This window comes from Salmo salar, chromosome 15, assembly GCF_965601325.2.
Source record: "Salmo salar chromosome 15, fSalSal1, whole genome shotgun sequence".
NCBI lineage: Eukaryota > Metazoa > Chordata > Actinopteri > Salmoniformes > Salmonidae > Salmo > Salmo salar.
The window spans coordinates 31,615,472-31,687,560 of NC_138305.1; the positions used below are offsets into that span (position 1 = coordinate 31,615,472).

At 43.6% G+C, this 72,089-nt stretch overlaps 2 protein-coding genes across 3 annotated transcripts in view; both read left to right on the forward strand.

Moving 5' to 3' along the window:
- The first annotated feature begins 6,515 nt into the window (after nucleotides 1-6,515).
- On the forward strand, nucleotides 6,516-32,699 carry prep (prolyl endopeptidase). 2 transcript variants are annotated; one of them, XM_082961662.1, is made up of 15 exons: nucleotides 6,516-6,755; nucleotides 8,776-8,850; nucleotides 12,716-12,849; nucleotides 13,156-13,286; nucleotides 13,876-14,085; nucleotides 14,569-14,690; nucleotides 15,063-15,168; nucleotides 18,698-18,889; nucleotides 20,748-20,945; nucleotides 21,346-21,449; nucleotides 22,587-22,723; nucleotides 27,546-27,640; nucleotides 27,728-27,859; nucleotides 28,047-28,203; nucleotides 30,086-32,699. In XM_082961662.1, exons 3-15 carry the CDS (start codon nucleotides 12,794-12,796, stop codon nucleotides 30,378-30,380), a joined length of 1,935 nt encoding a protein of 644 aa, XP_082817788.1. In that variant the 5' UTR covers nucleotides 6,516-6,755; nucleotides 8,776-8,850; nucleotides 12,716-12,793; the 3' UTR covers nucleotides 30,381-32,699. The 2 variants fall into 2 exon arrangements, with proteins under 2 accessions (XP_082817788.1, XP_082817787.1); XM_082961661.1 differs by lacking the exon at nucleotides 6,516-6,755 and adding an exon at nucleotides 8,064-8,279.
- Nucleotides 32,700-45,113: 12,414 nt separating this feature from the next.
- lin28b (lin-28 homolog B (C. elegans)) overlaps nucleotides 45,114-72,089 on the forward strand; it is a 39,221-nt gene continuing 12,245 nt past the window's right edge. Inside the window, exons 1-3 of the mRNA XM_045695591.2 lie at nucleotides 45,114-45,400; nucleotides 46,085-46,275; nucleotides 64,282-64,472. Coding sequence (XP_045551547.1) covers nucleotides 45,391-45,400; nucleotides 46,085-46,275; nucleotides 64,282-64,472 — 392 coding nt within the window. The 5' untranslated portion in view covers nucleotides 45,114-45,390. The remainder of the gene's footprint in view (nucleotides 45,401-46,084; nucleotides 46,276-64,281; nucleotides 64,473-72,089) is intronic.

Here is a 72,089-nt window from a genome sequence, read left to right on the forward strand (position 1 = left end):
GGGGGAAAGCAGAAGGAAATTGTGGTGTGTTTTTTGGTCTCTTTTGTATGAGCCCTGTTGTTGTTGTTGTTTTGTTGTCAGCTTGAGATCCATCAGACAACAACTTTTAGAAGCAGTGGGATGGTGACACTGGTTCCAACATTTAAGTGATTCCTTGGTTTTATTCTGGTCCCTGGTTCCCATTAATGCCCTAAAATATTTTTGGGGGTTTTACAATTAACTTTTCATCAACCTACATTATTTTTTGATCGGTTGACATTAATGTCATAAGAATAGAATAGAATTGTATTGTCCATCCGAGGACAGAAATGTGCCTTTTGCCACACCTCAGCAGTATTACAAGTATGTCAGGTAAAGTTTAACGGGTAAGAAACTAAGAGCCTTTGCACAATATTGTTGTTCTAGCTAAAAGGAAAGAGGATACCAATGAATAAAAACCCCACTCTGACACACAAATGTTGGGTAGTTAACCTGCTCACTCATCCACCACAATGGACCTGAGATTTATGTTCTATCTGACCCAGTGACCTTCTGCAGTGAACAAGGCAGGTGGTCATCCCTCTTCCACAGTGGTGTAAAGTACTTAAGTAAAAATACTTTAAAGTCCTACTTAAGTAGTTTTTTTGGGTATCTGTACTTTACTATTTCTATTTTTGACAACTTTTACTTTTACTTCAATACATTAATAAAGAAAATGCTTTACTTTTTACTCCATACATTTTCCCTGACACCCAAAAGTACTTGTTACATTTTGAATGCTTAGCAGGACAGAAAATGGTCCAATTCGCACTCTTATCAAGAGAACATCCTGGTCATCCCTACTGACTCTCATCTGGTGGATTAACTAAATACAAATGCCATGTTTTTAAATTATGTCTGACTTTTGGAGTATGACCCTGGCTATCCGTAAATAAATAAAAAAAACAAGAAAATTGTTCTGTCTGGTTTGCTTAATATAAGGAATTAAAAAATATTTGTACTTTTACTTTTGATACCTATGTATATTTTAGCAACTACATTTACTTTTGATACTTAAGTATATTTAAAACCAAATACTTGTAGACTTTTACTCAAGTTGTATTTTACTGGGTGACTTTCACTTTTACTTGAGCCATTTTCTATTAAGGTATCTTTACTTTTACTCAAGTATGACAATTGTGTACTTTTTCCACCACTGCTCTTCCAGCCACACAACAGAGACAGACAGGTGCTTCCTGTGAGGGTGTACACTGTTGTTGACCATGAGGTCTGGACAATGGAGAATGTGGGAGTGGGAGATGACTACTCATTCAGAGTGATAGACACATGCACACACACTCTCTCACTCTCGCACACACACACACACACATGCACCACTCTGCTTAGGATACAGAGGCAGGAGCAGGAGACAATGACTCTGTGAGCTGTATCTACAGTTGACATAAGCAAACAAGATAACCCCTTTTGTGGAAGATGGTATTCCTGACATGAGGTCATTCAGGGGAAGTGGGAGTAGGGCAATTTTTATTTAACTAGGCAAGTCAGTTAAGAACAAATTCTTATTTACAATGACGGCAACCCGGACGACACTGGACCATTTGTGCGCTGCCCTATGGGACTCCCAATCACAGCCGGTTGTGATACAGCCGGAATCAAACCAGGGTCTGTAGTGACGCCTCTAGCACTGAGATGCAGTGCCTTAGACCGCTGCGCCACTCTGGAGCCCATGTTACTGACACCATTAACATTTACTACAGTAAGACTAGCTGAGATCCATACAAAGATTATACTCAAAATTACTACAACAAATGTTAGTATGTCATCTGAGTGAGTCAGTCAGGTCAGGTCAGGTCAGGTCAGGTCTGGTCTGGTCTGGTCTGGTCTGTCTGTCTGTCTGTCTGTCTGCCTGTCTGTCTTTTTGACATACTTGACCTTCCATCCGTCTGTCTATAATGACAGAGTGTGAAAGAATGTGCTATAGGTAAGTGTCTGGAGCAACCGTGGAGTAGTTAAATATAACACAGAGGTTTTACGTCACTTTTTAACACTGCCATAGAGATGAAAGATTAACAAACATGCAAAACAACCAACACAAACGCCTCGGACAACTCCTGTCCGTCGCTGACCAATCAGGAAGTTAACCCACATAGCAGGAGAACAGGAATGTACCGACCCGAGGAACAACACCCCTGTGACACCTAGGACCATATATATCTGCAGGTGAAATTGTCTTGTTTATTACAACACCTCGTCTCTCCACTTTCACTGTGCATTTGACCATGAGTGGAAGTCATGTGACTCGTCATTGAGTGGAAGTCATAAGATAAGTAATCTTCTGTTCTACTTGCCAACTCTGAAAAGTGTGTCTCAGTCCAACATAACAGTTCTGATATTAGGAGATTTTTATTTTTTTAAATGACATTACTTTGACACCACATGCAGCAGGAATAAAAAGAATGCTTTCGACTGGAGATTTAGCATTTTAAGTTTAGGCTTATTTCTCTTTTTTTACTTCTGAATTGCTTTTCTGTGATGGCATCCCAAAAAAAGTATAATTCCTAAACAAAACTCCAGTATGGGGCCTCCCGAGTGTCACAGCGGTCTGAGGCACTGAATTGCAGTGCTTGAGGTGTCACTACAGACCCGGGTTCGATCCCAGGCTGTGTCATAACCGGTTGTGACCAGGAATCCCATAGGGTGGCGCACAATTGGCCCAGCGTTGTCCGGGTTAGGGGAGGGTTTGGACGGGTGTGCTTTACTTGGCTCATCACGCTCTTGTGGCGGGCCGGGCACCTGTAGACTGACTTCAGTCATCAGTTGAGCGGTGTGTCCTCTGACACACTGGGGGATCAGACAGTGTTGATGCCGGGTGTCTTCTTTATCAGTGTGTGCTTGACAAGACTTTTGTCATTCCACTTGGTCACATAGGGTTTGGTTAAAAAAGTAATAGCTATGACATCAGTGGTTTTTACAGTGATTTAGGACCACACACACACACACACACACACACACACACACACACACACACACACACACACACACACACACACACACCTGTGCAAAAGTTTTAGGCAGGTGTGGAAAAAATGCTGTAAAGTAAGAATGCTTTTAAAAATAGACATGTTAATGGATTATATTTATCAATTAACAAAATGCAAAGTGAGTGAACAGCAGAAAAATCTACATCAAATGAATATTGATTAGGTGTGTCCAAACTTTTGACTGGTATTATATATATAGTACCAGTCAAACGTTTGGACACACCTACTCATTCAAGGGTTTTTCTTTATTTTCACTTTTTTTCTACATTGTAGAATAATAGTGAAGACATCAAACTATGAAATAACACATATGGAATCATGTAGTAACCAAAAAAGTGTTCAACAAATCAAAATACGTTTTATATTTGAGATTCTTCAAAGTAGCCACCCTTTGCCTTGATGACAGCTTTGCACACTCTTGGCATTCTCTCTACCTGGAATGCATTTCAATTAACAGGTGTGGCTTGTTAATGTGTTTGAGCCAATCAGTACTGTGTAGTGACAAGGTAGGGGTGGTATACAGAAGATATTCCTATTTGGTAAAAGACCAAGTCCATATTATTGCAAGAACAGCTCAAATAAGCAAATAGAAACGACAGTTCATCATTACTTTAAGACATGAAGGTCAGTCAATGCGGAAAAAGTCAAGAATTTTTTGAGTTTCTTCAAGTGCGGTCGCAAAAACCATCAAGCGCTATGATGAAACTGGCTCTCATGAGGACCGCCACAGGAAAGGAAGACCCAGAGTTTCCTCTGCTACCAAGGATAAGTTAAAGTTACCAGCCTCAGATTACAGTCCAAATAAATGCTTCAGAGTTCAAGTAATAGACACATGTCAACATCAACTGTTCAGAGGAGACTGTCTGAATCAGGCCTGCATTTTTTGTATTATTATTTTTGATAATAGGCGACTCTGGGATGCTGGCCTTCTAGGCAGAGTTCCTCTGTCCAGTGTCTGTGTTCTTTTGCCCATCTTAATCTTTTCATTTTATTGGCCAGACTGAGATATGGCTTTTTTTTTGCAACTCTGCCTAGAAGGCCAGCATCCCGGAGTCGCCTCTTCACTGTTGACGTTGAGACTGGTGTTTTGAGGGTACTATTTAATGAAGCTGCCAGTTGAGGACTTGTGAGGCGTCTGTTTCTCAAACTAGACACTCTAATGTACTTGTCCTCGTGCTCAGTTGTGCACACGGGGCCTCTCACTCCTCTTTCTATTCTGGTTAGTGCCAGTTTGCGCTGTTCTGTAGTACACAGCGTCATACGAGATCTTCAGTTTCTTGGCAATTTCTCGCATGGAATAACCTTCATTTCTCAGAACAAGTATAGACTGCCGAGTTTCAGAAGAAAGTTCTTTGTTTCTGGCCAATTTGAGCCTGTAATCGAACCCACAAATGCTGATGCTCCAGATACTCAGCTAGTCTAAAGAAGGCCAGTTTTATTGCTTCTTTAATCAGAATGACAGTTTTCAGCTGTGCTAACATAATTGCAAAAGGGTTTTCTAATGATCAATTAGCCTTTTAAATGATAAACTTGGATTAGCTAACACAACATGCCGTTGGAACACAGGAGTGATGGTTGCTGATAATGGGCCTCTGTACGCCTATGTAAGTATTCCATAAAGAATCAGACGTTTCCAGCTACAATAGTATTTTACAACATTAACAATGTCTACCCTGTATTTCTGAACAATTTGATGTTATTTTAATGGACGAAAAAAACATTTTCTTTCAAAAACAAGGACATTTCTAAGTGACCCCAAACTTTTGAACGGTAGTATATATATATATTTTTTTTTTCATTTTCCCCCCCTGTTTTGCATGTTATTTTGGCATTAATACGTGTCACATTTCAGTTTGCAAACAATGTTCCAAAAAAAATTAAGCATTGAGTTAATAAAGCCGCATACAAACTTGGTCTCTTTTTTGCGTTCTTGAGTAAGGGAGCACCAAAATGTAGGTGTTTCAGCCTAGTACAGTGCTTTCTGTCGTTGTTGTGGGGCAGCCAGGGGAATATACTGAGCGTAGGAGTTGGTAATGTTCTCTAGTTGCACTGTGATTGGCTCAGTGTTCTGTAACTTATGGGGACACTACGTCACTGCAAAATCTACGGGTAGAGCTCAAATTCAAGCCCCTTGAGTGCTGCCATAGAGTTACATTATAAGTGCCCATCCAAGAAGGCTCAAGGTCATTGGCCACAGATAAAATGACATCAAATCACATTATATCCTGCCTGGTTGGCCCTGTTCGGGGGAATCGTCGGACGGGGCCACGGTGTCTCCCAACCCCTCCTGTCTTAGCCTCCAGTATCTATGCTGCAATAGTTTGTGTCGGGGGGCTAGGGTCAGTCTGTTATCTGGAGTAATTCTCCTGTCTTATCCGGTGTCCTGTGTGAATTTAAGTATGCTTCCTCTAATTCACTTTCTCTCCCTCCCCTCCCGGAGGACCTGAGCCTTGGGACCATGCCTCAGGACTACCTGGCCTGAAGACTCCTTGCTGTCCCCAGTCCACCTGGTCGTGCTGCTGCTCCAGTTTCAACTGTTCTGCCGGCGGCTATGGAACCCTGACCTATTCACCGGAAGTGCTACCTTGTCCCGGACCTGCTATTTTTGACTCAGTCCCTCTACCGCACCTGCTGTCTCAAACTCTGATTGCTCGGCTATGAAAAGCCAACTGACATTTACTCCTGAGGTGCTGACGAGGTGCACCCTCTACAACCACTGATTATTATTATTTTACCCTGCTGGTCATCTATGAACGTTTGAACATCTTGGCTATATACTGTTATTATCTCCACCCAGCACAGCCAGAAGAGGACTGGCCACCCCTCAGAGCCTGGTTCCTCTCTAGGTTTCTTCCTAGGTTCTTGCCTTTCTAGGGAGTTTTTCTTAGCCACCGTGCTTCTACATCTGCATTGCTTGCTGTTTGGGGTTTTAGGCTCGGTTTCTGTATAGCACTTTGTGACATCGGCTGATGTAAAAAGGGCTTTATAAATCAATTTGATTGAATTTGATTATATCTACCGTAGCTTTGATTGGACTGATCATGTCGACATCATTCTTTCAAAATCTTAGCTAGCAAACTAGCAGTCGTCATCATGAATCAAGTCGACAATCTACTGGCAAATCCTTTTCAATTCTCTGTCACATGAAGAGAAATTAAAGATAAAATGAATCGGTGATCATTGGCCCTAAACATTACACAACAAGTTGGATATCGCAAATTCAACAATGAGTGGTTTGGAAGGAATCAGTGGCTCACTGCAAGCATTACAAAGCAATCACTAACCTGTTATTCAGTGGAGTGGGTGTTTGGTCCAAGTCTGGGTTTAAGGGTCTCTTTTCCAAGCTTTAAAAGGATAAACATTCAACATTGGCCATATTGTCAATCCAGCATGACTTCTGCCACGCTCAAAACAACTGGAAACACGGAACTGGGAAATCTCAGACTTCAGTGAGTTCAACACAACTGGGATCTCTGAAAAAAAAAAGAGGTCCGACTGGGAAAATACATTTTTAACAGTCATCCAACTCGGAATTGCAAGTCGGGAACTCTGGCATCTTTCTAGAGCTCCGACCTGAAGATCACCGACGTCATGATTCAACCTTGCTTTTTTCCCCCCGAGTTCCCAGTTGTCTTGAAAGCATCATAAATCCAGAGAATGCCAGACTTTGATGACAGTTTTCCCACGAAGAACCATCACACCACCTTCCTTTTCAAGTGAGCACAGCACAACAAGGTGAGTCCAAAAATGTATTTTATGCTGCAGAATAAATGTAATATGCCAGGAACATATGTATACTGTAGCTAAGAAAGTAATACCAAGTGTATGTTGTGTAGTAAGCTGTTGTTGCCCATGTGCCTCACCTTAATAATTTGGTCCCTTTTCCCCTCATAATTTAGAATACTGTTCTGACTTGGTGGTGCACATGTAGCCTATAGCCTGTTTTAGAGAAATGTCATCATCGAATGTTGTAAGAGCTTTCATTGTCTGTTTATATGCCCCCTTTATTTATCCTACGGTTCTGACTTGGTGTACAGGGAGAATACTGTAAGAACGGCCCATGTTCTGAATTCTGCCATTGTACATTTCAAAAGTGCTAAACAAATAGTTATATTGACTACATCCGTCCTAGCTCGCTCATGAATGTCTTAATCAAAATTACGGATTGCTCGTTGTCCCCTTATGCCATAGTTTGTACATCTCAACTGTCAGTAGAAATCACATTTGTTTAAGTAAGTCAGCCAAGGCAGTAAATGAGGCTGAATGAACTGTTTCGCTGAAAGACAGGGCTCTGCTGATAGCCATGTGTAGCAGTGGTAAGGTATTGGGACTGCTGTTGGGACAGCTTTATGTAGGTCCTAACAAGTTGTGGTCACCGTTAGAGTACAATTAATGGATCGTTTAGTGTAGTGGCTTTGCTGGCATGCATCTACATATTTTTTTGGTTTGTTTGCCCCACCAAAATTGACATGCTAAAATCGCCACTGCGTGTATTTACTTTCAAATATTGCACGTAAATAGCCTCATCATTATAGATCCAAATTCAGCCGTCCAAAACCCACTCTTCATCCACAAATCCACCGACAGAGGACGCTCTCGCTACTCAACCGCTCCTATCAGCCAACCTGGATGCTGTCTTGGAGGTGACTTTTGATTGTTTCCAGCTAATGCTGCGTTTATAACCACGTGTGATGGTGGTAATTGCCAGTTAAGTCGCAAATACGAGTTGGATACAGTCACGTGCTTTGAACTTGTTGAGAAACGCTGATTGGCTAATGGAAAAAAAGCTGCGTCTACCATAAACTAAAAGCACAGATCTCGTGCTTGTGAACCATGTATAGTGTTCAAAATCCATATTAATAGATGTCTTTTATAAATAATGGTTTGTTGTTGTATTTAACTTCAGAAAATGTTAATATCGAGGTCATATCCTTCGTAGACAACATCAGAGTTTAGCATGTGGGAGAAGTCTGAGCTCAGTGATGATATAGTAATTACCAGTTGGAGGGCCGTTCTACTAGAATCCCCAGTCGTATGTGGTAAATACCACCTTCCCACTTGGTTATGAACGCAGCATAACTAAGCAAATCCATTCTGGCTAGAGCTTCAACATTCAAGTTGATGTTTGTTCGGATCCAGAAAGTCATAACAAAACCAGTCATTTATTCTTTTACACAACTTTTCTTATTACGGAATCCCTGAACAGTCACTTCTAAGATGTCTTTTCAGTACCCACATGCTTACCGTGACGAGGCAGTTGTAAGTAACATGCTAACTAGCTTGTTAGCTAGCTAGTAGTAACCAGTAACAGCTAGCTAGTCATGTCGCTTTCAAGTGAATGATGAGGAGCTAGCCACTTGCTAGCTAGCTTGCTCTTTATAACCCAGTGAGCGTGTCATGTACCGGCACTTGCTAGTTAGCCCTCTATTTAGTTGGATAGCTTGAGGCTACTAAAATAACTTAGCTAGTAACGTTATTTGAACAAATGAACATATCAACCGAGTTCGCTAGTTAACTGTTGTCTTGTAGTATAACTAGCTCAAATGAATGAGCTAGCTTGCTAGGATTTTGTTAGCTTTATTTCATGTTAGCTGCTAGCCATGCTTAGGCTGGCTAGTTAGCAGCTAAAGTTGCCTCTGCCATTTTAGCTTAGCTAGTTATCACATAACAGCCAGCAGCAAACGATGAATGATCAAATTTGTTGGCTGACTGCTGGCGCACATTCTGCATTTCACCGGCTTGTTATTTCTGATAGGTGGATGACTACCATGGCAACAAGATTCCTGACCCGTACAGTTGGCTGGAGGACCCAGACAGCGAGAAGACGCAGGTAAATGCTGTCTGTCATGTCACTCCAAATACGGTGTGTATTTCAGCACCACTGGCTCAAGGAATGTTGTGGCAACGTTACCAGCACGTTTGTCAGGGAGTTCTTAGTCAACGTCAATTTGGTGACAGAAATTCACATGAAATGTAATATTAGCACCATTATCTAGGTATAAAGTTAGTTGGACAATGTGGATTGCGTGCCACTGTCAACACCTTCCCAAAATCAAGGACAAAGACCCATGTCTGTATTGTCTAACAGATATGGGACAGTCAAGTCACTAACAAGGTATAAACCTAGAATGTCCAAACATAGCGTTGACATAGGCAGCTGAAGGGTTCCCGAACTGGCAGTGATTTTATTTGGCCCCCCAAGTCTTCTGAGCAAAAAGTTATATAAAAAACATTTGTTTATTTTTGGACATAAAAGATGGTAAAAATACCAGCAAATCAACTGCAAGTGGTTTTAATTTTGGAAATCTCTTCCAAAGTATTCCCACACATAATAAAGATGTATGTGATCGTATATAAATGTAAGTAAGGTTTGAAATAATTATGTTTTAGTTAATTATTATATCTGTTTGGGCTTCTTGCTGTCAATTTGCAGTCTACAAATGATTTGTAATTATGTTCCGGTCCACGACCATCCACTCAAGAAAAAATTGTCCTGAGTCTAGTTGATGATCCCTGAGCTACTGACACCGTAGATCAGTGGTTCCCAAACTTGTTTGACCCATGACCCCATTTTGTTACATGAAAATTCTCGTGACCTTATGAAAATGTATGTAATTAACAGCCATCAAGTTAACTTTTTTAATTGGGGCTATGGCAGTCAATTGCAAAACATTCTAGATCGTATTCTCAACTTACCATCACATACTTTAAGGTGGGGCTATGAGAATCAATTGCAAATTAGTTTGACATAATTGCTCTTATCTCACATCCACTAATGAGATGGGTGTGTTTGATGCATGTTGCGTCGGAGCTTCTCAAAGTCAGTCGACAGTGCGCCCTCACCTCTTCTGTCACATCCAACCTGGATTGATATTTGTCTTTAATGCAGATGAGAGCACTGAATCAGCATACCATGAGTTTTAATGCTAGGCGGGAGACAGAACAGTATTCCCTTTGACTCAGGAACCAAAACTCTTCCATAGTGACCCGTGAATGCATGGTCTGTGGCATTTGACCACATGACAGCGTGATCAGCTGTTAGGTTTCACTTACTGGCATGTTAACTGAGCCAGGATCACAGTCAAACGAATTTCGCTGATTTGGTCACTCATGTAGAATATTTTGTATTTCCCCCTTTCTAAATATTTCTTACATAGGCAAGGAGACACTTTTTTTTTTTCATTACACAAAGTCAACAGTCTGTTTTTTTTACATCCGTTGCGAATGACAACAGTTCCTCTCTCAATTCAAAAAATCTTTCCAACACTCCCCCTTGATAACCACCAAGCCTCGGTGTGAAATAGAACATTGTCCTTCTCTGATCCCATATCTCCACTTTCAGTAGTTTTGTGAACAGGTGTGCACGATGAAGTTTACAATCGAAGTTAGCTGCTGCATATCTCAGAGTTCTGCGCTCAGCTCTTTTTCCACAGGTTGCTTTCAGTGTATCCCTTCTAGCTCAGTGGGTGTATCATACAATGCGTCCATATGGCAGAAGGAGACACATTCATAACTAGAATGCAGAGGCCTTCCCGCCATAGATGTAGACCTATCTGTGGAAAAGCCCACCATTCAATCCCATGGAATCTGTTTTTTTTGTCAATATAGCCATGCAGCACACTGAACATCCCCTGTGCCGTTTCATACCCTCTACGAGGGGATGTCCTCGTAGAGAGTACATGTAGCGAACACAAGTCAATGCATGGGCATCTCGGCCCTCACAGCTATTGTCCATTTGGAGAGGGGAGTTTTTGAGTCGTTCAGGCAGTTTCCTCTTGATTGCTAGCTATAGCATAAATTGTTAGTTTCACATTGTTATCTGACAAAAGTATTGATGTGAGTGTCTGTGCCTCTGCCTCCCCACACATTGTTTTCACCATATCAATTGCGGCCGTTAATTTCAGTCTCTGCAAGAGTGTGTGGTTTCATAGCGTAGTGGGCTGAGCCATTCACAGTGGCCTTTTCCCACTACCTAAGGGTGCTCTCTGGTTGAAATTTTACTTTTATATTTGAATAATTTTCATTTAGATTTTTAAGGTAAACCACATTACAATGATTTTGAGAGACGAAGACAATTATATATTCTTTACCGGGATTTTGGAAATTCTCCCACAACCCCATTTTCATATCAGGCGACCCCCTATTTTGGGATCAGCTGCGTAGATGTTGCAACGAGCCCCACCTTCTGTGAGTTAGTGGTCATTGCAGTGGTGTTAATAAACTCAGCAAAAAAAGAAACGTCCTCACTGTCAACTGCGTTTATTTTCAGCAAACTAACGTGTGTAAATATTTGTATGAACATAAGATTCAACAACTGAGATATAAACTGAACAAGATCCACAGACATGTGACTAACAGAAATGGAATAATGTGTCCCTGAACAAAGGGGGGGTCAAAATCAAAAGTAACAGTCATTATTTGGTGTGGCCACCAGCTGCATTAAGTACTGCAGTGCATCTCCTCCTCATGGACTGCACCAGATTTGCCAGTTCTTGCTGTGAGATGTTACCCAGTCTTCCACCAAGGCACCTGCAAGTTCCCAGACATTTCTGGGGGGAATAGCCCTAGCCCTCACCCTCCGAACCAACAGGTCCCAGACGTGCTCAATGGGATTGAGATCCGGGCTCTTCGCTGGCCATGGCAGAACACTGACATTCCTGTCTTGCAGGAAATCACGCACAGAACGAGCAGTATTGCTGGTGGCATTGTCATGCTGGAGGGTCATGTCAGGATGAGCCTGCAGGGAGGATACCACATGGGGGAGGAGGATGTCTTCCCTGTAATGCACAGCGTTGAGATTGCCTGCAATGATGACAAGCTCAGTCATTGCTTCCCTGTGACACACCGCCCCAGACCATGACGGACCCTCCAACTCCAAATCGATCCCGCTCCAGAGTACAGGCCTCAGTATAACGCTCATTCCTCGACGATAAACGCGAATCCGACCATCACCCCTGGTGAGACAAAACCGCGACTCGTCAGTGAAGTGCTTTTTCCCAGTCCCGTCTGGTCCAGCGATGGTGGGTTTGTGCTCATAAGCGACATTGTTGCCGGTGATGTCTGGTGAGGACCTGCCTTACAACAGGCTTACAAGCTCTCAGCCTATTGCGGACAGTCTGAGCACTGATGGAGAGATTGTGCGTTCCTGGTGTAACTCGGCAATTGTTGTTGCCATCCTGTACCTGTCCCGCAGGTGTGATGTTCGGATGTACCGATCCTGTGCAGGTGTTGTGACACGTGGTCTGCCACGGCGAGGACGATCAGCTGTCCATCCTGTCCCACTGTAGCGCTGTCTTAGGTGTCTCACAGTACGGACATTGCAATTTATTGCCCTGGCCACATCATGCCTCCTTGCAGCATGCCTAAGGCACGTTCACGCAGATGAGCAGGGACCCTGGGCATTCATCTTTTGGTGATTTTCAGAGTCAGTAGAAAGGCCTCTTTAGTGTCCTAAGTTTTCGTAACTGTGACCTTTTGCCTACCGTCTGTAAGCTGTTGGTGTCTTAATGACCGTTTCACAGGTGCATGTTCATTAATTGTTTATGGTTCATTGAACAAGCATGGGAAACAGTGTTTTAACCCTTTACAATGAAGATCTGTGAAGTTAATTTGTAAAAATCCAAATATCTTTGAAGACAGGGTCCTGAAAAAGGGACGTTTCTTTTTTTTGCTGAGTTTGTCTTGTTTCTTCCCAGGCTTTTGTCAATGCTCAGAACCAGCTGACGCTGCCCTACCTGGAGCGCTGTGAGGTGCGGGACCTGTTCAAGGAGCGCATGACGGAGCTCTACGACTACCCCAAATACAGCTGCCCCTTCAAGAGGGGGAGCAGGTGAGAGAATGAAAGAGGGAGACTTGAGGCCGTACATGGAGGTTTTGACCTTTTCTCAATTTGTCTTTCTGTGACTCCTCACATCCTTTCTCTCTGCCTCGTTCTCAACTGTAGTGGACGGGGAGATCCATGCTTCCTCATGTATTTTCTTGTCCAATGCATTTTGAGAAGGAAGCAAGGAGAGAGGACTTGAGGCAATATTAATTGAGAATGAGCCAAAATACAGCCTTCCCCTAAAGATGGAGACTTGTCTTTTGGGTAGTTTAGTTCCTTGGCTTTGTACTGATACTTTACCCCCCGCTGCAGGTATTTCCATTTCTACAACACGGGCCTCCAGAACCAGAGTGTAATGTATGTTCAGGAGAGTCTAGAGGCAGAGCCCACGGTCTTCCTGGACCCGAACACTTTCTCTGAGGACGGGACTGTCGCTTTACGAGGTGGGGGATGGAAAGATGGTCAAGCAATGCTCATTATGATGTAGAATATTGTCTTGTTTGTAATACTGTACAGATGACTGTTTCCTTCATGATGTGTGTTTCTGACATCACGTTCTACTGTACTGAATAGCCTAGAATCAACCAGTATACTGTATCACCCTTTACGCTGCACTGGCCTGTTTACACATCTACCACAGTTGCTGGAAAGGACCATGTGAAAGGGAAAGTAAAATTATAAGCCAGTACAGTGCGTGTTGGCACTAAAATACAGTAGATACTAGAACCTGCCAATGATGTGTATATAAACGCAATATGAATATATTTACAATGCATTATAAATTAATATATTCAACACTATTCACAATGCATTATAAATTAATATATTCAACACTATTCAATGCATTATAAATTAATATATTCAACACTATTCACAATGCATTATAAATTAATATATTCAACACTATTCAATGCATTATAAATTAATATATTCAACACTATTCACAATGCATTATAAATTAATATATTCAACACTTCACAATGTAAATAATGTGAATGGTTCCTCTGACTATGCTCTACTTGTGTCCTTCAGGTTATGCATTCTCAGAGGACGGCGAGTACCTAGCATACGGCACCAGCGCCAGCGGCTCTGATTGGGTGGAGATGCGCTTCCTGCGGGTGGAGGGGGCCGTGGCCCTAAATGACCGGCTGGAGAGGGTCAAGTTCAGCTGCATGTCCTGGACCCATGACGGCAAGGGCCTCTTCTACAACTCCTACCCCAAGCAGGAGGGCAAGAGTGACGGTGAGGGGATGTTTGGATATTTAGAGGGGAACTAGTTTGTTCAATTTTTTGTTTTAGTTAAATGTATTAATTTTACATGGACATCCTAGCCCGGAATCTACAATGAATAATGGTTTGTTTCATTCCACGGGTTCAGTCAGGATCTGCCTTTATCAAAACACTTTGTGTTTGTCTTTAGTGAGGGGTTTTATGCAAAATCAATTAACCTGCCATTGGATCACCTTCAATCAATCAGAAAACCATATCTTTTTATGCAGTAGTTAAACAAGGTGATATTCAGTGTGGATTCCAGGCTAACTTTCCTATGGACATCCTGCTTCACTAGAATGTTTTTTAACTGAGCAGCCTCTGTCCTCACTACCTCATCCTGTGTTGTGTTTACGTATCGTCTACATCCCATCCTTCCTTCCTGACATCTGTCAGGTTCCTCATCATCACAAGGGGGCAGACATAGATGAACACATTACTGTCTCTCTCATCTAGGCACTGAGACGTCCACCAACCTGCACCAGAAGCTCTACTTCCACGTGTTGGGGACCCCCCAGTCCCAGGACTGCCTGTGTGCCGAGTTCCCCGACCACCCCAAGTGGATGAGTGGGGTCGAGGTACGCTGCTGGACTTGGCTAGACACTAAACAGACCGGGACTTGACTGTCTCATATCTCTTAGACAATGCAAAAATGGTTTTTAACTTTAGTCCTAGTACATTTTTGAGGAGACACAACGTGCATGAAGTGTGCACTCGTGAGTTTCCACCATCTGTGTTACACCAGTCCTCTCCCTTTATGTCCATAGAGGGAAGTGGACAGCACAGAATCTGACTTGTAGTTCTTGTCTTATGTCCCTGATATTTCTAATCCTAATTCTAGTGACATAATGCCTCTAGTCATCAGTGTAGGTTTCTGGTTGATTAGCGCTAGCTGCACAGTGTTGTTGTATTAGCATTCTGAAAGGTGTCCGTGTGCGGTCTCACTCCAGGTGTCAGATGACGGGCGCTACGTACTGCTGTCCATCAGGGAGGGCTGTGACCCGGTCAACCGGCTGTGGTACTGTGACCTTCAAACCTCTGCTCAGGGTATCACAGGTACCATACACACCACAACCTAATCAGATCAGTCTTTCTCTTTAACTCATAATCACCATCCACTGACCGGCTACCATATTTGTTGTAGGGCATAGGCTTTGACTTGATGTGTTATCAAGAACACCCACTATAGATTGTGAATGTATTGTCAATGTCTTGTGTTGTGAATAGGGCTGTGGCGATCATGAAATGTCGTCAGCCGGAGATTGTCAAGCAAATAACTGGCGGTCTCATGGTAATTGACTGTTAATTAACATTATCACATTTAGCAACTCCTGGCTTCCACAGACCTTTGGAACATCTACATTTTAAAAAGTCTAATAAATCCATTATTTTAGACAGGTCTAAAGAAACATGATATGAAGAAAATGTTGTCTATTTCAGAAGGACCGAATAGCATACTCTGAGTTGTCCTTATGTTAGGTCTGGCTATGCCAAATGGCTGTAGGCTACACTAGTTGATTTAGCAGACGAGATTTGCTTAGAATTCTGTGGCATCGGGGCCTCCCGAGTGACGCAGTGGTCTAAGGGACGGCATCGCAGTGGTCTAAGGGACGGCATCGCAGTGGTCTAAGGGACGGCATCGCAGTGGTCTAAGGGACGGCATCGCAGTGGTCTAAGGGACGGCATCGCAGTGGTCTAAGGGACGGCATCGCAGTGGTCTAAGGGACGGCATCGCAGTGGTCTAAGGGACGGCATCGCAGTGGTCTAAGGGACGGCATCGCAGTGGTCTAAGGGACGGCATCGCAGTGGTCTAAGGGACGGCATCGCAGTGGTCTAAGGGACGGCATCGCAGTGGTCTAAGGGACGGCATCGCAGTGGTCTAAGGGACGGCATCGCAGTGGTCTAAGGGACGGCATCGCAGTGGTCTAAGGGACGGCATCGCAGTGGTCTAAGGGACGGCATCGCAGTGGTCTAAGGGACGGCATCGCAGTGGTCTAAGGGACGGCATCGCAGTGGTCTAAGGGACGGCATCGCAGTGCTAGCTGTACCACTAGAGATCCTGGTTCGAGTCCAGGCTCTGTCGCAGCCGGCAGCAACCGGGAGACCCATGGGGCGGCGCGGCGCACAATTGGCCCAGCGTTGTCCGGTTTAGGGGAGGGTTTGGCCGACAGGGATGTTCTTGTCCCATCACGCTCTAGCGACTCCTGTGGCGGGCCGGGCGTAATGCACTCTGGCTCAGTCGCCAGGTGTAGGGTGTTTCCTCCGACACATTGGTGCGGCTGACTTCCAGGTTAAGCGGGCTTTATGTCAAGAAGCAGTGCGGCTTGGTTGTGTTTCGGAGGACGCACGGCTCTCGACCTTCGCCTCTCCAGAGTCCGTATGGGAGTTGCACTGATGGGACAAAACTGTAATTACCAATTGGAAACCATGAAATTGGGGAGAAAAAAAAAAAATGGGTAAAAAAAAAAGAATTCCGTGGCATTATTTTATGTTTTGAAGAATACAATTGAACAAAGCTGAATAAAATAGAACGGATATTTTCTCCAAACGATTTGAGGAAGTGCGCACATGCGACTATTCTGTGTTGAGCGGTTAACAAAGAAATAGGTACTCCTATACAGCCAGTGGCTGTTGTGCCCTTAGGAAATGGTATTGTTATATTCAGCCTTTCTCCCTGAGTGCTGCATGCTCCGAAGCACCTCTCACTCACATGGCTCTCCATCACATGATCAGGTCTTTCTCACAGGCTACAAGTGAAGACAGACACATCGGGGACGCATCTGCGCGTGTCCTTATCCAATTCTGAGGTGCATATTGAAGATATTGGAAGAACTGTCCACATTTACTTTTCGTCAGCCAACAAGATGTGTAGGCCTAATGAACAGCAAAAGCACTAGCATATGTAAATCTACTATCCCCCAAAGTACAAAAGTCGACCTATTCTGTGTGAGAAATAAATATTCCAAACATAGTCTGGGACAGTTGTGGGATGTGATAGATCCCAAATTAATACAACCACTAGCATCAACAAACTTTTTTCACGCAATGATGCTGTCACAACAGATCAGAACATTTAACTTAATGTTGATAAACTATTAGGCTATTTCTTCACATTATAAGCGCAGCACCGCCCACATGGGCTATGAGCGTGAATGTTCCATTAGCGGAAATGATCTTCCCCAAACTTGAAACTCATGCGCTGCTTATGTATGTAGTTAGGCTCTACTCCCCTTGTAAAGCAGATTAATGTGCTTCATTTAAAAAAGTTATTTGACCACTTTAGTTGTGATACAAACCTTTATCAAAACATATACAGTGGGGAGAACAAGTATTTGATACACTGCCGATTTTGCAGGTTTTCCTACTTACAAAGCATGTAGAGGTCTGTCATTTTTATCATAGGTACACTTCAACTGTGAGAGACGGAATCTAAAACAAAAATCCAGAAAATCACATTGTATGATTTTTAAGTAATTAATTAGCATTTTATTGCATGACATAAGTATTTGATCACCTACCAACCAGTAAGAATTCCGGCTCTCACAGACCTGTTAGTTTTTCTTCAAGAAGCCCTCCTGTTCTCCGCTCATTACCTGTATTAACTGCACCTGTTTGAACTCGTTACCTGTATAAAAGACACCTATCCACACACTCAATCAAACAGACTCCAACCTCTCCACAATGGCCAAGACCAGAGAGCTGTGTAAGGACATCAGGCATAAAATTGTAGACCTGCACAAGGCTGGGATGGGCTACAGGACAATAGGCAAGCAGCTTGGTGAGAAGACAACAACTGTGGGGCGGGGGACCTCTGTTGCCAGGTCCCGTTAATTTTCATGCAAGCCATGTCGGCTCCTGTTAAGAGAAGCAATATGCTTAATATTAGGAAAGTTTATAAATCAATATAGGTTTAGCCTATAGAAAGCCTCCATTAAAAAAAGCATCCTATCAGCTATCTCTATTTTCTCACACAATTGCATAGTCTATAAAAATGTTGCGCAACACGAACTCATGCGTGAAGTGTATGATCAGATTTTCAGGGGCGGCAGGTAGCCTAGTGGTTAGAGCGTTGGACTAGTAACCGAAGGGGTGCAAGATCGAATCCCCAAGTTGACAAGGTAAAATTCTGTCGTTCTGCCCCTGAACAAGGCAGTTAACCCACTGTTCCTACGCCGTCATTGAATATAAGAATTTGTTAAGTAAAGGTAAAATAAAAAAATATATAAACATTTTCATTGATGTCAGAGTGATTAGAGGGACAACAGAGTGCTGAGTACCAGGCAGTTAGCAACTTTAGTAGGCTACTAATGACCATCATCAGCATCAGAGCTTGGAGAAGCCTAATTACCGTGACTAAACGTTCATGTGGAATTTGACTGCCTTCATGCCTTGTGACTTCCGGTTTGGAGGTAATACGGTCACCATAATAGCCCTAGTTGTGAATGTATTGTGTTGTGAATGTATTGTAAGTGTCTTGCGTTTTCAATGTCTTGATTGGCCCTCCCCATGTGTTGCCTTACTAAGAGTATTTGTTTAGTTGACTGTAGCTTAGTTGAAGATGCCAAGTTATCTCTCTCCCCTCCAGGCCTGTTGCCGTGGGTAAAGCTAATAGACAACTTTGATGCGGAGTACGAGTATGTGACCAACGAGGGCACGGTGTTCACCTTCAAGACCAACCTGGAGGCCCCGCGCTACCGTCTCATCAACATCGATTTCGCCCAGCCCGCCCAGGCCAACTGGAAGGAGCTCATCCCCCAGCATGACAAGGACGTCATCGGTAGGTCACAGACTGAATGAAAGAAGAGGGTTTTACCAACATAATATGCTAACTTTATAGCTCGACAACAAGAATATCCACTTAAAAGGAAAAAGTAATGTCCGCTGTGTTCTGCTCTCAATAAGTGATGTTTTAGTATAGCTAAAGGTGAAATAGATAATTTGGTAATCACTTTTTGTGATAATTTAGATATTCACTTTTTGGCAGTAGGAGCAAACAGTGAAGACATGCAGTGCCTTCAGAAAGTATTCATACCCCTTGGCTTATTCCACATTTTGTTGTTACAGCCTGAATTCAAAATGTATTTTCTCACCCATCTACATACAATACCCCATAATAACAAAGTGAAAACATGTATACATTTATTGCTATTTTATTGAAAATGAAATGCATAAATATCTCATTGACATAAGTATTCATTGCTATGCACTCCAAATTAATCTCTGGTGCATCCAATTTCTTTTGATCATCCAAATGTCACTACATCTTGATTGGAGTCCACCTGTGACCAATGAATATGATTTAGAAAGAAACACCTGTCTATATAAGGTCCCACAGTTGACAGTGCATGTCAGAGCAGAAACTATACCATGAAGTCCAAGGGACTGTCCATAGATCTCGAGAGAGAATTGTGATGAGGGGAGGGTATAAAACAATGTCTAGAGTGTTGAATGTTTCCAAGAGCACATCATTGGGGAATGAAAATAATATGGAACTGCCTAGAGCTGGCCGTCCGGCCAAACTGAGCAACCGGGCAAGAAGGACCTTGGTCAGGGAGGTGACCAAGAACCCAATGAACACTCTGACAGAACTACAGAGTTCCTTGGCTGAGATGGGAGAACCTGCCAGAAGGACAACAGTCTCTACAGCACTTCACCAATCTGGGCTTTATGGGAGAGTGACCAGATGGAAGCCACTCCTGAAAAAGGCACATGACGGCATGCCTGGAGTTTGCAAAAAGGCACATGAAAGACAGAGAGCATAAGGCAAAACATTCTGTGGTCTAAAGGGATTTTTTTTTTAAAGTAACTATTTGGCCTAAATGCAAAGCGCTCTGGAGGACAACAGGCACAGCACCTCGCCTGTCTAACACCATCCCTATTGTGAAGCAGGGTGGTGAATGGAGCCAAATCCTTGATGAGAACCTGCTTCAGAGTGCAAACAACCTTAGACTGCGGTGAAGATTTACGTTCCAACAGGACAATGACCCCAAGCATACAGGCTTCAGAACAAGAATGTGAAAGTCCTTGAGTGGCCCAGCCAAAGCCAAGACTTGAAAATCTGTAGAAAGACTTTAAGATTGATGTTCACCATCGCTCCCCATCTAATTTAAGAGTTTGAAAAAATCTGCAAGGATGAGTGGATGAAAATCCCCAAATCCAGATGTGCAAAGCTGATGCAGACATGCCCAAGACGACTCAAAGCTGATGCAGACATACCCAAGATGACTCAAAGCTGTAATTGCTGCCAAAGGTGCTTCTGCAAAGTATTGACTCGGGTGTGAATACTTATGTAAATGAGATTTCTGTATTTAATTTTCAATAACATTTCTAAAAACGTCTTCATTTAGTCATTATGGGGTATTGTGTGTAGATGGGTGAGATTTGGATTGAATACCTTTCTGAATTCAGGTTGTAACACAACAAAATGTGGATTAAGTGAAGGGGTATGAATACTTTCTGAAAGCACTAACAGTTTTTAATTTTTAATTTTTATTTATTTTTTACAGTTGGTTTAAAGCAGGTCCTAACAGGAAATAACATCCATATTCTGTCTAGGAATACTCTGTCTAGGTGATCATGGTTTTTAAACTTTTAGATTGTTTGACTAACCCTCGTCTTGTGGTCCCCCTCTCTAGTGTTTGCCACCTGTACCTACAACAGCCTCCTCTTTGTGTGTTTCCTGCACGACGTGAAGAATGTGCTGAAGATGTACCGTCTGAGCTCGGGGGAGGAGCTCAGGACCTTCTCTCTGGACGTGGGCTCTGTGGTGGGCTTCACCGGACGCAAGAGAGACTCTGAGATCTTCTACTACTTCACCTCCTTTCTGTCGCCAGGTATCAGAGACAGAGGCGTGGTGTCGGGGACAGGCTTGCGTGGTGTCGGGGACAGGCTTGCGTGGTGTCGGGGACAGGCTTGCGTGGTGTCATAGCAAAGACACGTGGTGTCAGAGCGCACACACACATACACTCTGTGGTGGGCTTCACCGGACAGACGCGAGAGGGAATTAGAGGGAGACTTGGATACACGAATGCTGGCATGGGCGCACACACACACACATGCACCAATGCGCACACACAAATTTTCAACAACTTCACCTCTTTCCCGCCGCCAGGTATCGCTCATGCTATCAGACCATCTCATACAGGTTATTTCAGGAGTCCGTATGGATCTTCTATCATACTACAGTGACAAGTCAATGACCTGTCCTCTCCCTGTCTTTGTCCTGTTGTCCAGCCATCATCTACCACTGTGACCTGACCAAGGAGCCCCTGCAGCCCCACGTGTTCCGCGAGGTCACCGTCAAAGGCTTTGACCCCTCCGACTACCAAACCACTCAGGTAAGATACCTACAAGTGACTCAAATAAAATAAAAAATGTTTGAATCTGTTCTTTTTTCCCCCCTGCATTCTGAACAGCCAAAAAGTACATGGAATCAGATATTTCAAACCACCTTTGTTGGTGGCTTGAAATCAGATACAAATCTGATTCTTGGTAATGTGACTTGTCTGAACAGTCAAATCAGATTTATTTTCCCTCAAGTGGTTTGTAGACTGTTATTCAGCATATCTCGTTTCTTACTGGCTACTCCGTTGACAGGAACGTCTGGTAGTCAATTAGCTTGTTAATTGTTTACCAACAAATGAGTGAACGCTCTAGAAAACAAACAGCTACCTAGCTAGTTGACTGCTGTAACTAGACAAAAATAACTTGTTTTAAAAGTTGGATTATCTTTTCCTTTGAGGCTTTTAAAGTGTTCTCAATTTGTCGGGGCATGGACTGTACAAGGTGTTGAAAGTGTTCCACAGGGATGCTGGTCCATGTTGCCTCCAATGCTTCCTACAGTTGTCAAGTTGGCTGGATGTCTTTTGGGTGGTGGACCATTCTTGATACACACCGGAAACTATTGAGCATAAAAAACCCAGCAGCATTGCAGTTCTTGGCACACACCGGTGTGCCTGGCACCTACTATCATACCCAGTTCAAAGGCCCTTTTGTCTTGCCTATTCACACTCTGAATGGCACACATACACAATCCATGTCCCAGTTGTCTCGAGGCTTAAAAATCCTTCTTGTACCTGTCTCCTCCCTATCGACACTGATTTGAAGTGGATTTAACTAGTGACATCAATAAGGGATCATAGCTTTCACCTGGATTCACCTGGTCAGGTGTTCCTAATGTTTTGTACACTCTGTGTACACGCATACTATACAAATTAAAAGAAAGTTGCACCCTCATCTCTCCTTGCGGTGGATATGTTTGACCCATTTTTAGGCTAAAGATGAAACGTTGGTCAAATATATCGACAGGAAGGAGCGACATTTTTCTCATGTATAGTTTTATCTTCCGTTGTTCAGCGCCTCTCCTAAAAAGTTAATTTATTTAGATGATGATCTATACAAATACAAACCACCAGAATTGACTGATACCATGTATGTGTTTTCACACCAACAAGCCCCTGTATCTGTGTGTCCAGGTATTCTACCCTAGTAAGGACGGCACAGAGATCCCCATGTTCATCGTCCATAAGAAGGGCCTGAAGCTGGACGGCTCTCACCCTGCCTTCCTCTACGGCTACGGAGGGTTCAACATCTCAATCACCCCCAGCTACAGGTACCACCACCAGCTACAGGTCCCACCACCAGCTACAGGTACCACCACCACCTGGTCCCACCCCCAGCTACAGGTACCACCACCACCTGGTCCCACCCCCAGCTACAGGTACCACCACCACCTGGTCCCACCCCCAGCTACAGGTACCACCACCACCTGGTCCCACCCCCAGCTACAGGTACCACCACCACCTGGTCCCAACCCCAGCTACAGGTACCACCACCACCTGGTCCCACCCCCAGCTACAGGTACCACCACCACCACCTGGTCCCACCCCCAGCTACAGGTACCACCACCACCACCTGGTCCCACCCCCAGCTACAGGTACCACCACCACCACCTGGTCCCACCCCAAGCTACAGGTCCCACCACCAGCTACAGGTACCACCACCTGGTCCCACCCCCAGCTACAGGTACCACCACCACCACCTGGTCCCACCCCAAGCTACAGGTACCACCACCACCACCTGGTCCCACCCCAAGCTACAGGTACCACCACCACCACCTGGTCCCACCCCAAGCTACAGGTACCACCACCTGGTCCCACCCCAAGCTACAGGTACCACCACCTGGTCCCACCCCCAGCTACAGGTACCACCACCTGGTCCCACCCCCAGCTACAGGTACCACCACCACCAGGTCCCACCCCAAGCTACAGGTACCACCACCACCACCTGGTCCCACCCCAAGCTACAGGTCCCACCACCAGCTACAGGTACCACCACCACCTGGTCCCACCCCCAGCTACAGGTACCACCACCTGGTCCCACCCCCAGCTACAGGTACCACCACCACCTGGTCCCACCCCCAGCTACAGGTACCACCACCACCTGGTCCCACCCCCAGCTACAGGTACCACCACCACCTGGTCCCACCCCCAGCTACAGGTACCACCACCTGGTCCCACCCCCAGCTACAGGTACCACCACCACCTGGTCCCACCCCCAGCTACAGGTACCACCACCACCTGGTCCCACCCCCAGCTACAGGTACCACCACCACCTGGTCCCACCCCCAGCTACAGGTACCACCACCACCTGGTCCCACCCCCAGCTACAGGTACCACCACCACCTGGTCCCACCCCCAGCTACAGGTACCACCACCTGGTCCCACACCCAGCTACAGGTACCACCACCAGGTCCCAGCTACAGGTACCACCACCACCAGGTCCCACCCCCAGCTACAGGTACCACCATCACCAGGTCTCGCGCCCAGCTACAGGTTCCTCCACCAGATCCCAGCTACAGGTTCCTCCACCAGATCCCAGCTACAGGTTCCTCCACCAGATCCCAGCTACAGGTTCCTCCACCAGATCCCAGCTACAGGTCCCTCCACCAGGTCCCGCCCCCAGCTACAGGGTCCCGCCCCCAGCTACAGGGTCCCGCCCCCAGCTACCGGGTCCCGCCCCATGTCCCGCCCCCAGCTACAGGGTCCCGCCCCCATGTCCCGCCCCCAGCTACAGGGTCCCGCCCCATGTCCCGCCCCCAGCTACAGGGTCCCGCCCCCAGCTACAGTGTCCCGCCCCCCAGGTCCCGACCCCAGCTACAGGGTCCCGCCCCCAGCTACAGGGTCCCGCCCCCAGGTCCCGCACCCAGCTACAGGGTCCCGCCCCCAGGTCCCGCACCCAGCTACAGGTCCCGCCACAAGGTCCCGCACCCAGCTACAGGTCCCGCCGCCAGCTACAGGTACCGCCACCAGGTCCCGCCCCCAGCTACAGGTACCGCCCCCAGCTACAGGTACCGCCACCAGGTCCCGCCCCCAGCTACAGGTACCGCCACCAGGTCCCGCCCCCAGCTACAGGTCCCGCCCCCCCCCCAGGTCCCGCCCCCCCAGGTCCCGCCCCCAGCTACAGGTACCGCCCCCCCCAGGTCCCGCCCCCAGCTATAGGTCCCGCCACCAGGTCCCGCCCCCAGCCACAGGTCCCCCCCCAGCTACAGGGTCCCGCTCCCAGCTACAGGTCCCACCCCCAGCTACAGGTACCTTCACCAGGTCCCGCCCCCAGCTACAGGTACCGCCACCAGGTCCCACCCCCAGCTACAGGTCCCGCCCCCAGCTACAGGTCCCGCCTCCCAGGTAACGCCCCCCCCAGCTATAGGTCCCGCCACCTGGTCACGCCCCCCAGCTATAGGTCCCGCCACCAGGTCACGCCCCCCAGCTATAGGTCCCGCCACCAGGTCCCGCCCCCCCAGCTATAGGTCCCGCCACCAGGTCCCACCCCCAGCTATAGGTCCCACCCCCAGGTCCTGCCCCCAGGTCCCGCCCCCAGCTACAGGTACCGCCACCAGGTCCCGCCCCCAGCTACAGGTACCACCACCACCTGGTCCCACCACCAGCTACAGGTACCACCACCACCTGGTCCCACCCCCAGCTACAGGTACCACCACCACCTGGTCCCACCCCCAGCTACAGGTACCACCACCACCTGGTCCCACCCCCAGCTACAGGTACCACCACCACCTGGTCCCACCCCCAGCTACAGGTACCACCACCACCTGGTCCCACCCCAAGCTACAGGTACCACCACCACCTGGTCCCACCCCAAGCTACAGGTACCACCACCTGGTCCCACCCCAAGCTACAGGTACCACCACCTGGTCCCACCCCAAGCTACAGGTACCACCATCACCAGGTCCCACCCCCAGGTACCACCATCACCTGGTCCCGCCCCCAGCTACAGGTACCACCATCACCAGGTCTCGCCCCCAGCTACAGGTACCACCATCACCAGGTCTCGCCCCCAGCTACAGGTACCACCATCACCAGGTCTCGCCCCCAGCTACAGGTTCCTCCACCAGATCCCAGCTACAGGTTCCTCCACCAGATCCCAGCTACAGGTTCCTCCACCAGATCCCAGCTACAGGTTCCTCCACCAGATCCCAGCTACAGGTTCCTCCACCAGATCCCAGCTACAGGTTCCTCCACCAGGTCCCGCCCCCAGCTACAGGGTCCCGCCCCCAGCTACCGGGTCCCGCCCCCAGCTACAGGTACCGCCACCAGGTCCCGCCCCCCCATCTACAGGTCCCGCCACCAGGTCCCGCCCCCAGCTACAGGGTCCCGCCCCCAGCTACAGGGTCCCGCCCCCAGCTACCGGGTCCCGCCCCCAGCTACCGGGTCCCGCCCCCAGCTACCGGGTCCCGCCCCATGTCCCGCCCCCATGTCCCGCCCCCAGCTACAGGGTCCCGCCCCCATGTCCCGCCCCCAGCTACAGGGTCCCGCCCCCCAGGTGCCGCCCCCAGCTACAGGGTCCCGCCCCCAGCTACAGGGTCCCGCCCCCAGGTCCCGCCCCCAGCTACAGGGTCCCGCCCCCAGGTCCCGCCCCCAGCTACAGGGTCCCGCCCCCAGGTCCCGCACCCAGCTACAGGGTCCCGCCCCCAGGTCCCGCACCCAGCTACAGGGTCCCGCCCCAAGGTCCCGCACCCAGCTACAGGGTCCCGCCCCCAGGTCCCGCACCCAGCTACAGGTCCCGCCACAAGGTCCCGCACCCAGCTACAGGTCCCGCCGCCAGCTACAGGTACCGCCACCAGGTCCCGCCCCCAGCTACAGGTACCGCCACCAGGTCCCGCCCCCAGCTACAGGGTCCCGCCCCCAGGTCCCGCACCCAGCTACAGGGTCCCGCCCCAAGGTCCCGCACCCAGCTACAGGGTCCCGCCCCCAGGTCCCGCACCCAGCTATAGGTCCCGCCACCAGGTCCCGCCCCCAGCCACAGGTCTTGACCCCAGCTATAGGTACCGCCCCCAGGTCCTGACCCCAGCTACAGGTCCCGCCCCCAGGTCCCCCCCCCCAGCTACAGGGTCCCGCCACCAGGTCCCGCTCCCAGCTACAGGGTCCCGCTCCCAGCTACAGGTCCCACCCCCAGCTACAGGTACCTTCACCAGGTCCCGCCCCCCAGGTCCCGCCCCCAGCTACAGGTCCCGCCCCCAGCTACAGGTCCCGCCCCCCAGGTCCCGCCCCCAGCTACAGGTCCCGCCCCCAGCTACAGGTCCCGCCCCCCAGGTAACGCCCCCCCAGCTATAGGTCCCGCCACCTGGTCACGCCCCCCAGCTATAGGTCCCGCCACCAGGTCACGCCCCCCCAGCTATAGGTCCCGCCACCAGGTCCCGCCCCCCCAGCTATAGGTCCCGCCACCAGGTCCCACCCCCAGCCACAGGTCTTGACCCCAGCTATAGGTCCCACCCCCAGGTCCTGCCCCCAGGTCCCGCCCCCAGCTACAGGTACCGCCACCAGGTCCCGCCCCCAGCTACAGGTACCGCCCCCAGCTACAGGTACCGCCCCAGCTACAGGTACCGCCACCAGGTCACACTGGATGTGTCATTCAGTTACTACATGTAATGATGTCGCTTTAATCTTGATTTCTTCTTTTCATTTCCTCATGAAATTGTACTTGTTTACTGCTATACACACAGTGGCTTCCATAATTATTGGGACTGTGAAAATATTTGTCTTCTTTTGGCTCTGTACTCCAGCACTTTGGATTTGAAGTGATACAATGCCTATGAGGTTAAAGTACAGACAGTCAGCTTTAATTTGAGGGTATTTTCATCCATATCGGGTGAACTGTTTTAAATTACAGCATTTGTTGTACCCAGTTTAGGTCCCCATTTTAGGGGACCAAAGGTATTGGGACAAATTCACTTATGTGTATTAAAGTAGTCAAAAGTATAGTATTTGGTCCCATATTCCTAGTACACAATGATCACATCAAGCTTGTGACTCTACAAACTTGTTGGATGGATTTGCTGGTCGTTTCGGTTGTGTCAGATACAGACGGGGTGTCAGAGACAGAATAAAGGAAGTAAGGTGATGTTAAATGTTGTTTCCCAGTGTATCACGGCTGATCTTTGTCCGACACATGGGAGGAGTCCTGGCTGTGGCCAACATCAGAGGAGGGGGGGAGTACGGAGAGACCTGGCACAAAGGTAACACACACAACCCCTCTCAACTCAATTCCCTCTGTTTTACACACTTTTACACTCACACATTGATCTCTCTGTGTTTTTCTCCAGCGGGCATGCTGGCCAAAAAGCAAAACTGCTTCACAGACTTCCAGTGTGCAGCAGAGTACCTCATCAAGGAGGGCTACTCGTCCCCCTCCAAACTCACCATCAACGGAGGGTCCAACGGGGGCCTGCTCGTGGGTACGTTGCGGAATGACATCACTTTTTCTTGTTGATGCTTTTAGTCATTGACCTGAAAACCAACCCTGACACTTTCCTAAGCTAACAGTTTTGTTGACATCGGAATGTCTGTCTGTGTATATACAGCGGTTTTGTCTTACTGTCTTTGTGTGTGTGTGTGTGTCTGTCCTGCCCTCTGCCCCCCCAGCGGCGTGTGTGAACCAGCGGCCAGAGCTGTTTGGCTGTGCCGTGGCCCAGGTGGGCGTCATGGACATGCTCAAGTTCCACAAGTTCACCATCGGCCATGCCTGGACCACTGACTTCGGCTGCTGTGAGATCAAGGAGCAGTTTGACTGGCTCATCAAGTGGGTGCTAGTGCTACACTTCCCTAAGCCTAGCCTGGTTCCAGATCAGTTTAGCTTTGTAGCCAACTTCTATGGTGGTTGTCATGCCAGTAACCATAGGTGTTCGCTACACAGCACAAACAAATCTGGAACCTGGCTACAGTTAGCCTGTTTGGGATATTAACATGAATCTTTCAGTATTCCAGAACCGCTTGATTTAGTGTAATTCCAAAAGTGCAAACGTCAAGTGCAGCTATTTGACATACAGTGCATTCGGAAAGTATTCAGACCCCTGGACTTTCTCCACATTTTGTTACGTTACAGCCTTATTCTAAAATGTATTAAATAAAACATGTCCTCATCAATCTACACACAATACCCCATAATGACAAAGCGAAAACGGGTTTAGAATTTTTTGCAAATGTATTGAAAATAAAGACACCTTATTTACATAAGTATTCAGACCCTATGAGACTTGAAATTGAGCTCAGGTGCATCCATTTTCCATTGATCATCCTTGAGATGTTTCTACAACTTGATTGGAGTCCACATGTGGTACATTTAAATTGATTGGACATGATTTGGAAAGGCAGTGGATGTCAGAGTGAAAACCAAGCCATGAGGTCGAAGGAATTGTTTGTGAGCGCCGAGACACAGATCTGGGGAAAGGTACCAAAATAATTCTACAGCATTGAAAGTCCAAGAACACTGTGGCCTCCATAGTTCTTAAATGGAACAAGGTTGGAACCCCCAAGACTCTTCCTAGAGCTGGTCGCCTGGCCAGACTGAGCAATCGGGGAAGAAGGGCCTTGGTCAGGGAGGTGACCAAGAACCCGATGGTCACTCTGACAGAGCTCCAGAGTTCCTCTGTGGAGATGGGAGAAAATTCCAGAAGGCCAACCATCTCTGCAGCACTCCACCAATCAGGCCTTTATGGTAGAGTTGCCAGACGGAAGCCACTCTTCAGTAAAAGGCCCTTGACTGCCCGCTTGGAGTTTGCAAAAAGGCACATAAAAACTCTCAGACCATGAGGAACAAGATTCTCTGGTGAAACCAAGATTGAACTCTTTGGCCTGAATGCCAAGTGTCATGTCTGGAGGAAACCTGGCACCATCCCTACGGTGAAGCATGGTGTTGGCTGCATGATGCTGTGGGGATATTTTTCAGTGGCAGGTACTTGAAGACTAGTCAGAATCGAGGGAAAGATGAACGGAGCAAAGTACAAAGAGATCCTTGATGAAAACCTTCTCCCGAGCGCTCAGGACCTCCGACTAGGGCGAAGGTTCACCATCCAACTGGACAGCGACCCTAAGCACATAGACAATGCAGAAATGGCTTCGGGACAGGTCTCTGAATGTCCTTGAGTGGCCCAGCCAGAGCCTGGTCTAGAAACCGATCGAACATCTCTAGAGAGACCTGAAAATATCTGTGCAGCGATGCTCCCCATCCAACCTGACAGAGCTTGAGAAGATCTGCGGAGAATAATGGGAGAAACTCCCCAAATACAGGTGTGTCAAGCTTGTAGTGTCATACCCAAGAAGACTCGAGGCTGCAGTCGCTGCCAAAGGTGCTTCAACAAAGTAGAGTACTAATGTAAATAAATTTACATTTACATTCAATACATTTGCAAAAATGTATAAACTGTTTTTGCTTTGCCATTATGGGCTATTGATGAACTATGGGCTATTTTTTTATCAATTTGAGAATAAGGCTGTGACGTAACAAAGTGTGGGAAAAGTCAAGGTGTGTGTGAATACTTGAGGATTGCACTGTATCTATTTGCTCCATGTTTGGTGTATTAAAACCTGTACACAATAGTTTTACCGCACATCATCATCCCTGTAGAAATCTGTCAGTGATGGACGATCATCGTCCCTGTAGAAATCTATTTTTCTTCTTCCAGGTACTCCCCGCTCCACAACATACGCGTGCCCGAGGGCGAGGGCGTCCAGTACCCCGCCGTCCTCCTCCTCACGGGTGACCACGATGACCGCGTGGTCCCCCTACACTCCCTGAAGTACATTGCCACGCTGCAGCACGTGGTGGGCCGCTGGTCGGGTCAGAGCAATCCACTGTTCATCCACGTGGACACAAAGTCGGGCCACGGCGCCGGAAAGCCCACCAGCAAGGTCATCCAGGAGGTGGCTGACACGTACGCCTTCATCGCCCGCTGCCTCAGCCTCTCCTGGGTCAAATGAAGAGGAGGGGAGGGGGTGGTTCCCTGGAAGTCTGTTTCTAGGGGAAGTGTCTCTATCGGTGTCTTAGTTTCATTCTCGTTCTTTTTTGTATTTATAACTAATCTTTTTGTTCAGCTGTTCTCCTTCCCTCCTCTCAACGCTGCTGTGGACTTACTCATTTGTTCCTGAGCAGTAATCAATCTCTTCCTACCCGTTTGTCTGGCCTGTATTAACCACCCCTCTCTCTTCCTGGTTCTCCCTTCCCTGTGTAGGCTTGCTTTGGGCATGGGCTCCAGGTCAGCCGGACTATACAGTTACCCCTCTTATCCCCTCCACCCCCATGGGCCAGCCCCAGGACTTACCCCCCTGTCTCCACCCTCACCTCACTTATAAGCGATTCACTATATATATCTAGAAGAAGAAAAAAACATCTCTGGATAAGCTTTGTTGTACAGTTAAAGGTCAAATCCACTGCATTTAAAACAGTCAGCAATAATTTCATGAAATCAGAGTTTGTGTAATTTTACCGAGGCTGAATATATTCCTTCCACAACCATAAGACCCACTAATCATTACATTATTTCATCAAAATAGTTGTACTTGCTTTTTTTTTGCAATAATCACTAATCTGGCTTTCAGGTCTGTCTATAAAAATGTACTTTTTGTTACAAATGTAACCAGAACCATGCATAATGCACATTCACTAATAATGTAGCAGCCATTCTAGAAAATGATCACTGGTCTCATCATTGGTCTCATAAACAATCTCTCAAGCACAAGCCCACGTGCTAGTTAGTAGCCAGCTAATATTTATATTTCTAGTTTAGCCAACTTGGATCTAGGTATAATTTCATTAGCTCTGAATTCAGCTAACAAGGTAGAACAGTTGAATTGTTATGAACACACTCTTCTGTCCATCTCCAACTGTTTGAACAGCGTGCTAGCCTGTCCACTTCGTTCAGATGTTGAAATCAAGTGGCCTACCTTATTTCTGAATGAGAATGAGATGACAATTCCTTAGAATTATTTTATGCTTATTGCACATTTATAAAACAGACTGGACAGCTAGTGTAACAGTGTTTATTTGATTAAAATACTGCTAGCGATATGTTGTACCGTAATGCGCGCACGACAAACTGAGCATTAATTTTCCAGATGAATGTTCATTGGTAAATTTGTTTTTTAGTAGTGTCTGCTCTGCTCAAAATCTGAGGAGTTGAAACATAAACAGGGTTTCATTAGAAAGGTTCATTTCTCCTCTATTACAGTAAAATAATTTCTCCATGTGTTGTGGTGTCCATATGACCTTTTCTGTTGGACCGAATCACAACTGCAAATAGTGAGTTGAAACCGCTTGTCAGAGAGGAAGAAGAGATTTCTCATCTTTGTTGTGTGTGGCAGGGGGGCGAAACGACAAGTGTCACTCCAATCTCCAAGCCCTATGTGCTTATTTTGAACCTAAGCTTGTCTTCTGCCTTGCCACCTTTGGGACAACGACTCCCATTGTTAGGACGGAGACATGAGCATCTAGTCATTATATACAGATCTCTGGTGTAAATGTACACAGCACAGAAGGAGTGAATGAGAGCGAAAATACATGAGAACAAGACGACATAAATGCTCATAAAAACAAAGAATACGAAAACTTGGACCAGCCTCAGGACTTACCCCCCCCCCCCCCTGTTTCCACCCCTCACCTCTCTGGCCCCAGACTCCCCCACCAAACCTCCCTCTCTCCCCCATGAGCCAGCCACAGGACTTACCCCCCTGTCTCCACCCCTCACCTCTCTGGCCCCAGACTCCCCCACCAACCCCAGGACTTACACCCCCCATTAGCCAGCCCCAGGACTCAGCTCTTACTCATATGAGTCATTCTCTTCTGTATTGTGGCTCTAATAGGTAAAGCCTTGTTAAAGTGTTAGTTCAATGTTGAGAGATGGGTGATACATGGTTGGACTTAACTTGAACTGTATAGTTTTATCAGCCTAGAGGTCAAGGATCAAGTCTGCAAAGGTCATCAGTAGGGGAACATGAAATGAAGTAGCCCCCAATTGGTGCTACCCCCTACCACCACAAACACAGACAATTGTATGTGTTTATCAATTGGAAGGCTGTTTGTCAGTAGGTTATTGATTTCAGCACTCTTCAGTGTTCGCATGAATGATGATAGGTATAGGTAATTTTGTTGTTTTGTGTTCAGGAGGACTAATGCAGAGTGTGTGTCTGACTGATATTAATTTCTACCTCTTGGCGTGCTGATTGTTAGTTTACCTAATAAAGGGACATAAACAACAACAATGTACTACAATGCCACAACTTCAATAAACCGTTTTTTTTAAACAGTGCTGTTTTTTGTGTTGTAACTCGTTACTTATCACAACACTTTATGGACCTCGGGTATAAACCTCTAAAATGTATCCAACATTTCTTGGCACATCATCAATTATTGTACTCATTTGAAAATATCTTCCATACAGCCATTATGAAAATGCTAGTCTGATGAATGAAATCCCTAGGAGAGTCACCAGGGACGACTGGAAACACTACCATAGTGAGATGTGTTTGTTACAATCATTGGATAGTTCATACTATAGAAAGCAATAGTAATGGCGTCTTTTTGTAGGCTGTAACTCCTCCGTGGTTCGTTGGACAAAGCCTATGGGGAGATTAATGGAGTTTTTGGCTAAACTCTGAAAATAAGGTCTGTGGTAAACAAACACAGGCTTAGGAGATCTTATACATTTTGTTCTATGAGATGAACATCACTTTTTGTGAATTTTATGTTTCCTATCTTATAAGTTAGGATCTGTTCCTTGACTTCTTCATATTCTCAGAGGCCTGAAGATATGGGGTACAGTCCTCTGAGCTGCTCCCAGGCCAGCTATTCCTTTTCTGCTGCTGGGGTGACAGACCCAGGGTGAGTCCCCATCACTTCATTTATTTCATTTTATTTATTTAGCCGGGATCGTCCACTCAGTAAAACTTGCCAGTTGCCACTGTTTACCAGAGTCCTCTTCGCTCCTCTCAGACTTCCAGCCCCGCTATGAGCGGATGGAGCTGCCAGAGCTCAGGACAGAGCCCAGGAATCACTGTGTCTGTAGAGTTTGAGGGCAGGCAGTTAGTCAGGGTATTCTCCCCTGTTGTGAACTCCTCTGCAAATAGTGTCTGACTACAGGTCTGAGGGCTGGTGTTCTGTTCCTTCACCAATACCCTGGTTAGTAACCAGGGCAGTGAGGAGGCAGGGGGGTCTGGGTCGCCACAGCAGGGTTAGGGTTAGTAACCAGGGCAGTGAGGAGGCAGGGGGGTCTGGGTCGCCGCGGCAGGGTTAGGGTTAGTAACCAGGGCAGTGAGAAGGCAGGGGGGTCTGGGTCGCCGCGGCAGGGTTAGGGTTAGTAACCAGGGCAGTGAGGAGGCAGGGGGGTCTGGGTCGCCACAGCAGGGTTAGGGTTAGTAACCAGGGCAGTGAGGAGGCAGGGGGGTCTGGGTCGCCACAGCAGGGTTAGGGTTAGTAACCAGGGCAGTGAGGAGGCAGGCGGGTCTGGGTCGCCACAGCAGGGTTAGGGTTAGTAACCAGGGCAGTGAGGAGGCAGGGGGGTCTGGGTCGCCACAGCAGGGTTAGGGTTAGTAACCAGGGCAGTGAGGAGGCAGGGGGGTCTGGGTCGCCACAGCAGGGTTAGGGTTAGTAACCAGGGCAGTGAGGAGGCAGGGGGGTCTGGGTCGCCACAGCAGGGAGCAGCTCGGACTGCACACCCTCACCCAAGAGGCCTCTGAGGAGTTGAAAATGTTTAACTCTTAGTATTTAACATTTTGAATAAATATAAAGTAGATATCTTAAAGGCCCAGTGCAGTCAATTAATTTTCTGTTTGTCATTTATTTATATTGTACAACAGCGGATGAAACTAACACTGTAAAATTGTGGATTTTTTTTTAATCAATGTTATTTCCTGGTTGAAAATACAATCTACACAGAACATTCTAATCAGCAGGTTTGCATTGGCGGGAGTTTTTGCTTTCCATGATGACCTCACCATACTGTAAATTGGTTAATAGACTAATAAAAAAGATTGTTCCAAACGTCTCTGCCAATAACAGCTAGTTTTCACTTTTCACCTCCCAACTCCCAGACAGAATCTGATGTGAAAGAAACTGGAATGGTGGAAGCAGATGCCTAGTAGAACTCTACTGTATTGATTTCACCTAGTCTGTGTTTTCACATCAGTGCAGATGAAGGAGATGAGGCGAGAACATAGATAGATAGAGGACTCATTATGGATATAATCCATTTTACCATGAATAGTGCCGTTGACTGGGTGGGGATTCTTATAAGTTGGGAGCAATCAGCCGATGAAGAAGAAGAAAATGTACAACGCCTCAATGTCGATGCCCATGCTGTCACTGACATAATTATTGTATGTGAATAATTTGTCAAATGTTATTTTGCTCTGTAGTGTCTTATATGCCCATGGGGGGCTGGGCACCAGCAAGATACTTAAATACATAATATCAATCATAAATAAATGCACAGATACAAAGATGAGTTCTCTATGTATCTCTGAGAGAGAAGGAAGCCATTTTGGAAAATGGCCGGTAGGAAGCAATGTATTATGTATGGCTTCTGTCAGACATTAGATCTGCTACATGTTTCCAGGTTCAAACACGTTGTGCTCCTCTAGCGTTTCCATCTACATTTTCAATTTAAGAATGAAGAAACTACAGTCAACATTTGTCACTAGACCTTTCGTTCATGGAAACACTGAAGAACTGTTGACTGAAGTGTCGGTTAGAGTTTTTATTTTTTTTCAAATACAAGATGTGCAAAACTTGATGTAAATGTTTGGAACTGTTAAACTCTACATCAGAACTAGGCTACTACACTTTTTGGATCTTCTGAGATCCCTTAAATTTTTACCAGCGTTGGAGTTTCTTCATGTTCAGTGTTTTTCTCCATATACCTGGAAATACACACTAAATTTCTTTCAAGTACATTTTCTATTAGCCATGGATGAATGGTCACTAACTCCTTTCTCTTGTCAAAACCCCACCAACCTCACAATCCTGGATACTTATGAAATTGTTGTAAATAGATGGGATATACTGTTCAATGCACCTTTCTGTATTTTACACCCACATAGTTTAATACTGATTAAAAAAACATCAAATATATCTGTGGGACTATTAGATGGAACAATAATACAATGGTTTGTTGTGGGAGTTACATGCTAGATCAGAAGATCCAAAGAGAAATAGCCCAAAATGTCAACAGCATGCATGAGGGAATTTTCTTAATCTATAATGTGGTTATATTAATTCACAAAAACATTCTCATGAAAATAGCAATCCATTAGATCCTAACTGAAAATATGTCACATGAAACAGCTCCATGGTTTTATATATTTTATTTCACCCTTTATTTATTCAGCTGAACCTCATTGATATAGGAATCTTTTTTTCAAGGGAACCCTAGCCAAGAAGTAGCATAAGCAAGCATATAAAATACAACCACAAAGCAAAAAGAAAGACAATGATTTTACAGGACACTGCAGCATATTATAGCAATCTGTAGAATATCCTTCAGTGATTAGATACTGTTACATCAAACATGTATTCATTTCATTTCGATCTGGGCAGTTATTGAACACATCAGCACAAAAGAGCATTCTTTAAACAAGTTGACAATTTAAATGGTTGTAATATTTCATTTTTGTCTTTTTTACCATAATTTGAATGAATAATGTGTTTGATGGACAAAATTGTAATGTTAAAAGGCTTCAAATCTCATCCCTTTTTTTCAACTTATAGCCTTGTATTCCTTCAATTATCCCAATAGTGTGACATTGGCTTTTAGTTTGACAATTTTAAAAGCACAATTAACATGCATAAACAGGTATGACAACCTATATCCAGGCATAGCCTACAACACATACTGTAGTTACAAAAAAATCGATCAAAACATTATGGCATATGTGAATTTTCCCATGTCATTCTGATAAGAAAAGCACATGTTTTCATGTAATCTTATGTGAAGTTAATGTGATAACCTGAAACTACACATGTAAAGTCTTCCAAAAAAAATTGAAATCATGTGTGTTTTTTTTCTGTAAACCAAATCTACTCTTTAATTGTTCATTTACAGTGTTTGAAGAGCATATACATCATTTCTATTCAGATTGTTTTGTTTAATTCAGGGTGATTTAGCCTATCACTCCTGCTCAAATTCCATCAGGTCTATACACTGTTTTTTTATACTTTGACTCTCTTGACTGATGTTCAATGCTATCTGATGTATCACTACTTACTGGTAGTGTATGTGTCTATTTAGAAACAAATGTGAACGAATACTGGGATGACATTTCTGGCATGCTTGTGAGCAATGTAGATTTTTTTTTAAAAGGGTAAATAAATTAAGGTCTAAACTTCTATGTGTGGAAACAACTTTTTTTTAGCAATCTTAGCCTATACTTGTGTAGTACAAACTACTTTTAGTAGTCCTTTTTAAGTATTATTTAGTGTTGTTAAATGCTAAAATGAGGTGAAACTTCACTGAATATGCTTATTAGTGGTAGGCCTAAAACAGACTTAGTACAACACTTGGCCTGAGTTAACCACTTGAATGATATTTCAAGATCCGTTTTTCCACTCTAATAATACATGATTTTTATAAAATTGTATTCCCCACGGTATGCTATGTATATAAATATAGACATTTCATCTAAACCGAATTTAATATAGTCAATATATTGAACATATAAACATGCCAGATATCCATAAAATAATTCGCGCAAAATGGCAGTTTACAGATAGCGTTCAGAATAGAAATGGTTGAAAAAAATGACAAGGTTACACACACAAAAAAATAGTTCAATAAGATACATTTTCATGAAACTTGAATAAGCTTAACTTTTGACTGGGATGAAGAGACAAGTTTAAATTCATTCATGAATATAATACGATTTCGAACCGATACTGATTTTTAAATTGTCTCATTCATGAATTATCTGTCATACAGACAGGGACTACTTTTTCTCAACGCTTAAATGGCGGACCGTTGTAACAGTTCCCCACCACAAGATGACGCATGTGAGCTCAGTAGCCCGAGGATGTCGCCTACACTCACCCACATGTTAGAAACGACTTGATTGTGTGATCCTTCTTCATTAATAAAATAAATACACAAAACTTTACCAATTAAATCGAAAGATATAAGTTTAAATATTCTACAAAATGTACCAGACAGTGAGCGCGCACAGGCGCCCGGAGAGAGGGAGTGAAAAATCAGCGTGAAGCAATAAAAAAATAAAATGTTTAAATCACCCGGGCCTTTTTGTACTGTAGGCTACCTAAAACATGATAACTGAACAATGTATCAGTCAACCGCGGACTAAAGGTTACATGCCACACCGCTCAATAACCTATGACAAACATGTAAACAATGCAGTGTGCTTGACACCAGCACAAAAAGCGAACATTAAAGTTATAGAAGAGGTATTTTATCGAGACCTAATTGAACATGTGAAATAATCTTGATGTCTGGACTAAATGAAAAATGGTCTATCGGACTAAAAATAGCCTGCCAAGAAATCATGAGGCATGCATGCTGCTGTGAATGCCCATGATAAGCCGTTAGGAGGCGCTATTCTCTCCAATAGGACCTACTAAAGCTGAGGGCCTCTAGACTCTAGAGGAGCATGCGCCAACAAGCGCTGGTCCAAGACCAGTTGAGCTGATTAAGTCAAAGTGTAATGAGATTGGGACAGCAGATCCCAAATCAGTTGATAAACCAGGAGACTTCACAGGCAAAGGCCATATCTGGCTGGACGAGGACAATGTGCCTGATCAAATTCCTAGCTGTGTGAAGTGATTTTTCTGAGGTAGCATATATTTTCATTTGTGGAGGGTTCACACGCAAAAAAAAATCTGCTATTTTATTTATTTAGGCAAACTGTTTGTTTTTGCTCTTGTTGCCTCTGAATAAAATAGCATAACATACATTTGAAAATGTATGTGTTAATTTAGGTTAACTCAATGTACCAGTTGTCATTTTTGAAATGCAGGTGGTCCGTATACTGGGGAGGGGAAGGAGATGTGTGGGGATCGTTATAAGACTAAGAGTTGTGCTTGTTGGGGGAGGGGGATTATGATGAAATCAAATGTATTTACAAAGTCCAAAAATATTTGTCAGAGTTCTTTACGATGAAACCCAATTTATAGTTTGTCAATATGTAACACAGTAGCTAGCAAAATGGCTTCCCTGTGTTTAATTCAATTAGTGTTTTTTTTTTTTTTTGTATACTGCACTAAAGTTGTATTTATTTTTGGAGCATGCAGGACAAAGTAGGTTTGCTTATATGTGAATTAGACTTCAGAGCAGTCTGACTGCGGGTTGGAAGCCTTTTTGCCCGATTCCCCCAGAGAATCTGTAATCCTTATCTGTGGACCTGCTGGCACTCTGATTGTGTACGACATGAGGGACCATTCAGGTACTGATATAAATTGCCTGTGGGCCTTTGTGGGGAGAATTCTGAGGTGTCGGGAACTGGGACTTGCGTTCTGACCCGGATGTGTTTAAATTTAGCTTGAGATTTCCCTTTCGAGATCAAGTTTTAGGTCTCACTTAAAGGTAGACTTTGATGATGAGATGAAGTTGCCACGAGCAGCACCGCAGATATTGAGATGATGACTTTGCTCTCGTACGGTCACACAGAGTATCTGCGCATGTGTATGGGGGTTCGCTTCACGATGCAACAACGTTGGTAGCTACGGGACCAAAACAGCGGCGAAGTGTAGCCTCACGCTTCAACACTCTTAGTTGCTAAAATTGACTCACTGTGTGTACGTCGTGCATGCAACGTCATCTCGCTGAGACTACCTTTTAACAAACTAGGCTATTTAAGAAAAACTCCATAAGCACTATAAATGCTTCATAAATCATTGAAGCAAATTCATACATACCGGGTGATCTAAAGGTCCTCATATTTAGTGCTTTGCCAAATAGCATAAATCATTTTGCCATAATTTAAAGGGGCAACCATTAATTGAAACCATATAAATACATTTTCCCGCCTCTGTTTCAGTAAAAAGCTCAGGGATGTGTCTGGAGAAATATAACCCCTCTAAAATTCATAGAGCTAAGGACTGACCAACATTTTATAGTTTGAACCATGTTCTGAGGAAATACAGGGTTTGATTACAGTTGCTTTGTTTACAAACATTGAAGTAAAAAAAAGGTTCTGATGTGGTATGATAGTTGAACTATGCTTACGAGGCATTTATAAGTTATCAAAACCCAATGGGTATTTTCTTACTCCAAAAACTGATGTACCAACTAAGGATTGCCCCTTTAATGTAATATGACATCTAAATGTTATAATGGGTTTATGAGGACTTCATCAACCTTTTCAAAGTAGTTTGCTTTAAATATACTCCCCCCCCCCCCCCCATTGGCTGTATCAGGAAGATGTCTGGGAGTTGCCTAGAATGTACAACATTTAAAATGTGTAAATTCAGATAGAAACATGGTTTGTCGTTTATACTGAACTCCAGCCGACCCTTATAGCCACACCTACTCCCTATAGCTACAGAGCTAAAAGGATAGGCTACACCTATCAGAGGACACGATGAAGATAATGCCATATTGTTTAAGCCTATACAATCCTACAGATCTTCCTGTAGTAGCCAACTGGTAATGAGTTGACTTGGACATTTATAATTGTATGTAGTAAACATCTGTCACATACTAGTTAACGCAATATAGACCCTCAGGGATACAAGAGGTGGGATTTGTGCAGGGGGAATTGAAACACCTAGTGTCTGCTTTTGGAACACTCTATAATTAAAAAGGCAACACACTCCATAATCAATGTTGCTTGTATGGCAAATGTCTCCATTTACCTTCGACATTGTGTTAAATTGTAGTGCCATATAATAAAGGGTGTTTAAAGGAATGTTTCAATTTAAACTGTAAAAGTTCCTGCTGTTTTATTGCAATCAATGACATGGCCTATATTGATACTTGATGAATAACAGTTTCTGAGCAAAAAGCTCTACTACTTTTACATTCAACCATCGGAGTCTTTGTAAATATATATATTTTTTTTAACTATCGACTCGTTCTCATGGACTGTCAGTCATTGCATCCATAGCTCCATCCACGAATTTAAGAGTTGTTACATTTCCCCAGGCCCCACGTCTGAGTGCAAGGGTCAAGCTGTTGAAATGACAGATTGTGCCTTTAAATAAAGGTTGTGTCTTATTTCCAACTGGCCTATGTGTTGTTTTCAATTCTTTGTAGTCATTGGCGTTTTAGTTTAATGTATTAGCCTAAACCCTCAAGTCTACCTGGTAGGGTTGTTGAAGGAGGGTGTTTTCTAAGATATGTTAGGAAAGCTGATAACATAAGTCAGTTAGTGTAAACCTTAGTGCATGCGCCTCCATTCCAAGCTATAAAACAGTTTTTTTTTTTCATGACAAAATAATAGAAATGAATTTGTAATCTAAAAACCAGCATAGCTTTATGTTTTGAGGAAGAAATCAAAATGACGTAGGCCTACGGTTTGGCTTTCGTCCTCATAAATATTTAGGTCGTGTAGGCCTATAATAATGGAAAACACTAGGCTAATTATTAATGTATTAGAAACAAACAAATATTTTAAGAGTATCACTGTTACCTTGTCTGTCAACAATCATTATTTCCTCTGACAAATTCAGACAAATCTTCAAGGCTTATCCCGCACGCAGGTCCACTTAAATTACAGTGTCTATAAAATATTCAGCGATGGAAAGTCTGCTTCAATCCGCCCGGTAAATAATCTACCGGCAACCCGCAGATAACCAGAAATGCGATTGTAAATATGCCGGTACCGGTAATCGACGTGCATGCTTGAATTCAGTCCACTTCTTTTCGGCTGTAGCCTATGAGCGTGTGTCACTTTGACAGTTTCATTAGTTCAGCACAACAATACAATCAAGTGGACAAAGACATTCGATCAGAACGACGGGTTAATTTGTCCACAGCAGCACGTCTGAAGACAGAGAAAGACGAGGATGACAATGGCTGTTCCGTCGCTCACAGGTTAGTGAATGATCTTTCGGAATATACATTGGTAGACCTTATAGGCTATCTCTCAGCAGCATTATGAATGCTGTCATGGTGAACACACCTGTTCAACACGGCAACAGTTGGGTATAATCAGACTCAATGTGGTCGATATTGTCACCACTTGGAAATGCCATTCCATTGTCCTCTATAGGAATTGTTAGCATATTTAACATTGAACTTCTTGTTTTAGTTAACTAGAAAACAAGATGCATTATTGGGTAGTCCTATCAAATAGGCTATGCATTCTATTCTCAGATCAAACTGTTCCGGTTCAAGGTAGTTTAAAACCAAAATGCATGTATTTTTCCATGCATTTGGCTTTTTTTGTTAGGTACCTGAAGGAATTAATGAAAACATTCAAATCAAACAAGCTAGCGCGGTTTAGCCTATTTCTAAACAAACGTGGCCATAGGAAAACAATTACTGACCATACCTATATTTTTACAATAAAATGACGAGAATTCGTGCACAGGCGCTATTCTTTGTTCTATGCCAGGTTTCTGTAAATAGTTGGGCTTTCCCAAGCCAATTGCGTCTTTCTTGCCGGGGGCGGAGAGAGGCGCTTCTCACTCATGTTACCCTCTGACGTCACTGATATTTCATTCAAGTATTTGTCGACTTTGTGTTCTCCTATTTAACATTTATCTCAAATCACATAGCAGCATATGTCGTTGAATGACTAACTCTTAAATAAACAACAGAAAATGTAGGCCATGTGATTCATATAGTTCACACCACTTTCTAGAATGGATTTGTCAATGGGGATTTTCAGATGTCTCTTAAATGTTTTGGGCGTTAGCCTACTCAAAGTAAAGACGTATCAGTTTAAACCTTTGTATAAGTATCCCCATTTGACTCTTATGTGGGGATACTTTGATTTGAATTGTGTAAGCCTACAATTGATTAATTTAGGCTATTCAAAGAATTTCCATCTCTATTGTAGTCTTAAATCCTAATACAGGAAAGAGTTCAATTGGATTGCATTTCAAATAAATAACTCTTATTAGAACGAAAAGCTCGTTTAAAAACATTTCATTTAATCTAGATAGCTAGGGTTGGTTTGCTCAAACAAAACACCTACATGTATGGGCGTTTTACAATCCTTATACTTTACATTTTCGTTTACTATAAATGTCTCTTAACGAATGTTACAAGTAAGACAAGAAGAAAGGGACTTTCTTACATGAAACCAAGTAAAAATGTGCATATGATTGAAATGTTTCCCAGGTAGACAAAAGTAAATAATCTCATTGAAATAAACGCATGATTAGCTGGTAGGCCTATGTCCTAAACAAATTAAATGAATAAATAAAAAAAAAACACAAAAAAACATTTACCTTTTGTTTGTAAAATGCTGTTAGACTCCCCAACACACATTTCCTTCCAACAGCCTGGCCTGACCTATAGCTATGTCAACAATGTTACGTCTTTCCTAGCAGTGGATATATAAAAGTGAGGTATTGCTGGCTGGAATACATGTTAAAACGTCGAAATAAACCCCAGCACTAAAAGGAGAGAGGAATTGAATAAACCCTTTGAACTCTATTGACAAAAATGCAGGGTATAGAGGAGGCAAACTTCCTTCCCTTTGGGAGCCTGGTTGGTGAGGTGTGGGGGTTGGGTGGGGTTGACTAGGGTGAAGGAGTCCACCAAATCTCGGGTTGGTATGTTACTATTGAAAAAAAGCTGAGAAAGCTCTGGAATCTCGATTTGGGATTTATTTACCTCCTGTGAATGTGTCAGTACATTTAGGATAATTTTGAACGGTGTAGGCTACTTCTGATCTGTTGGTTTGGCTATGGTTACATTCTTATTTCTCAGTTGACTTTAAATGGTTAACTTTCTTATTAAATCACTTATTTTATGTCCATAAGCTTTTATTTATGGTGAGAATCAGCTTTATTCGCAAATAACATTTACATGTTGCCTATACCAGGAATTTTACCTGTTGAAATGGTGCTGACAACAAGAATATATACAGAATATAGACAAAATAATTGACACAATCTACAGATTATATTTCTACTCTTTTATGCAGCATTTTAGCTTTTGTAATGTAGGCCTTACCAGGGGATGTGAACCATATAGAATCATAATGTTATTATTGTAGTCTTCAAATGATAGGCTTAGGTTAGCTCAGATATGTAAAATACAGTGCGAGCAGGCCTATTAGTCTACGATTGTGGGTGATAACATAGCTCTGTCCGATCAGAAAAAGCCATACTCGGGATGTGAGTGAGTCGATAACATCCGACACAAGTGGCCGGCCCTGTGACCCAAGCCATAATTTATGTTGCCACTGTGGAGGCCTCCTCACCAGATTTTCAAAAACAGAATTTGCGCGGGGGTTGGGCGGAGACGGTGGGGGTAGGGGTAAACTCATGAATTCCGGAGGGTGGGCTCGTTGGGGTTGCTATGCTGTTGGGTGGGGATGGGTTGTTGTTGATTCATTCCTTCCCAACGTGTTTTCCCCCATTCACAAGTGCTACCACTTCATTTTTTATCAATGGAAATATTTGCAGTGTATTAACCATATTGATAGGCTACTACTCCAAATGAAACAAATATCCTATTTACATTTTAGTTCTTTAGCAGAAGCTCTTATCAAAAGCGACTTATAGGAACAATTAGGGTTAAGTGCCATGCTCAAGGTCATACAAACAGATTTTTCACCTAGTCGGTTCGTGGATTTGATCGAGCGACCTTTCGGTTACTGGCCCAACGCTCTTAATGGCCCCGCTAGGCTACCTGCCTTTACTTTACTCTAAATGTATCTTCCATTTTGTATTCTAGATATTCAATTGAAGGCCTCCACTTGTTTGGTGTTTGCGTTCTACTACTCAATCTCATTCCAAAGACCTGACATTGTCCTGGTTTCCACCATTGGAGCATAGTAGTTTACGCAAGAGGAGGAATAGGGGGCTGGCCATGTGACCAAGCACTCAACGTAAATCAATTGTCTAAAATGCATATGTAACATTCTAGCTTATTTTATTACTCAAAGGCTAGAACTGACTTGCCTAGTTAAATAAAGTAACTTAAAAAAAAAATGGACTCTAATGTGTATTATTTAACGATATGTTGAACGAATTAATTTGCCACTTTAGTAAGTGCAGCAAAAAATGTGTCCAGCAAACAAATGTAATCTATCAATTCAAATAAACGCCTCAATTCAATCTCAAAGCGATTTTCTATAGGTCTATTTTACCACATGTATCTCGGTGAATCGTAAGGGCTTAGGAACGTAGAAAATAAAATGTAGTACTAGTGTATAAAATAAGCAGAACAACAGGTTTAATATTTACTACACCAGATGTTTGTTTGCATTCATTAGGTTGTTTCACAGTCTTTATAGTTCCAATTTAGTGCATTCGCTGCTGTTATTCAAATGTCAGCTATTACATTTTAGAAACAGATTTGGCTATTAAAAATGGTATGAAGCAGGCGAAAACCAGGCTGACCATTAAGGCAGAAGGCTACTACTGCCTTTCACACAACTCTTGGCCGAAGTTGTTACATTTGAAGCAAGATAACGCATCCTTCTTTAATAAAGGTGTGTTATTGTGAGGACACGGCTGACCACTTGGACCTAATCGGTTCCGAGTCAGTTTTCTTCGCTGCACTACCGTCCCTAGATCAGTGGTAAAATTAGTAGCAAGAAAGCATGTAATTGACAAAGTCACGTGTCTAGTACTGGCAGAGGCACAGCCAGTAAGCGAGTGAGAGAGCAAGCGCACGAAGTGGATTGAACGAGGAAAGGGTTGAAGGAGAGAGAAATGACAAAATATCAAAAGAGGGAAAGCACGCTGTACCATGCGAGCTAAATTTGTGACCGCTGGAATTGAGGATGTCGGATTAATGGTGACTATCATAACCCGTTTTCGCAGAGGAAGCTTTTCGATTGGAACTTTCGAACAGAGGGTCCGCGGGGAAACATGGCCGAAGGTTATTCTCCAATTATTTGTAAAAAAAAAAAAAAAATGGTCCTTACTTTTTCCTTCTGATGGTATAGAGGAGGGCTGCGACGGGCTATTGTTACATATAACATGTTATGTAGCCTACCGCCAACGATTATTGCCATGTGAAAATACATATTGGGGTCTTGTTGGAGTTGTTTGTCAACGATAAAGAGCGTATTGTGCCCAACAGGGGCTTGCATGGTGAACCATGTGTGTACACCTGCCCTTAGAGTTCCATACAATGCTGGTTAGTAACAGTGGTAGATGCACGTAAATATGTTCCAGAAGTTACATCAGTGAGCTTGCACGTGCAAGGGAAAATCGACCAATCAATCGCATATCGCCGTGCGCCATACAGCTAGAAGCCCCAGAAGTAGCCTGTTTTACACCGCTTTGCGTGATGTTGAAATCATTCTACCATGCACCAAAATCGTTACGTGGAGACGAATTCTAGCAAAGATGAACATCACATCGGCCAGTGGCGGGGATTCCCCTGCCGCTTAGGCTATGGAGATTTCCAACCAACTGGGCTCCATAAAAGTTGTGTAAAGGTTACTACTAGGCCTACTAACTGCGCAGGCACGGCTATAGGTTAAATACATATGACACATCCACACTCGTCTATCAATACATAGCCTACTGTAGCTTACTACTTTCATATGCCTTTTAGGAGGGGCGGGTAAAGGTGGCGGAGAAGACGAAGCCAAGTCGACGGAGCAGGAAGAGCGAATTCGGCCCCAGCTTCTGTCAGGAACAGGCCACTGCAAGTGGTTTAATGTTCGAATGGGGTTCGGATTTATATCAATGACCAGCAGCGAGGGGAGCCCCGTAGACCCCCCTCTGGACGTATTTGTTCACCAAGTAAGTTCCCCGAACGAGAAAACCCATGTAGGTTGACATTGTGCTGCTATGGGCATTGGGCATCTCCCTCTTTGGTGCAGTCTTTTACCTTGTACGTTGGAGTCTCCTCCACCTTGTTGATGGAAAGCAATGAGTCAGTAGGCTTGATCAAGCAGCCTAGGCCAATTATTTCTAAATGAGAAATGACTCGATTTTATAGTTGTATTAACCTTTGTCCTTGCTTGGCAATAACATCACGTGTTATTGCGAAATAGTGACCTTTTTGTAGGCCAGAGTGTTGGTTGCAACGTGTAGCCTATGTTTTAATTGACCATTTGTCCAAATGTGTTATTTTGTATCATCGTGACGTTTCCCTAGCATGTAGGCTACAGGGCACACAACAACATGCTGTGGTGTTTCCTTAATAAAGTGGCACTATCCCTGTCCGAACCCTGACTCTCCCTTGAACTGCACAGGAGAACGCTTGTATGACACAGTTTGTAGTTTTTTTTTAATTGCCTCATTGACAGGGAGAATATGGTTGATTGCCCACCATATTGGAAACCATGCAAAAAGACTGAGTAACTGTTAAAAACACTCAGTTGATTGTGTTCATACAGCTTTTTCGTTGAAAGATACTTTTGGTAGTGTTGTGTATGTGGATACCTGCTCGTTGAACATCTCATTCCAAAATCAGGGGCATTAATATAGAGTTGGTCCCCCCTTTGCTGCTATAACAGCCTCCTCTTCTGGGAAGGCTTTCCATTAGATGTTTGAACATTGCTGCAGGGATTTGCTTTCATTCAGCCACAAGAGCATTAGTGAGTTCGGGCACTGATGTTGGGCGATTAGGCCTGGCTCGCAGTCGTCGTTCCAATTAATCCCAAAGGTGTTCGATAGGGTTGAGGTCAGAGCTCGGTGCAGACCAGTCAAGTTCTTCCACACCGATCTTGAAAAAAACATTTCTGTATGGACCTCGCTTTGTGCACGGGGGCATTGTCAAGCTGAAACAGGAAAGGGCCTTCCCCCAAACTGTTGCCACAAAGTTGGAAGCACAGAATCGTCTAGAATGTTGTTGTATGCTGTAGGGACCTAGCCCGAACCATGAAAAACAGCCCCAGACCATTATTCCTCATCCACCAAACTTTACAGTTGGCACTTTGCATTGGGGCATGTAGTGTTCTCCTGGCATCTGCCAAACCCAGATTTGTCTGTTGGACTGTCAGATGGTGAAGCATGATTCATCATTCCAGAGAACACGTTTCCACTGGTCATGAGAACAATGGCAGCGAGTTTTACACCACTCCAGCTGATGCTTGGCATTGTGTATGGTGATCTTAGGCTTGTGTAGCTGCTCGTCCATGGAAACCCATTTCATGAATCTCCAGACGAGCAGACGAGCAGTTCTTGTGCTGACGTTGCTTCCAGAGGCAGTTTGGAACTCGGTAGTGAGTGTTGCAAAGAGACGATTTTTAAGCACAATGCACTAGAGGTCGACCGATTATTGGAGGGCCAAAAAAAGCCGATACCGATTAATCTGCCGATTTAAATAAAACAATTAAAAAAAAACATTTTTATTTATTTAAATTTGTAATAATGACAATTACAACGATACTGAATGAACACTTATTTTAACTTAATATAATACATCAATAAAATCAATTTAGCCTCAAATAAATAATGAAACATGTTCAATTTGGTTTAAATAATGCAAAAACAAAGTGTTGGAGAAGAAAGTAAAAGTGCAATATGTGCCATGTAAGAAAGCTAACGTTTAAGTTCCTTGCTCAGAACATGAGAACATATGAAAGCTGGTGGTTCCTTTTAACATGAGTCTTCAATATTCCCAGTTAAGAAGTTTTAGGTTGTAGTTATTATAGGACTATTTCTCTCTATACGATTTGTATTTCATATACCTTTGATTATTGGATGTTCTTATAGGCACTTAAGTATTGCCAGTGTAACAGTATAGCTTCCGTCCCTCTCCTTGCTCCTACCTGGGCTCGAACCAGGAACACATCGACAACAGCCACCCTCGAAGCAGCATTACCCATGTAGAGCAAGGGGAACAACTACTCCAAGTCTCAGAGCGAGTGACGTTTGAAACGTGCACCCCGCTAACTAGCTAGCCATTTCACATCGGTTACACAAGCCTAATCTTGGTAGTTGATAGGCTTGAAGTCATAAACAGCGCAATGCTTGAAGCATTGCGAAGAGCTGCTGGCAAAACGCACGAAAGTGCTGTTTGAATGAATGCTTACGAGCCTGCTGGTGCCTACCACCGCTCAGTCAGACTGCTCTATCAAATATCAAATCATAGACTTAATTATAATATAATAAACACACAGAAATATGAGCCTTAGGTCATTAATATGGTCGAATCCGGAAACTATCATCTCGAAAACAAAACGTTTATTCTTTCAGTGAAATACGGAACCGTTCCGTATTTTATCTAATGAGTGGCATCCCTAAGTCTAAATATTCCTGTTACATTGCACAACCTTCAATGTTATGTCATAATTCCGTAAAATTCTGGCAAATTAGTTCGCAACGAGCCAGGCGGCCCAAACTGTTGCATATACCCAACTCTGCGTGCAATGAATGCAAGAGAAGTGACACAATTTCACCTGATTAATATTGCCTGCTAACCTGGATTTGTTTTAGCTAAATATGCAGGTTTAAAAATATATACTTCTGTGTATTGATTTTAAGAAAGGCATTGATGTTTATGGTTAGGTACAGTCGTGCAACAATTGTGCTTTTTTTTGCAAATGCGCTTTTGTTAAATCATCCCCCGTTTGGCGAAGTTGGCTGTCTTTGTTAGGAAGAAATAGTCTTCACACAGTTCACAACGAGCCAGGCGGCCCAAACTGCTGCATATACCCTGACTCTGTTGCAAGAGAAGTGACACATTTTCCCTAGTTAAATAAATGAATGTTAGCAGGCAATGTTAACTAAATATGCAGGTTTAAAAATATATACTTGTGTATTGATTTTAAGAAAGACATTGATGTTTATGGTTAGGTACAAGTTGGAGCAACGACAGTCCTTTTTCGCGAATGCGCACCGCATCGATTATATGCAACGCAGGACATGCTAGATAAACTAGTAATATCATCAACCATGTGTAGTTAACTAGTGATTATCATTGATTGATTGTTTTTTATAAGTTAACTTTAATGCTAGCTAGCAACTTACCTTGGCTTCTTACTGCATTCCTGTAACAGGCAGGCTCCTCATGGAGTGCAATGTAAAGCAGGTGGTTAGAGCGTTGGACTAGTTAACCGTAAGGTTGCAGATTGAATCCCTGAGCTGACAAGGTAAAAATCTGTCGTTCTGCCCCTGAACAAGGCAGTTAACCCACCGTTCCTAGGCCGTCATTGAAAATAAGAATGTTCTTAACTGACTTGCCTAGTTAAATAAAGGTGTAACTTGAAATCGGCCCTAATTAATCGGCCATTCCGATTAATCGGTCGACCTCTACAATGCACTTCAGCACTAGTTGAGGAGATGGTGGGGTTGGAGGGGAGAGTTGAGGGTGGGGTTGAGGAGAGAGTTGGAGGGGAGAGTTTAGGAGAGAGAGGGAGGGAGTTGGTGGTGGGGGAGAGTGAGGGGGGTCGGAGTTGTGGGGGGGGAGTTGAGGGGCCGAGTTGGGGAGAGTTGAGTGGAGAGAGAGAGAGGGTGTTGGTGAGGGGGCTGGGTGAGAGTTGAGGAGGGGGAGAGAGAGGGAGGGAGACAGAAATAATGAGCTGCTTCCATGTCGACCTTGGAGAGATCTTCCTGGGGGGGCCAGGCATCGGGTTCCTGTCCAATCACTTCCTCTGTGTGTGCATGTGTGATTCTTCATCAGCTACTACTCTATCAATGAACTGCACACTCCTACACAGCCTTCTGTATGCGGTGTGTGTGATTTACATTTCCTATTTTGGAGGTGCAATAGATGAAGCTTTTAGTAAAAAAAAAAATAACGGAAATGAGTCAGCTTTTTCTACTTCAGAAGGGATGCTACAAAGCAGGATCAAGGAGTAAACCAACTTACTTGCATACATATTCTGATCTAGCTTTTTATATTGCAGAAAAATAAGCTTGAAATGGGCATGATCTAATTGATTTGACAAACAAAAATCCAGGTTTACTGTTTTTAATGAACCAGAAAATCAGTAGTTATTTCTGTTTGCTTATCAAAGGTATCTGGCTAACTCATTGATCCTGCTTTGTAGTACACCTCTGGTTCGTTGGCCATTCCTATGGGGGAAAGAATGGGGTTTTGGGATAAACGCTGAAAATAAGGTCTGAGGTTAACACAGGCTTAGGCGATCTTAAATGTTTTGTTCTATGAGATAATCTGTCAGTTTACATGACCTTTATGAATTATGACCTTTATGAATTATGACCTTTTATGTGCTTGTTTTGATTACATAAGTGCTTAGCTGATTAGAAGATTATCTCATGTCGCAGCTCTTGCCGTGTTTGCAGACATCCCCCAAACAAACAAAAACCGACTCTTGGAGAATGAGTTCCCAGCTGGTTAGGGTTGGGCATTTGAATACTCTAATAGAGGTTTTATTTTTCGAACACGAGGCCCGCACTGGAAAAAATATGTGCGCATTTACCTATATATAAACACAAGATGTAAAGTGTTGAACCTATGTTTCATGAGCTGAAATAAAGACATTTAGCATGTGCACAAAAAGCTTATTTCTCTCAAATTTTGTGCAAAAATGTGTTTACATCCCTGTTAGTGAGCATTTCTCCTTTTCCAAGATATGCCACACCTGTCAGGTGGATGGATTATCAAGAAGCTGATTAAACAGCTTGATCATTACACAGGTGCACCAATAAAAGGCCACTCTAAAATGTGCAGTTTTGTCACACAACACAATGCCACGGATGTCTCAAGTTTTGCAGGAATGTCCACCAGAGCGGTTGCCAGAGAATTTAAGGTAATTTCTCTACCAACATCATTTAAGAGAATTTGGCAGTACTTCCAACCAGCCTCACAACCGCAGACCACGTGCATGGCCTTGTGTGGGCGAGCGGTTTGCTGATGTCCCCATGGTGGGGTTATGGTATGGACAGGCATAAGCTACGGACAACGAACACAATTGCATTTTAGCGATGGCAATTTGAATGCACGAAAATACCGTGACGAGGTCCTGAGTTGCATTTTTTTTTTAACTGTCTGTGACCAACAGATGCATATCTGTATTCCCAGTCATGTGAAATGCATAGATTAGGGCCTAATACATTTATTTCAATTGACTGATTTCCTCATATGAACTGTAACTCAGTAAAATCTATGAAATTATTGCATGTTGCGTTTATTTTTGTTCAGTATAGATTGCAACAATGCCTAATTTATCATAACCATTACAGATGACAAATCTGGTCAGAAAGCACATTTTGCAATATTCTATTTTAAAATCGGACATATCGAGTGCATAGAGGAGTTCTGTATCTATAATTCTTAAAATAATTGTTATGCTTTTTGTGAACGTTTATCGTGAGTAATTTAGTAAATTGTTAGTAAATTCCCCGGAAGTTTGCGGGCGGTATGCTAGTTCTGAACGTCACATGCTAATGTAAAAAGCTGTTTTTTGATATAAATATGAACTTGATTGAACAAAACATGCATGCATTGTATAACATAATGTCCTAGGAGTGTCATCTGATGAAGATCATCAAAGGTTAGTGCTGCATGTAGCTGTGGTTTGGGTTTATGTGACATTATATGCTAGCTTGAAAAATGGGTGTCTGATTATTTCTGGCTGGGTACTCTGCTGACATAATCTAATGTTTTGCTTTCGTTGTAAAGCCTTTTTGAAATCGGACAGTGTGGTTAGTAAAGGAGAGTCTTGTCTTTAAAATGGTGTAAAATAGTAATATGTTTGAGAAATTGAAGTAATAGCATTTCTAAGGTATTTGAATATCGCGCCACGGGATTAGACTGGCTGTTGCGTTGGTGGGACGATTTGGTGCCACCTACCCTAGAGAGGTTAAGAAGGAAAGAAATTCCACAAATTAACTTTTAACATGGCACACCTGTTAATTGAAATGCATTCCAGGTGACTACCTCATGAAGCTGGTTGAGAGAATGCCAAGAGTGTGCAAAGGGTGGCTACTTTGATGAATCTCAAATATAAAATATATTTTGATTTAACACTTTTCTTTGTCACCGCATGATTCCATATGTTATTTCATACTTTTGATGTCTTCACTATTATTCTACAATGTAGAAAATAGTCAAAATAAAAAACCCTGGAATGAGTAGGTGTCCAAACTTTTGACTGCTACTGTATATTCAGCCAATAAAAGAGCAAGTGCAGGACCTCTAATGCAGTAACGTTGAAGCGATCTGACTAATATTACTTAGCCAACCAGAAGTAAGAAGCTAACGGTAAATGGAACCTACCTCAGCAGGAGCAAAACAAAATAGACTAAGTTCACATATCTTTAGGCTACATATCTTTTCACAGAGTAGGCTACTGAGACAGACAGTAATGTGGCGCTCAGTGGTGAGGCTGAGGCAGGCTGCCATGTATGCAGAGGAGAAAGAGGTTAGTACAGGGGTTCTCAAAGTTGGGGTCCACTAAGAGAATTTGTACTAATTTTTATCAAGCATATGTTTCAATATTAGATCTCCACATGGTCTGTCATCTGATCTCGATCGTCCACTGGAGTTTATAGTTTACTCTTTACCCACCTTTTCTTTTACCATTACAAATCAAATCACAGTTTTATTGGTCACATACACGTGTTTAGCAGATGTTATTACGGGTGTAGCGAAATGCTTGTAAAACTACATTGCTGATATTCATACAGAATCATAAATAATATTCAAATAATTCATGTGAATGTGATTATACGATCATCTGTGTGCTCCGTTGATGTCTGTCTCTGCGGCGCTTGATTAGTAATGCCTAGGAATACAAATGTGAACATTGTCATTCGATAAAAGAGATCTATTTACAGAGTTGATGATTTGATCCAATTCATCATTACAACTGATTGAACAGTCGCTGATGCTACACGGTTCTCATATTCCCCCCCCCCCTTTCAGGGGTATAACATTAGACTTGTACAGCTAACAGGCTAGGTGTTTGTAGATGGACTGAGGTGAATGAACCTACAGCAGCCAAGGTGATAATGGCTGGAGTCATTTTGGCTTGTTTTTGCTGTTCTCCAAATTAGCATTTTAAAGTGTTTTTTGTATAGAAATGCAGTAAATGAGCTTCAACTTTAAAAAATAATTGCCTAGTTCCGGACCTTACTGAAACCCTACTTATGCCCCTTTGTGTGTGTGTGTGCGCGTGTGTGTGTCAGCTTTCCAACATTTCGTAGCAACTATGTCATAAAACTGATTTCAAGTCAGGCAAGTGTGGAACTGTGTGTTCTCGCGTGGGGGTTGTTCCTTCAGGCATTCTTTTTAAAAGAGGAATTTGTTTAAAGACAAAAAAGGGAAGGGGCCTGATTTGCTGTTCTCCCTCTGCTGGGGATCAAGTCTAAAAACGTTGAGCATGGTGTGCTGCTGTACCGGCCCTTCCTCCATCGGAAACCTCCAAGTGTGTGTGTGTGTTTGCACAAGTGCATGTGTGTTTTTTTGGGGTTTGTTGTTGCCTTTTCTGCTGTTCCTGCCTGGTCCACTCCGTAATAATAGTTGAGCACTTGGAGGTTTTGTGTGTTTGCATGTGTGTGTGTTTGTGGCATAGCAGAGGTTAAAATGGGCCCCTAGTGAGATTAACCTCTGACCCGTGTCACCGTTTGGCATTCAAGCCCCACCTCTCCCCAGTCCCTGCCTCTAGATACCCAGTATCAGGCTTTGTCTCTAGTGCTACAGCCACACACCATCCTTCTTCCCACCTCCCCCCTCTTTACTTCAACGCTTCAAAAAACGCTTCCTTTTTTTTAGTAGGGGATGTATTGTATTGTCTAGAACACAGAGATGCTTCGCGGAGGGTTTGGTTTTGGCAGTGCTTCTGAAGAAGCTTGGTGGATTTGAATGCATCTTTTATGTACTATGTTTTTGTGAAATTGTATAAAGAGACATTTTGTATTTCAATGTAATAATGTTTACTTTAGTTTGTTTACTTCAGGATAATATATATTTTTTTATAAATATTTTGTTCTCAATGACCTAAGACCCTGGATCAAATACTCTAACAGAATAGAGTTCTTGGTTTGTGTTATTTTGTCATTGTCAAGTTGCATTTCCCTTGAAGTTATGGAAAGAAATTGGAGCAACAAACTGTTAAGACCATTCAATTTCCCAGCTTAGTTAGCAAGTAGCCACAGTATACTTTTTCATGTTTTTATTACCAATAGTTTGTTTACAGGGCTTACATTGATAATTAGTTTTGGTCATACATTTACTTATTGCAGAACCTGAGTACTAAATGCTGTTTTAATGCAACCAAAGCTAGCATTTAGATAACATTTAGCTAGCATTCACCTTGCATTTAGCTAGCAATGACCACAAGCCTTTATGATCTCAACCCATCTGGTGGGTTTTATTGTTTTAGAAACAGAACATGTATGAAAATAAATGATATACCCAAGGGCTAAAGATAATTACTGAGGAATAAACAGAAAGGGAAACCACAGCTTTTATAATTGTGTGTAAAAAGGTCAAGCCAGTAATTTTTCAATAGTTCTGAAGTTTGATTTTGATAATAGGCAACTTGTTTCCGAAACCATCTCTAGTCGTACAAATCCAGTCGCTGTCTAAAGTTTGTTTTATGTGCCCAGATTGAATGAATCCAACAGTAGGTTTAATTCTGGCTATTTCCAAGTTTAATCGTGAACATTGATCCATCTTAGTTTATATACCGATGATATTTAACTTTTTTTTATGAAGACAAAGTATTGTCAATGAAACCAAATGAAAGCCGTGATAGGATAGCTGCAGGTAACAGTCATTTCCTTTTCCTAGTGGTTCTTAAAGAATACACTTCAGAAATATCTGAAATGGCTTTACTGCTTTCTTTTATCATAATCAGTGTGTGTGTGTGTGTGTGTGTGTGTGTGTGTGTGTGTGTTGCATGGACCTGAAGTTGTTATTCGTAACGCTGTCAACCAGTCATGATGTAACCGGCTCAATCACCAGTCAAAAAGCAATATTTTTAGTGTTTAAAAACATATACAGTTGAAGTCGGAAGTTTACATACAATTAGGTTGGAGTCATTAAAACTCGTTTTTCAACCACTCCACAAATTTCTTGTTAACAAACTATAGTTTTGGCAAGTCTGTTAGGACATCTACTTTGTGCATGACACAAGTAATTGTTTACAGACAGATTATTTAACTTATAATTCACTGTATCACAATTCCAGTGGGTCAGAAGTTTACATACACTAAGTTGACTGGGCCTTTAAACAGCCTGGAAAATTCCAGAAAATTATGTCATGGCTTTAGAAGCTTCTGATATGCTAATTGACACTATTTGAGTCAATTGGAGGTGTACCTGTGGATGTATTTCAAGGCCTACCTTCAAACCCATTGTCTCTTTGCTTGACATCATGGGAAAATCAAAATTAAATCAGCCAAGAACTCAGAAAAAAATTGTAGACCTCCACATGTCTGGTTCATCCTTGGGAGGATTTCCAAACGCCTGAAGGTGCCACGTTCATCTGTACAAACAATAGTACGCAAGTATAAACACCATGGGACCACGCAGCCGTCATACTGCTCAGGAAGGAGACGCGTTCTGTCTGCTAGACGTACTTTGGTGCGAAAAGTGCAAATCAATCCCAGAACAACAGCAAAGGACCTTGTGAAGATGCTGGAGGAAACGGGTACAATAGCATCTATATCCACAGTAAAACAAGTCCTATATCGACATAACCTGGAAGGCCGCTCAGCAAGGAAGAAGCCACTGCTCCAAAACCGCCATAAAAAAGCCAGACTACTGCACATGGGGACAAAGACCTTACTTTTTGGAGAAATGTCCTCTGGTCTGATGAAACAAAAATAGAACTGTTTGGTCGTAATGTTCATTGTTATGTTTGGAGGAAAAAGGGGGAAGCTTTTAAGCCAAAGAACACCATCCCAACCGTGAAGCATGGGGGTAGCAGCATCATGTTGTGGGGGTGCTTTGCTGCAGGAGGGACTGGTGCACTTCACAAAATAGATGGCATCATGAGGTAGGAAAAGTATGTGGAGATATTGAAGCAACATCTCAAGACCTCAGTCAGGAAGTTAAAGCTTGGTTGCAAATGGGTCTTCCAAATGGACAATGACCCCAAGCATACTTCCAAAGTTGTGGCAAAATGGCTTAAGGACAACAAAGTCAAGGTATTGGAGTGGCCATCACAAAGCCCTGACCTCAATCCTATAGAAAATGTGTTGGCAGAACTGAAAAAGTGTGTGTGAGCAAGGAGGCCTACAAACCTGACTCCGTTACACCAGCTCTGTCAGGAGGAATGGGCCAAAATTCACCCAACTTATTGTGGGAAGCTTGTGGAAGGCTACCTGAAATGTTTGACCCAATTAAACAATTTAAAGGCAATGCTACCAAATACTAATTGAGTGTATGTAAACTTCTGACCCACTGGGAATGTGATGAAAGAAATAAAACGTGAAATAAATCAATCGCTCTACTATTATTCTGACATTTCACATTCTTAAAATAAACTGGTGATCCTAACTGACCTAAGACAGGGCATTTTTACTAGGATTAAACGTCAGGAATTGTGAAACCTGAGTTTAAATGTATTTGGCTAAGGTGTATGTAAACTTCTGACTTCAACTGTATATTTAATTGGGGGAAATGTATATCCTCAGCTTGATATTTAGCTCTATTCCCAAGTGGAAATGTCACATGTCTTACATTTGATTGAAAGTCTTTTTAGACCGGGGTCCCCTTCATTAGGCACCAAACCGAAGAGAACAGACTGAAACACTGAGCGACTACCTGGACGCTCATTTTCCTTTTCTGTTGCAAAATGTTTTCAGTTGTGTGACCTAATAAACACCATCTAACTGTAGGCTTTATCACATTCCTGTTTGTTTTTCAGTTCCAATTGAGAAACAATTATTTTAAATTTATTTTGGGCAGCTGGGCTTCTTTCTCTTTTAATTTATGAAGGTCGATTACATTTTAATACCAACGACAACAGCAGAAAACAAAACAAATACATTTGAAAAAGTGTCAATTTGTCTGGCAGATGTCAAATGTCCATAAGGTGCCGTGGTACTGTTCATTTTTGTTTGCTGTCCAGTTTCTTTTCTTAGTTGGGTCATTATTTGTCTGAAGACACTTCTGCTTTGAATTACAGTTATGACCATTGTTCTCCACAGTTTTGCGCTTCTCTCCAGTCCCATACTGTACCTCAGCTTTACAGCAATGCAAGAAGCAGGGCTGCTGTTTCTTTATGTTCAAAAATACAACTCTATTTGCAGTGTTGCCCTGTGCTTCTTACCTTTTTTTCCCTTTACTAGGGCTCCTGTTTGCTGAAGTGAATTAAGGTTGTCACCCTGCTACTGCTAGTTCTTTCTTTCTCCCCATCCACCTCACCTTGGTTCTCTTCTTCTCCCACCCAGCCACCTCACCTTGGTTCTCTTCTTCTCCCACCCAGCAACCTCACCTTGGTTCTCTTCTTCTCCCACCCAGCAACCTCACCTTGGTTCTCTTCTCCCACCCAGCCACCTCACCTTGGTTCTCTTCTTCTCCCACCCAGCAACCTCACCTTGGTTCTCTTCTTCTCCCACCCAGCCACCTCACCTTGGTTCTCTTCTCCCACCCAGCAACCTCACCTTGGTTCTCTTCTTCTCCCACCCAGCAACCTCACCTTGGTTCTCTTCTTCTCCCACCCAGCCAGCCACCTCACCTTGGTTCTCTTCTTCTCCCACCCAGCCAGCCACCTCACCTTGGTTCTCTTCTTCTCCCACCCAGCCAGCCACCTCACCTTGGTTCTCTTCTTCTCCCACCCAGCCAGCCACCTCACCTTGGTTCTCTTCTTCTCCCACCCAGCCAGCCACCTCACCTTGGTTCTCTTCTTCTCCCACCCAGCCACCTCACCTTGGTTCTCTTCTTCTCCCACCCAGCCAGCCACCTCACCTTGGTTCTCTTCTCCCACCCAGCCACCTCACCTTGGTTCTCTTCTTCTCCCACCCAGCAACCTCACCTTGGTTCTCTTCTTATCCCACCCAGCCAGCCACCTCACCTTGGTTCTCTTCTTCTCCCACCCAGCCAGCCACCTCACCTTGGTTCTCTTCTTCTCCCACCCAGCCAGCCACCTCACCTTGGTTCTCTTCTTCTCCCACCCAGCCAGCCACCTCACCTTGGTTCTCTTCTTCTCCCACCCACCCAGCCAGCCACCTCACCTTGGTTCTCTTCTTCTCCCACCCACCCAGCCAGCCACCTCACCTTGGTTCTCTTCTTCTCCCACCCACCCAGCCAGCCACCTCACCTTGGTTCTCTTCTTCTCCCACCCACCCACCCAGCCAGCCACCTCACCTTGGTTCTCTTCTTCTCCCACCCAGCCAGCCACCTCACCTTGGTTCTCTTCTTCTCCCACCCAGCCAGCCACCTCACCTTGGTTCTCTTCTTCTCCCACCCAGCCAGCCACCTCACCTTGGTTCTCTTCTTCTCCCACCCACCCAGCCAGCCACCTCACCTTGGTTCTCTTCTTCTCCCACCCACCCAGCCACCTCACCTTGGTTCTCTTCTTCTCCCACCCACCCAGCCAGCCACCTCACCTTGGTTCTCTTCTTCTCCCACCCACCCACCCAGCCAGCCACCTCACCTTGGTTCTCTTCTTCTCCCACCCACCCACCCAGCCCGCCACCTCACCTTGGTTCTCTTCTTCTCCCACCCAGCCACCCACCCAGCCAGCCACCTCACCTTGGTTCTCTTCTTCTCCCACCCACCCACCCACCCAGCCAGCCACCTCACCTTGGTTCTCTTCTTCTCCCACCCACCCACCCACCCAGCCAGCCACCTCACCTTGGTTCTCTTCTTCTCCCACCCACCCACCCAGCCAGCCACCTCACCTTGGTTCTCTTCTTCTCCCACCCACCCACCCAGCCAGCCACCTCACCTTGGTTCATTTCCATCCTCCTTCCGTCCTGATAAACCCATAGCAGAATGATCTACCTCTTCCCCAACCCCGCCCTCTGATCAAATATGGTCCGGTCCATAATCAGTGTGCGCTAGCAGTTAGCATGTTGTTAATTTGGGCCAGGGGGGAAATGGGAACACTCTTAAATGTTTGATGGGGGGTTTGGGTAGAGGTTAGGGGTTAGTGGCTGTAATGAAAACGTGCGGATGAGGGCGAGGGATGTTAGCGCGGTGAGGTTTCGTCTTTTGGTGTGTTTTAAATAAAAGAAAATGATATGCATCCTGTTGGGTCACGTCCATCTGTGACAATCGGGGCCAGCTTTGTCCACTTAGCATTTCCTGTGTGTAAAAAGATACTTAATGGCACCGCACCACATGGTCGTCTCTCACACACACACACACACACACACACACACACACGGTTGTGCACATGGACACAGTCTCTCCCCCCCCCCCCACTGCTTCCAATAGGCTACTTCACTCCGACCAGCAGCTCCATCCCATAATTAGCCCTCACACAGCTCCTTTCTCGTTCCACTTCCTGCATCGATTACCGCGACTGGTGATGACGATGCTTAGGACGCTATTTTTATGCAGGGCGCTGGGTTTACTATTTGCTTCCTTCGCAGTTTGCACACACTCGCATGCACGCTACGCATGTACACACACATTCTGGAGGTAGTCTTATGAGCATAATAAGTACATAATCATTTTCTCTTCCCAGGTTGCTGTGAAAGACAATGTCTTCTCAGCGTTCCTTGCAAATGAACGATGAAAAATAGATGAACACACACACACTCTCAGACCAAATCCTTATTATTTGTATGTGGAAATGGCACATGGGTAACTTTCAGAATGGGCAGGCAGTTTTGGAGGTGTGGGGGTTGGTTGGTCGGTGTGTTCCCTGTCAGTGGGTCCTCTTTCTGGGGGGGAGGGGGTTATGCACTGACCTGCAAGGCTGCTGGTCATTCCTGGTCCCTCCCAGGCCTGATCAAATGGAGGTTTTGTTGCTGGTCCCTCCTGGTCCCTCCCAGGCCTGATCAAATGGAGGTTTTGTTGCTGGTCCCTCCTGGTCCCTCTCAGGCCTGATCAAATGGAGGTTTTGTTGCTGGTCCCTCCCAGGCCTGATCAAATGGAGGTTTTGTTCCTGGTCCCTCCAGGCTTGATCAAATGGAGGTTTTGTTCTTGGTCCCTCCAGGCCTGATCAAATGGAGGTTTTGTTCCTGGTCCCTCCAGGCCTGATCAAATGGAGGTTTTGTTGCTGGTCCCTCCTGGTCCCTCCCAGGCCTGATCAAATGGAGGTTTTGTTCCTGGTCCCTCCAGGCCTGATCAGGAGTTGCTCCTCCATTGGAGCTGAACAGAATGTGCTGGAGGCATTTCTCTCTCGCCTCCCCTCCTCCCACTCGCGCAGCACACCCCCACCCTGCTCCAGGCCACTCCTCCATTTTGTTCTCTCTTTCTCTCCTCTGACCATGCCCTCTCTTGACCTCTGTGTGTAAACTGAAACCAGGCAGGACACCCGCCAGGTCACCTGAGAGGACACCCGCCAGGTCACCTGAGAGGACACCCGCCAGGTCACCTGAGAGGACACCCGCCAGGTCACCTGAGAGGACACCCGCCAGGTCACCTGAGAGGAGGGCACTCGGGTTGCAGGTTCTGATTCTTCAGGTTTACACACACACACAGACAGACAGACAGACAGACACACATATATATGTACGTACATGCAAGCACACACACAGACACACAAACGCACATCTGGCATAATATGCATTCCTTTGTCCGGAATGTATTTTATTAGGGAATAACTCAATTTCATTCATCTGATTTAGTTCATAGTCGAGTAGCTTGAATAAAGTCCTACGGCACTTTGTAATTACTGACACATTATTCTACACACAAGATACTGTGGTTATATAAAAAGCCAATTGTATATCTTTACTATCATTTCCTAGATACTAGATATTCATTAAAGTATCTAGGAAATGTGAGTTTACATATTTCTAGTGGACAAAAGGACTTGTGTGGTTTCCTAACTGACAATCACTGGACCAGTGTTATGAAGGCTCAGGGGGCGGGGATGCGGGGACCACTGAACTTTGACCCGGAAACACATGCTGCTTTCATAAAATGATGACTGGAGCGGACGAGGAAGGCTCTCATTGATTGGCTGAGCCAGAGAATCAATGACAAGTCATGATTATGCCTTGAAGGAAAGAGAAGCAGTTCTGCTCAATTTTTATTTTTAGTTCCAAGATATTTTAAACTGCCCGTAATATTTTAGAATTTATAATAATATATCCATCATAAAGTCGCTGGGATTGAAATCATTTTTTAGCTATTTGAAGTTGTGGTTTTAGTTTGTTTTAATGCTGTTGTGGTTTGTACAAAAATGTATAAACTCCTGAAGTGACCCACTACAGCTGAAACGGACATATAATACCCAACTTGGTTGTCATTCGCAACTTGTATGCATATTAATTCAGTTCACCATGACATCATCCTTTTCTTCCATTCTCTGTCCTTTTCTTTCCCCTCATCCCTTGTTTTGTGGTGAATGTAATAGAGATGTAGAATCTTGCTGTCTCTCATTCTTTCCCTAATCCTTTCCTTTTCCTCACAGCATATCCAAAACATCCAGAACGGTCTCCTACTTTCAGCTAGCTGGAGTGAGCTAAGCTAATCACCTACTGCTTGCTAGCAGGAGACAGGGAATGAATGAGTGAAGGAAGGAAGGAAGGGATAAATGAACGAATGAACACGTTGTGTGAGATCATGTATGATTGAGGAGTCTTTTTCACCCTTTGTGAAACCACGAGTTATTTAAATGATGAATGTGTAGATTCCCCTGTCTTTCATAGTTATGGCATTTTCCCACCGATATTCTTTAAAGAGTTTGTTGTGCTTTTAGTAATTCGGTTAGTAGTGGTGATGTCTTTTAGTGATGAGGTTCACGTCTTTATTGTCAAGAAGCACAAAGATATGTCCTCACCAAAATGTCAAAATAATATGTATAGTGAAATCTCTGATTGAACTACTGTGCTAATTTTGGATCACTTTGAATTGGTAGGATTAGATATATTTTGTAGTTTACAGTACTTTAAGTAAAATGCGACATTGTAATTTTAGAGATGCAGTTGTTCTAAGTATTTCAATTAACCATAGAGTTTTACATGTATTGATTTCAATGGGTTATCCCAAGATGTGTCTGTGTATAACAGAAGGGTTTGTTTCTATGTTATCTGAAAACAATTAGTGCTAGAAATGATGCAAACTGGTATTTTAGATAACTCACTGAATTAGAAATAATAAAATATATTAAAATAATTGAGTGGTTTAGAGATTTGAATGATATCATTTACTTGGGTATTTGGACTGCCTTTTAGCCCCTCCCACTTGTACAATTTCATTGGTTGAGGGAAATTGCTGTCTTTATTTCAAGCAATAAATGAAATGTAAGATTACTGTATTGATTTTAAATAATTGCTAGATATATAATCAGAATAAGGGTCTAAATGTAAACTAGGACAGTTAGTAGCTGTTACTAGTGGCATAATAATGACTGATTTTCACATTAAAATCATTAGATAATGAATTCATGTTGATTAGTCAATAGACATCACAATTTCCATTTAGAAGGGGTATGTGAGATGATAAAAACACCATTATAAAGATATTCAAGCTTCTATAATAGCTTTGTGTTCTTAATTCTAAGCAACATTTTGTGTGAAATATTAAATGTATTATAGCAAATATACACATAAATCTATGTAAAAAATGGGTTAATTCATAAAGAAATTATTTGTTTCATCTTAGAAGAAATAAGCTGTAATAACTTTTTAGTGCAACTTATTTCTGTCTTTCCTATTGGTTTCCAAAGATAATATTTAACTAATAATATATCAAAGATTAATACAAAATAAAGCTATACATTGGACCAGATTTATTATATTTTCATGAAACATGAAATGATTGGTACTACTTTGTTTGGATTGTCAGTAGTCCATCTGTAGGTGCCCTATCTTCTAACCCTAACCCTTATTCAAATACTAACCCTAACCTTAACCCTTATTCAAATACTAACCCTAACCTTAGCAAGCAGTTTCTTATCAACAGATAGATAGTTTGACGATCTGTAGAGGTTCTACAGATGGAAACTCCAGGCCATACAAATAGTGTTACCAAATCGTTTTATATGCATTTACTTTAATGGTTTATAGTCCTATTTCGTCTTAGTTTTATCTTTTGAACTTGTTTACCATAGATAAACACAAGCAACATTTGCACTGTTGTAAATGACTTAGTAAAGCTAACCCAAATAGTAGCTATTCTTCCCAACTACTCTGTTTATACTCTCTCGCTCTCTCGCTCTCTCGGCAACATGCTTGTTTGATAGCTCTTCATAGGCCTGCATACTGTTGGCTTGCTCTGACACTCCTTCAACAGCATGTATACATTTTGATGGTGTGTGAGTTTGTTCCCCTCTGCTAAATTCGGTTATGCGTCTGGTGCGATCCGTAAAAGATACATGATATCAGTCATATTATGTTGTTGTCAAATCATAAATCATTGATTTATGTGTTTCCGTAGTAACCAGATGAATCATTTAGATGGAACTGATAAAGACAGACATTACTTGTGTAGAGGGAAGTGACAGCATTGGGTGCGAAACCCTATTCCCCCTCCCTGTCAGAGTTTTTGATTGAATTACATTTTTTGTCATTTGATAAGCATGAACATTGACAATGACTTGAATTAAATAGTCGACATTCTAAAGGTTTGCTATAAATGCTAGTCCAAAAATCATTAACAGTGCAGTGTTTCTAAAAAGGGGTGGTCTGGATGAAATTGTAATTACATGGTAATAATTCAGTATCTTTTAAAGGATGGTCTGGTCGGTATAATTCAAATTCTATGGCAGCATTTCTTAAAGGGCTGGTGTGTTGATTTTTTATTTTTTTCTTCCACAGAGTAAACTGGTGATGGAGGGCTTCCGCAGCCTGAAGGAGGGCGAGCAGGTGGAGTTCACCTTTAAGAAGTCCTCCAAGGGCCTGGAGTCCCTATGGGTGACGGGGCCGGGCGGGGGACCGTGTGCGGGCAGTGAAAGGAGACCCAAAGGGAAGGTCCCACCCCAGAAGAACCGCAAACCAAAGGGAGACCGGTGAGTACAAGAGCAAAGCATGCTGAGAAGGCTCTGATTGACAGGAAGTACAATGTGGATGGAGCTTTGCTGCACAGGACTTTAAAACGACATGTGCGAAATGGCTGTTACTTTGGGAAAGACCAGGGACATCACGATACGATATCACGATACTTAGGTGCTGATATGATATGTATTGAGATTCTCACGGTTCTATAGGATATAGGTACAGCCGACTAGCTGGGTTGCTTTGTTTGGTTTTTGAAACCAGGTTTGCTGTTCACTTGTGCTGTATGGCTTTGTATACTACTGTACTTTAACTTTAATTTATTCTGGACCTGTGGACTGTGAAAAGATCCCTGGTGGCGGTGTGTGTGTGTGTGTGTGTGTGTGTGTGTGTGTGTGTGTGTGTGTGTGTGTGTGTGTGTGTGTGTGTGTGTGTGTGTGTGTGTGTGTGTGTCTCAGTGCTGTGTGCAAGTCACAATACAGATGTAACTGTATTGACCCCCCCATCACTACTGCTTATGGAAACCAACATTAAAGTAACGTGAACAACAAAGAATAACTAATCAGCTTAGCCTTTTTAAACATTTAAAAAGTAATGTTGATTTACGCTCAAATTTTACTGACGAAAAAAAAAACGTTAAAAAAAAAAAAAACACATTTTTGTTGTTGATGGGTATTAATATGGAAGGTAATTTTAGTATTAGCCTTACAAATCTGTATGTTTCTGCCTTCATCAGTTGGATAGTTATCAGGGGGCCTAGATTGTAGATTTAACACAGATCTAAGTACACGGCGATTGCCATGGTTATTCGGCTTGAGTCATTCATTGAATAGGGCACTTTTCCCGCTATTCAAAGTCAATTTATCACCTTCCACAATCTTAAAATTGTGCCTGGGTAGGTTTGTGTGAATCTCAATGCATTTTACAGCAGGCATTATGACTATCTGAATACTGTCTGTGGTGTTGAGCTGGACTATTACAAGACTTTCAGGAGTAGTGAACCTTAAATTTGAACTCTTTCCCGACATCAACATTTTTAACGTCTTGTTTAGTCCCCAAGGCTTATATGGAACTCGCTGAAATAGTTTGATGCTTGCTGTATCTATGCTCTACCTCTCTGTTCGTCTTCTACTGAGAAAACATGCAGTTCCTCCTCTCCGTGTGTCAGAGCACCTGGTGCTGCAGCGAACACAGAGACGGACTGGGATGGAGCTATATGTGGCTACCATCGTGGGAGGCTGCTTCACATAGTTACTGTGTACATTAAAGCCAAAATCTGGAGTTTGTGTATCCACAAGCAGTAAGCTGAGGGATGGGGGCTGGAGAAATGTAACCTAACTACTCTCAAATTCATACACGCAACTCAAGTTATTCTTCAAGAATCTATGAATATAGGGCAGGCTGTCATCAAAGGACCATTGAACAAGGAAATATCCCAGATTATTCCTTAATGTTTTTTAAATTGAGCTGTGTGCCTTTAACGTTTGCGATCTCAAGGCTTATGTAATTCTTTCCCTACAATGGATGTAAGATGGACAGTGCCTTCAGAAAGTATTCATACCCCTTGACTTATTCCAAATTTTGTTGTTACACCCTGAATTCCTTGTCCCATCATGCTCTTGCGGGGTCACCGGTTAGTCGAGGTAATTGAGGTAATATGTAGGTAGAGGTAAAGTGACTATGCATGGATAATAAACAGAGTAGCAGCAGCATAAAAATTGGGGGTGGGTTGGGGACAAGGCAAATAGTCCGGGTAGCCATTTGATAAGCTGTTCAGTAGTCATATGGCTTGGGGGTAGAAGTTGTTAAGAAGCCTTTTGGACCAAGACTTGGCGCTCCGCTACCGCTTGCCGTGCGGTAGCAGATAGACCAGTCTATGACTAGGGTGGCTGGGGCCTTTGGCAATTTGTTTGGGCCTTCCTCTGACACCGCCTGGTATAGAGGTCCTGGATGGCAGGACGCTTGGCCCCAGTGATTCACTGGGCCATACGGACTACCTTCTGTAGTGCCTTGCGGTCGGAGGCCGTGCAGTTGCCATACCAGGTAGTGATGCAACCCGTCAGGATGGTCTCGACGGTGCAGCTGTAGAACTTTTTGAGGCTCTGAGGACCCATGCCAAATCTTTTCAGTGTCCTGAGGGAGAATATGCGTTGTCGTGCCCTCTTCACAATTGTCTTGGTGTGTTTGGACCATGATAGTTTGTAGGTGATATGGACACCAAGGAACTTGAAGCTCTCAACCTGCTCCACTACAGCCCCATCGATGAGAATGGGGGTGTGCTCGGTCCTCCTTTTTCTGTAGTCCACAATCATCTCCTTTGTCTTGATCACATTGAGGGAGAGGTTGTTGTCCTGGCACCACACGGCCAGGTCTCTGACCTCCCTATAGGCTGTCTCATCATTGTTGGTGATCAGGCCTACCACTGTTGTGTAATCGGCAAACTTGATGATGGTGTTGGAGTCGTGCTTGGCCATGCAGTCATGGGTGAACAGGGAGTACAGGAGGGGACGGAGCACACACCCCTGAGGGGCCCCTGTGTTGAGGATCAGCATGGCATATGTTGTTACTTACCATTACCACTTGGGAGTGGCCCTTCATTGTCTCCAAGTGTCTGGAAAGCAGGTTTGAACCAGGTTTTCCTCTATGATTTTGCCTGTGCTTAGCTCTATTCCGTTTCTTTTTATCCTAAAGAACTCCCTATTCCTTGCCGAGGACAAGCATACCCATAGCATGATGCAGCCACCACCATGCTTGAAATTATAGAGAGTGGTACTCAGTGGTGTTGGATTTGCCTCAAACATAGAACTTTGTATTCAGGACATGAAGTCAATTTCTTTGCCACGTTTTTTGCACTTTTACTTTATTGCAAAAAGGATGCATGTTTTGGAAAGAATTTATTCTGTACAGGCTTCCTTCTTTTCACACTGTCATTTAGGTTAGTATTGTAGAGTAACTACAATGTTGTTGATCCATCCTCAGCTCTCATATCAAAACCATTAAACTCATGATGAAATCCCTGAGCAGTTTCCTTCCTCTCCGGCAACTGAGTTAGGAATGACACCTGTATCTTTGTAGTGAGTGGGTGTATTGATACACCATCCAAAGTGTAGTTCATAACTTCACCATGCTCAAAGGGATATTCAATGTGAACGTTCGCCCCAGTCTGAGGTCCTGAGCGCTCTGGAGCAAGTTTTATTATGTATAAAATGGAAGAAGTTTGGAACCACCAAGACTCTTTAATGTCTTTTTTTCTTCTTTAGGCTTGCCATATCAAAGGGATTGAATACTTACTGACTCAAATTTCAGCTTTTCATTCTGAATTCATTTGTAAAAAAATCTAAAAACATAATTTCACTAACATTATGGGGTATTGTGTGGAGGCCAGTGACACAAAACCTAAATGTAATACATTTTACATTCAGGCTGTAACACAACAAAATGTGGAAAAAGTCAAGGAGTACGAATACTTTCTGAAGGCAATGTATATCTGCATAGACCAAATCATTGTGTGATTGATATAGCTTTCTGGCTATCCAATCCCATTCTTAATCAGGTGTGAAAATAATTAAGGTTTCTTCATTAGTAAGAAAATTATCTGCCGAAAGGGTTCCTTGGATGTTTTACACCAGTGAATAATTTAGTGTATTTAGTAGAGGTCGAGCGATTAATCGGAATGGCTTATTAACCTCTCTGGGCTAGGCGGGACGAATTCGTCCCACCTACGCAACAGCCAGTCTAATCCAGTGGCGCGATTTTCAAATACCTTAGAAATGCTATTACTTCAATTTCTCAAACGTATGACTATTTTACAGCATTTTAAAGACAAGACTCTCGTTAATCTAACCACACTGTCCGATTTCAAAAAGGCTTTACAACGAAAGCAAAACATTAGATTATGTCAGCAGAGTACCCAGCCAGAAATAATCAGACACCCATTTTTCAAGCTAGCATATAATGTCACAAAAACCCAGAAGACAGCTAAATGCAGCACTAACCTTTGATGATCTTCATCAGATGACAACCCTAGGACATTATGTTATACAATACATGCATGTTTTGTTCAATCAAGTTCATATTTATATCAAAAACCAGCTTTTTACATTAGCATGTGACGTTCAGAACTAGCATACCCCCCGCAAACCTCCGGTGAATTTACTAAATTACTCACGATAAACGTTCACAAAAAACATAATTATTTTAAGAATTATAGATACAGAACTCCTCTATACACTCGATATGTCCGATTTTAAAATAGCTTTTCGGTGAAAGCACATTTTGCAATATTCTCAGTAGATAGCCCAGCCATCACGGCTAGCCATTTAGACACCGACCAAGTTTAGCCCTGACCAAAGTCAGATTTACTATTACAAAAGTTTGATTACCTTTGATGTTTTTCGTCAGAATGCACTCCCAGGACTTCTACTTCAATAACAAATGTTGGTTTGGTCCAAAATAATCCATCGTTATATCCAAATAGCGGCGTTTTGTTCGTGCGTTCCAGACACTATCCGAAATGGTAAATCAGGGTCGCGAGCATGGCGCAATTCGTGACAAAAAAATTCTAAATATTCCATTACCGTACTTCGAAGCATGTCAACCGCTGTTTAAAATCCATTTTTATGCCATTTTTCTCGTAAAAAAGCGATAATATTCCGACCGGGAATCTCCTTTTAGGTAAACAGAGGAAAGAAAACAAAGCATTCTGTCGACGCGGGCACGAGCCTGAGTCTCACAGTACTGTAACCAGCCACTACCCAAACGCGCTACTTTTTTTCAGCCAGAGCCTGCAAAGCCACGATTCAGCTTTTTGCCGCCTTCTGAGAGCCCATGTGAGCCGTAGGAAGTGTCACGTAACAGCAGAGATCCTTTGTAATGGATAGAGATGGCAAAGAAGGCCAAGAAATGGTCAGACAGGGTACTTCCTGTACAGAATCTTCTCAGGTTTTGACCTGCCATTTGAGTTCTGTTATACTCACAGACACCATTCAAACAGTTTTAGAAACTTTGGAGTGTTTTCTATCCAAAGCCAATAATTATATGCATATTCTAGTTACTGGGCAGGAGTAGTAACCAGATAAAATCGGGTACGTTTTTTATCCAGCCGTGTCAATACTGCCCCCTAGCCCTAACAGGTTAATTAGGGCATTTTTGGACACTAATCATGGCCGATTACATTGCACTCCACGAGGAGACTGCGTGGCAGGCTGACTACCTGTTATGCGAGTGCAGCAAGGAGCCAAGGTAAGGTGCTAGCTAGCATTAAACGTATCTTTATAAAAAACAATCAATCTTAACATAAATCACTAGTTAACTACACATGGCTGATGATATTACTAGTTTATCTAGCTTTGCATATAAACGATGCGGTGCCTGTTAATTTATCATTGAATCACAGCCTACTTCGCCAAACGGGTGATTTAACAAGCGCATTCGCGAAAAAAGCACTGTTGTTGCACCAATGTGTACCTAACCATAAACATCAACTCCTTTCTTAAAATCAATACACAAGTATATCTTTTTCAACCTGCATATTTAGTTAATATTGCCTGCTAACATGAATTTCTTTTATCTAGGGAAATTGTCACTTCTCTTGCGTTCTGTGCAACAGAGTCAGGGTATATGCAGCAGTTTGGGCCGCCTGGCTCGTTGTGAACTGTGAAGACTATTTCTTCCTAACAAAGACAGCCAACTTCGCTAAACGGGGGACGATTTAACAAAAGCGCATTTGCGAAAAAAGCACAATCGTTGCACGAATGTACCTAACCATAAACATCAATGCCTTTCTTAAAATCAATACACAGAAGTATATATTTTTAAACCTGCGTATTTAGTTAAAAGAAATTCATGTTAGCAGGCAATATTAAACTAGGGAAATTATGTCACTTCTCTTGCGTTCATTGCACGCAGAGTCGGGTATATGCAACAGTTTGGGCCGCCTGGCTCGTTGCGAACTAATTTGCCAGAATTTTACGTAATTATGACAACATTGAAGGTTGTGCAATGTAACAGGAATATTTAGACTTATGGATGCCACCCGTTAGATAAAATACGGAACGGTTCCGTATTTCACTGAAAGAATAAACATGATAATTTCGAAATGATAGTTTCCGGATTTGACCATATTAATGATCTAAGGCTCGTATTTCTGTGTGTTATTATGTTATAATTAACTCTATTATTTGATAGAGCAGTCTGACTGAGCGGTGGTAGGCAGCAGCAGGCTCGTAAGCATTCATTCAAACAGCACTTTCGTGTGTTTGCCAGCAGCTCTTCGCAATGCTTTCAAGCATTGCGCTGTTTATGACTTCAAGCCTATCAACTCACAAGATAAGGCTGGTGTAACCCATGTGAAATGGCTAGCTAGTTAGCGGGGTGCGCACTAATAGCGTTTCAAACGTCACTCGCTCTGAGACTTGGAGTAGTTGTTCCCCTTCCTCTACATGGGTAATGCTGCTTCGAGGGTGGCTGTTGTCGATGTGTTCCTGGTTCGAGCCCAGGTTGGAGCGAGGAGAGGGACGGAAGCTATACTGTTACACTGGCAATACTAAAGTGCCTATAAGAACATCCAATAGTCAAAGGTATATGAAATACAAATCTTAGAGAGAGAAATAGTCCTATAGTAACTACAACCTAAAACTTCTTACCTGGGAATATTGAAGACTCATGTTAAAAGGAACCACCAGCTTTCATATGTTCTCATGTTCTGAGCAAGGAACTTAAACGTTAGCTTTCTTACATGGCACATATTGCACTTTTACTTTCTTCTCCAACACTTTGTTTTTGCATTATTTAAACCAAATTGAACTTGTTTCATTATTTATTTGAGGCTAAATTGATTTGATTGATATATTATGTTTAAAATAAGTGTTCATTCAGTATTGTTGTAATTGTTATTATTACAAATAAAGTAATTTAGTAAAAAATCGGCCGATTAATCGGTATAGGTTTTTTTTGTGGACCTCCAATAATCGGTACTGGCGTCGAAAAATCATAATCGGTCATCCTAGTATTTAGGATAATTGGGGCTGCTTTGTGGTTGGTTATCTCCATGGTGATTTGGAAGGGGGGCTACTTAGTGGTTGGTTATCTCGCATAGTGATTTTTATTGTGTTGGATTGGAATCTGTGTTGGTTGGTAGCAGGTACTTAAGTTTGATTACACCTCTTGTTCTCTGCTGTTTAAGCCTTACCCTATTCTTCCACGGGCTGGACAGAACTATAACCATACTTGAATACAGTGTATAAGTCCTGCGTTCCAATTCTGTCCTTTCTCTTAAAGTGTGCACTTGGTCACTTCCCTTCATGGATTTAAAAGGAAAGGACTGTCAAAAGAAATATGATGGAAACTCATCACACTTTATTTGGATACTCCAGATAGTCCGTTGATAATATGATCATCTGTTGACAAGCAACTGCTTGATAAGGTTACGGTTAGGTGTAGGTTTAGAGTAAGGGTTAGGAAAAGAAAAGGGTTACGTTTTGGGTTAGTTATTTGATATGTTACTGACAGCCATGGGAAGATGTTTTGAGTTGGGTGGAGGCGGGTATATAGTTCAGAAATCTGCATTTTCAAAACGCAGACCATCCAGAAATCTGCATTTTTTAAAAACCATTTCACTTGTGTTTTATATT

Excerpts from the sequence above, each read along its gene's own strand:
- prep (XM_082961661.1), top strand. The coding sequence starts at position 8,238 with ATGTCTTTTCAGTACCCACATGCTTACCGTGACGAGGCAGTT. Across the intron at positions 12,850-13,155 it reads CCCTTCAAGAGGGGGAGCAG|GTATTTCCATTTCTACAACA; the intron begins GTGAGAGAATGA and ends CCCCCGCTGCAG. Across the intron at positions 20,946-21,345 it reads CACCTCCTTTCTGTCGCCAG|CCATCATCTACCACTGTGAC; the intron begins GTATCAGAGACA and ends CCTGTTGTCCAG.